The sequence below is a fragment of the Strigops habroptila genome, chromosome 2, assembly GCF_004027225.2.
Source record: "Strigops habroptila isolate Jane chromosome 2, bStrHab1.2.pri, whole genome shotgun sequence".
Taxonomy (NCBI): domain Eukaryota; kingdom Metazoa; phylum Chordata; class Aves; order Psittaciformes; family Psittacidae; genus Strigops; species Strigops habroptila.
In genome coordinates this window covers 83,488,984-83,561,072 of record NC_044278.2, presented here as the reverse complement: position 1 = coordinate 83,561,072, position 72,089 = coordinate 83,488,984, and positions in this window count along the sequence as shown.

Sequence of the window (72,089 nt, the reverse complement as noted above, 5' to 3'; positions counted from 1 at the left end):
TTCTGGGCTGCAAGCGCACGCTGCCGGCTCATGTTAAGCTTCTCGTCAACCAACACCTCCAAGTCCTTCTCTGCAGGGCTGCTCTGAATCTCTTCTCTGCCCAACCTGTAGCAGTGCCTGGGACTGCCCCGACCCAGGTGTAGGACCTTACACTTGGCTTGGTTAAACTTCATAAGGTTGGCATCGGCCCACCTCACAAGCGTGTCAAGGTCCCTCTGGATGGCATCCCTTCCCTCCAGCGTATTGACCGAACCACACAGCTTGGTGTCGTCGGCAAACTTGCTGAGGGCGCACTCAATCCCACTGTCCATGTCGCCGACAAAGATGTTGAACAGGACCGGTCCCAACACCAATCCCTGAGGGACACCACTCATTACAGGTTTCCAACTGGACATCGAGCCATTTACCACAACTCTTTGCGTGCTGCTATCGAGCCAGTTCTTTATCCACCAAGTGGTCCATTTATCAAATTGACGTCTCTCCAATTTAGAGACAAGGACGTCATGCGGGACAGTGTTGAACGCTTTGCATAAGTCCAGGTAGATGACGTCAACTGCTCTGCCCCTGTCCATCAGTTCCATAGCTCTATCATAGAAGGCCACCAAATTGGTCAGGCAGGATTTCCCCTTAGTGAAGTCATGTTGGCTGTCACCAACCACCTTGTTACTTTTCATGTGCCTTAGCATGCTTTCCAGGAGAATCTGCTCCTGCTTTTCTTATTATTAATAATGTTTTAAGACTTTAAAATAACCCTCCCTTTATGGCAACACTCATGATATTTTGCCTTTATTTTTCATAACTTCTTATGGCTTTAAAAAAAGTAATTTGTTAAGTTGTTAATTTTGTATTTCTTCTCTGAGGGATGACCTTCAACAAAACAATTGCAGGCTGTTTACTCGGCAAAATCTATTTATATGTGGAGCTACTTCGTTCTGTGCATCATCAAAGTTGTACAGGAGTACTGTCTTGAAAGCTTTCATTTGATTTGCTTATTCAAAATTATTATGTGAAAATTAATGGGAACAATTTCGCTGTATTTGTAAATTTATTTTGTCTGGTTTTAAAACTGTGATACTTTATGGACCAAAGTTGTTAGTCAAAGTTATTTTGCTGACAGCTTTACTATTAGGAAAAAACAAGGATAAAGTGTTTCTCTGGTATTTTTACCAAGAATATTCACACAATCCTGATTCTGTTAACAGAAGATAAACTGAACTAAATGAGACAATTCCTTTTCACCAGATCTAAACTTCTCTTTTTTGATATGTTTTTTACAATATTAGTTTTTCTCACACTTTTCCTCAGTCAAGCTAGAAATGCCTTTCTTACTGTGTTTTAGCTTCTTTTCTATCTTTACTACTCTATTTATTTTTTATTTCTTTGTATCTTCATATCCCAACTAATGCTCAGATTTAAAATTATTTCACTTAGCACAGGGAAATTTAAATATTCCCACGTCACTTTTACAAATGGGCACTGATACACTCAATATAGAAAGGAAAATAACTCACAACCAAACATCACGTTGCTAATCTTTAGTGGATAATGTGCAGACAGTACTTAAAGTCCTTGGAGTTTTGTCGCTCACTTTGGTGAAGCCGGGATTTCACAGAGGTTAAAAAGTTATTTTCTGCCTCCCTGTGGTAATTTTTTTTTTTGGTCATGATAGAGAAGGTATGATAAATAACAGCAGGAAACTCAATTGCTTGATGTAGACATATTTTGAAATAAAGAGTTGTATACTAAAATGTATTGCTGCAGCTAAGGAATTCCATTTGCTTTGTTCAGAGATTAGATTATTTGAAATATATTCATAAAATTTTATTTTATCCTAGAGTTTTAATAACTAACGATTAATTTGGGGAAAAGGCTCCACAAAACCGATTTGCTGACCCATCACCAGTGCTGCCTAGTTATACAAATGTATATTCAGGATGTATATGATTTCCTTCGGTGGGTTAATTATTATGCAACTTGGTTAAAGTTTATTATTATTTCAGTTAAAAGGTATTCAGATATTCAGAAATCAAGCAGTCGGACAATGAAACTGTATCACCAGTCCCATGCAAGTGATTGCTAAGTCCATCACTGGCCACAACAAAAGTATGAAAGAGAAACACACAATGACTGGGGACATTTTCCCTCTTGGAATGGAAAAACTAAAATGATAATTTAAATCATAGAGGACGAACACTTCATAATGGAAAGCAATTGCTATTATTGTCTTAGCTACAACAATAGAAAGAGCTCTGGTTTGTTTGCTGATAGTGAAGAAACTTTCAAAACATTGAGGCAACAAAATGCAAGAAAGCAAGAAATTAATCACTGACGTTATCTTTATTACTTTTGAGTCAGCCACAGGTTGTTGATGGTTGTTGATTATATCTAGATTATATCTTTACCTTACCCAGTAAGCTTATCTGTCCAGGAATAGGGAATTCCTAAACATAGCCAGTATTTAAATATTTTTATTTTATCTAGAATAACAGTGATAATGGCTTAATAATATATATGTATATAAAAGGTGCAAAGGAGATGATAGAATGTAACCTTGCATTATGGTTTCAACAAAAGAAATCGACTGAAAGGACACTTTTTGCTAAAGTCAAATTTATGCACATGTTCTGCTGGCACCAATCTTGTAGTAGAAGCTGGTTTTAACAACATGGTATCCCCAGGAGAAATGCAGGTATATGAGTCACCTGAATGACACAAAAATAGCAGATGTTCAGTGAATATCCAGTTTCTTTAATTCTGTCCTATTCTACTTAACAATATAAAATTAATTATTTTTAAATCCAAGCAACTAATTTTGCTGTTTGCATATCAGACCATAACATCTGCTTCCTCAGATGCAAAGATACAAGACTAAATTCTGTGCTGATTTCTATATACTAATCTGTTTCTAGGATTTATTATATATTCCCTGCTATGGCATTTCAGTTTCAGGGAATTGCAGCACAGTATTTGATTTGTATGACTGTGGCAGTACTTCTGTGCATTGGTAAATTCTTGACCCTTGAAATTCAACAGAAAATTCCAATGTGTGTTTTTTAACAAAAAATACGTGTTTAAAACACTTTCACTTAACACATATATAGGAAATTTGCACAGCACTTACTTGTCTATGTTCTGTCCCACTATTGTAGGCCAATCTAGGGCAAGCCCCAACAATCAAAGTGCCCTATAGTTTTTCTTCATAAATACACCCCATCTACTCTCTTCCTTTCCTAGCTGATGCAGTTATTATCTTTATAAAAAAATACATATCTTCAAGCCAGAGCTCTGCATATTCTTCATTTATTGTGGTTTTTGCTAGGTAGCAGAACCTAGCTTCGTAATGCAGCTCTAGTGAGCACAGAAGATTATTTTTCTACGTCTCTGCATGTAATGTTTACAAGTCTTTTTCTGTCTACTCAAACCATAAAATACACCCCAGTTAACCTGCATTGTTGACTTTCAGTTCAGAGGTATGCTAACAAAATGACAACATGCTTGCTGAACATTTCAAAATATAAGTATAATGAATGAATTTCTTTCAGGAGAGGAAGAGTAAAATTAGGTATGTATATTATCTACTTTTAACACATTTCTTTTAGCATGTATTATTATATTAAAATTTAAGTAGATACTATACATTGTTTAAGTAAGAGATTAGATTGAAGAGGGTTACAAAATTGAAGTGTTTTGTGCTAAAATCATGGTTCAGGTTTGTACTCCTATCAGTACCACGATTTCCTAGACCAAATGTCCTCAGCAGACTTATGGTTCAAAACTGTCGATGAGAGTAATTATGGGCCCAGTAGGTGTTAGGACATACGCACCTTAGTATGAACTTTAGTTAAAGCCTGTACTTCAGTTTGCTCTCAAAAAAATCTGGTCTGTGAAGATGAAAACAAAGGAGAATAAACAGAGACGATGACACAGCCATTAATAAGTGATTCAATATAAATATATCATTTTCATACATTCTTATTTACTCCATTATTGCAATGAGAGAGGGGGGAGGGAGGAGAAGGGAAGAGAGGGAGAGATCAGGGAACTCTGATAGAAGCATTTAAAAAGACTGACAAATCAGACTAGTTTCAAACCTTAAAACCACATTCATTAACAAGACATTTCTTGCAAATTCTCTGTTCATACACAATATTCATCACCATCATAAGATATACAAATCATTAGTCTTTAACTCATATTCTACATTGTCTGCTAGTATACTACACCATGTAGACAATAACAATATAATTTTGGTGTCTGTGGTCCTTAGTTGTTCCCCATGGAATCATTCAGGTTGGAGAGTTTTGAGGAAAAAAGATGGAACCAAAATGGTTTTCTTCTTTCCCTGGTATTTATGATATTGTCCCTTTCAATAAAAGGGCATTTCCCCTGTTCCTGATACTGCTTTTCTTGTTTTGTTTTGTCTTGCCAGTCAGCCTTCTTAGGTTATAGCTAATAGTAATTGGTTACATTATGATATTGTGTTCTCTTCTGAAGTTAAAAAAAAGGAGAATTTTCAGCATGGTGCTCAAGCCTGATAAGGTCTTTGAAATGAAAGATAATGTGCAAGGTATTGGAAGATAATTTATTTTATAAGATCAGATAAAAAATATTACATAGAATCATAGAATAGCTAGAGTTGGAAAGGACCTTAAGATCATCCAGTTCCAAACCCCCTGCCATGGGCAGGGACACCTCGCACTAAATCATGTCGCCCAAGGCTCTGTCCAACCTGGCCTTGAACACCGCCTTCCTTGGGCAACCCATTCCAGTGCCTCACTACCCTCACAGTAAAGAACTTCTTCCTTATATCTAATCTAAACTTCCCCTGTTCAAGTTTGAACCCATTATCCCTTGTCCCTGGGTACCTACCAGGGGCAGGTGTTCTACAGTGCCAGTGTCCTACCACTACAGTCCCTAAGGAAGAGTCCCTTCCCAGCATCTTTCTAGGCCCCGTCCAGATACTGGAAGGCTGCTATGAGGTCTCCATGCAGCCTTCTCTTCTCCAGGCTGAACATCATGACTTTCCTTCAAAAATTTTGGAAATGGGAAATATCCACAGATGTGAATCTGCATTTCAGTACCCTTTCTACCTAAAAAAAGTAAAAAAGTGTTATACCTGACAGATATGTTTCTTACACATATTTGACTTGAGTACCTGCCTCAGGTTTTTGTTTTGTTTTTTTTTTAATGTATTTTTTTTATTTTTTCTGAAATTTATTTTTTTTATTTTAATCCTAGGACCTATAAAGTTTACAAATGTATTTCCTCTAAAAAATTCATGTTTTGAGTTTTAAGATCAGATGTCTTCAATGTTCATAAAAGCATGTTTGGAAAAATAGTTATAAGAAAATATACTCATGATCAAATGGGTAGGATTAAAGGCAATTGATGTTCACAGTAAGTTTAATTTACCAAAAGAGAGATTTCTTAATAAAGAATGACTGCTTAATTTGCTGCATGTGCTATCTGAAGTCAAGTGGATCTTTGTTTTAAATGTGTTCCTACTTAAAAAAATAAAAAGATTTAAAGAAAGCACAGACTCAGCTAGCTATGTTATGATCTACTGATATTAAAAACTCATGAGTTTTCCACACTGATGTAATTCCTTAGAATTAATGTGATTTAAATTTATTTTGCAAATTTGAATATTCTTATTTTTTATTTTCCAAATAGAAAAAAGGTTAAATACTGTTTTGTTGGGGTTTTTTTGGTTGGTTGTTTGGGTTTTTTTTAAGGAAAGTTTTGCTGATTACCTTGGAACTATAATCTGGACTTCTTTAAGACATCTTTTTATACTTTCTTTCTAAGTATAGGTATTTGGGACTAGTTGCCAGATGATAAGAGCTCTCAGAAGTTTTTGTTTAAATTCCATTTAAAATTCTCTCATCCTTTATTTAACAGCAGGAAGATATTATTATTCTGAAACTTTTGTTGCCTGTGGTGATGCTATGACCCATATTTAGAAGACGTAGTATAGTTATAATAAAAGGAACAAACCTGCAAATGCCTTTAATTACCAGAGTATTAAATGGATCTGGAAGATAAATAAAAGATAGTAGATACATTCAGGATTGTCTGTAACTTTGCCAATTTTCTCTATTGCACTATTTTTTAAATTGCTAAAAAGAATTACAGTTATTTTCTATAAAGAATTGGAAACTCCCAGGTGTCCAGGAGAAGCTGGAAGAACACAAGAAATACCCTGCTGGGTGAAGTCAATGTTCCCTAACTAACCTTTAGTTCTCTAACTAACCTTTTTATGATCTCTTATAGACTTGTTCATTAATTTGTCTGATCCATTTTTTGAAATTTCTGATACTGCCTGCTTCCATAGTGCCTTGTGGCTGTAAGCTACAAAAGTTCATTTCCCACTGTGTCAAGTACTCTGTTATATTTGTTCAAATCAAATTATTCTTAGTCAACAGAATGCTTCCAATTCTGCTTGTGAACAGCTAATCAAGGCTTTCAATGACTTAGTAAACCTCCGTCATAATTCTCTTCCATTTCTTTCTCTCTAAGTTGAAGAATACTAACATTTATAACACATCTTTATTTCTTACACTGCTATTCTCCGTCCTTTCCCTCATTTCTCGTATCTTATGTCCTTCTCAGAATGTGGAGACCGGAACTAGAAATGATTGTGAAATTATTTTACATCTATAAAGATTTGACCACAGCTTAAGTACTTTATTGCCTTACAAAGAAAGCCTGAAAATGCAGGGATTCTTCATGAGTGTCTTGTTTTCAGCTGGGATAGTGTTAATTTTCTTCCTAGTAGCTGGTACAGTGCTGTGTTTTGGCTTTTAGTCTGAGAATAATGTCAGTAACACAGCAATGTTTTAGTTGTTGTCAAGTACAGCTTATCCTGACCAAGGACTTTTCAGTTTCTCATGTTCTGCCAGTGATGAGGTGCACAAGGAGCTGGGAGGGGGCACAGTCAGGATAGCTGACCTGAACTAGCCAAAGGGATATTCCATACCCTAGAACATCATGCCAGTATATAAACTGGGGGCAGTTGGCTGGGAGCTGCTGAGATGCTTGGGGATGGTCTGTGCATAAGTCAGCAGGTGGTGAGCAATTGTATTGTGCATAAATCATTTTTCTTGGGTTTTATTCTTCTCACTGTTTTTCCTTTTTATTATTATTACGATCATCTTTATTATTGTCGTTGTTATATTTTACTTTATTCCAGTAATAAAACTGTTCTTATTTCAAGCCACAGGTTTTTACCTTTTTCTAATTCTCCTCCCCATCCCACTGGAGAAGAGGGCGGGGGATGAGCAAGTCACTGTGTGGTTCTTAGTTGCTGGCTGGGATTAAGCCATAATAAGCCTATGGTTTCAGGGCTGTAAGTGTTACTTCTTTGTTCAGCACTATGTCGAGTTGGTATAATTTTTGCTACCTCTACACATATTTTCATTTATCCAAATTGAGGCTCAACTTTTAATTCACTGTTTTGTGATGTCTTTGTGGAGTTCCTTACCATCAGCATGGCATTTGACTATCTACCAGAGCTGAGTATCATCTGCAAAGTTGGATATCTATTTGTTTGTTACCTTTCCCAGATCACTAATGACCATGCTTTCAACATTTCATCATGTCTGATTACCCTGTTTTCAAGACAAACCACGTCTATCATGCCGCCAGGTGGCATTTGACCTGGATGACCTCCAGGAGTCCTCTACAGCCAACTCTTGTTTTCTTCATACAGCCAGGCCTGGCATTGATTCATTGCGTACTAAACAGCATAATACTTTACATTTATATGGGATAGCATTATATTCTAGAAAACAATGGTTTTAATATTAACAATACTATCGTAAGACAGATATTTCCTCCTAATACTGCAATTTATTTTCTTAAAAGTCAATATCAAGATTCTTCTTTTTCAAGGTGCCAGAAGCCTGTTGCAGGAGAAGAAATTCCTAATAATCTGTAGCTCAGTAATTAATTTTTTAGTCATTAAAAAAAGCATAAAAATAATTGAGGTTCTCATTTTAATGTTTTAATTCAAATTTTTAAGTCAAAGGTTGTTAATAGACTTGATTAATGATGACACAATTCTTTAAATCTCGTTTATTTGCTATGTTTTCAGAAGACAAATAGAACAGTTTTCAGACAAGGATCAAAGTCATCTGTTATCAGTTTATGAAATATAAATCATATATGGCAGTCACAAGTTGATGACAAGACCAAGTGTCCCTCACAACATGTCTTCTTTATTTAGGGTAAGAAATATTTTGTCTATAAATACGAGAAATTTGTTCTAAGAGGGGCAAAAATAATTTCTGATGCATGCATAAAAATTGCTGTTCTTTCATCAGAAGATACCTGTACATGTTAGTGAAAACTGATAGAAGTGGCTATTACATTTAGTGAGTCATTAATCTACAAGTGGGTGATAATTGGCTCCATTATGATCCACTTTTTTTTTTAAAGTATTTTTGTGTTTACCGCAAAACTGCTACTTCAGAGTATATAAATATCTTCTTGGGACCAAGCAGTTTGCCAAAGAGTTTGTATATAATTAATTTTTTTAATTTGAACAGATAATATAATGCTGATTATCTCTATGTAAAAGATAGAAAGTATTGCAGGAAGACTTAGTGAGACACCTTTTCTACTTTGAAATTAAAATACAAAACAGTTCACCTGTTCTCAATTATAATTATATGGCACTTCTCAATTTATTTCTACTATATCTTTGAATACCCTGAGATATTTATACTTTCTTCAAGTAGCAGAAAAATACTGTCAAGTTAATCTGATTTTAGTATAAAAACAGAAAAATAAATATTTATAGGTTGAGTTTTGATAACTAGTCTCATTTCGTTGCATATTTACCATAACACGCAAAATTCTAGATTACTTTATGCACTGCTGACAAAATGATACGGTAATCTTGAAACCTGCAGTTTCCACTCACATCTCTGTGTCTTCTAGACACAGCATGCTAAGTATTTTCAGCTAAGAAAATATGTGAAATCATTTCATGTAAGTGTACACGGAGAAAACTAGGTTAGTCCAAACCGTAATAAACAAGTGATGTATAAAAATAATGTTTTTTAGAAAACTATGCTTTATACATAGTATTATCAACAGATGAGTAGGCAAAATGAACAGTATTTGTAACATGGATTGAAATTCCAGAACACTTACCTACATTCCATAATACTATTTAAAGACATCTAGACAATGAAAGTACTACCCAAGTACTAACCCAGTTCTACTCTGATAACTCAAACTTGCACTGTACACTAGCAAAAATTGAGACAGATTCCTAAAAATAATTCAGCTCACTGTTAATTTAAAACTGAGCTAGCTGTAAATTAAATTATATCACTTCTAATAGTTTGAGACACTCTAAGACCCTCATGCCAAACACAAAGCAGGTTTAACATTTCATTGCTCTTGGAAACCTATTAAAACAAAGTTTTACCCTAGATTTTTATTAAAGTAATTTGACAAATAGTAGCAGTTCAGGGAAAGCATTTGGAATTGTAATGTAATGTTATTAAACTACATGCATATAGAAGTCTGGCTTAGTTCTAAAACCATAGGCATCATCCTAAAAACAATTACTGTTTTGCTCCAAGAGCACTGGAACTTATGAAATCTGATGTTCTATGTCCCTACACCTCTCCAGAGTGCAGTAAACTTGCATTACTAAAGACAGATATTACAGTATTTCCCCCCACAGTAATTTAAGTTCCCTTAGCTTTTTCTTTTACTTCCTTTTATACTCCATAAATAATATTTGGGCAAGAAACATTACAGTTCTTTGGCTATTATGAATCAATCATACGCTTTCTGGTCAGCTGAAATGCACAAGGACCAACAGCTCAGTGTAAACATTGAAATAAATATGCATTTAAAAATAACCTCACAGATTGCAGTGAGGTAAAACTTTTATAACTACAAAATACAAGAATTTCTGACAGCTTCAGAATTTCACACAAGGTACTATACTGTGTTCTTTACAGGATGCATACATGTATCATTTTCCTGTTATGTTAGCATGACAGGTATCACATATTAACTGTTTTTTTTGAGCAATGAATTTTTTTATTGCTACATCAAATGTGATAAATTTAGACATTTTCCTTAAAATTACAGTTTCTTTTCCTTAGAATTGCAGTCTATAATGTCATTTCTACTGCTTACGTTTTTGTGAGGTTTCAGGGTTTTTGTTTTGTTTTGTTTTTCTTAATAGTTTCAGAATATTAACATTGATGCTAGCATAATCTTATTTTGGTGAAGCTGCTTTAAAGTTTGCATACCTCTGTTAAAGTGTTATTGTGCACAAAGAAATTATTAGGTAGCTTATTTCATGCTAAAAAATATTGGTTCAGGATTCTCTTATGTTATTTTGTACTCTAGAGACTCTCAAGTTTTTGAACAGAAGTAAGAAAAAGCAATGCAAAAGAATTCTTCAGGTATTTAGAAATGTCAAACTTGAGAAAAAAGATGTTTATTTCTGGGGAATTAATACAACTACAAGAAAAAAGTCTTTTCTATAAGGTGATTGGTTTATTTTTAGCTCTGTCATTTATCTATTCACACATGCATATATATGCATGTAATTCACTTCAAATAATTTGCCAAACTAGGATATTTATAGCTAGTGACTCATATCACATAACAGTGGTTTTGATGCCTTGGGGCTGTACCAATATTACAGAGCCAGACCACCTCTTTTAGCAGCCCTTTTCTGCCACTTTGAAGTAAACAGAATTTAGGACAGAGGCTTAATAGAGTCTTATGTTGACATCCTGAACTCACTGAAGTCACTGCCAGAACTCACTACTGAATTCTCATTTCTTCTATCACAGGAAAAGTTATAACTTATCCTAAGCAACCCTGCAATGGAGGAATTTAATGCTTCTACTTGGTAATCCTTACTGCATTCTACCCACAGCATGGGGAAAGTACAATTGGGGAAAACATCCTTATAAACCTCTAGCAGTTTTATTTCCCTTCGATCACCAACTGAATGCGGTATGTGTGCAGTGCTGATGAGAACATATTTTCTACTTGGTTTAGGGGTTTTTTTTCTTCTATCACCATTTCCTCTCTGTTTTTCCTGCACAATAATCTACTAGGAATTTTCTGACGTTATTTGGTCTGGTAGGTATCCAAAGGTGGTTGCTCAGAAACATGGTTTCTGAGCAGCCTAAATACTGGGTAGTGAAACCAGAACATTAAAGGCAAATAAAAAAGAAAGTTATAATATTTTACTTTTGTGAAAATTTGGGGTGAGATTTGTTTTCCTCCCTCCCTGTTTTCCTCCCTCCCCTTTTTCATCCCTTCTTCTCTCCCTTCCCTTTCCTTCCTTCCTCCCTCCCTCCTTCTCTCCCTTTCCTTCTTTCCTTCCTGCCTGCCTGCCTGTCTTCTCTGCTTCTTCCACAGTGTATTGCGTCTGACTGAGATGGAGTTAATTTTCCTGATGGCAGCCCTTACAGCGCTGTGCTTCTTATCAATACCTGAAACGGTGTTGATAACACACTAATGCTTTGGCTACTGTGAGCAGCGCTCAAACAGCATCAATGCTGTTCCTTAAAATTTCCCCTTCTCATCCAGCAGGCTGGGGGTGGCCAAGATCTTGAGAGTGGACATAGCCATGACAGCTAACCCAAACTGACCAAAGGGGTATTCCATAACATAGGATGTCTGTTTAGCAATCAAGGCTAAGAGAAAAGGGTGGGGGAGAGCATTTGTTATCAAGACATTTGTCTTCTGGAGCAACTGCTATGTGTACTGAAGCCCTACTTCCTGGGAAGTGGCTGAACATAACCTGCTGACAGGAAGTAGAGAATAAATATTTTGTTTTCCATTGCGTCTGCATGCGGCCTTTGCTTTTTTAAACTGTCTGTATTTTATCCTACATGTTCTTTTTCATCTTATTTTCTCCACCCCTGTCCTGCTGAAAAGGGGAGCGACTGAGCACCTTGGTGGGCATCTGACAGCCAGCCAAAGTCAACCCACTACACAATACAAACTTTCAAGTCAAAGACAGCACAGGGATATATTGGTGGGTGGAAAAGTCAAATAAAGTTGTCACAAGCAGGGATATATAACTTGCTAGCAAAAACTTCTGAAATTTATGGTCAATTACAGCTTTCAGCAAATTATAGTCATTATACTTATGTTTGAGTGTGAAAGGGCTGTGTAAAATAGTAAACATTCTGAAACAAGATGTTCTTTTTCTTCTTAATGGCAGAGAAACAGAGTGATCAAATGTCACCAGAAAACAGAAAACAGAACATCAATTTTAAATGTCTTTAAGGAACACACATATAACAAACCCAGTCATTTAACCCCTTGATAGAGAGAAACAGGCAACCTAAATAAAGATTTATTTAATCCTATGGTAGATGTCTAAAATTGATCAGATAAGCATTTCCAAGAAGTACTATTTTTTCTCCATCTGTTATAAAGAGAGTCTAATCGATTGGCTCAGGTATTGACATCTATGTTACAGATGCCTGAAGAGAATTTAAATGAATCTTGTCCCCATATATGGCGGTGACATAGGTTTCCAGCTTGGAAGGCAAAGTATAATTCTGATTCTGCTTTACTTAAACATCTCGGACTGTGCACAGTCAATAAAATTATTTTTCAGTGAAAGATAAATTAAAAATAGATTTAGCAGAAGGAAAAATCTAGGTTCTATTGTTTTGTACAGTTAAATATTGGTACAGTATACTAGAATTATTTCAGTGTAAGAGAGAATACACTCCAGTAATGATTTAGTCAGGAGTTATATGAGAATAAACAATATTCCTTGCATTGCTACCAGGAATTTATGCATTTGACTGACATCTCATAATCCAAATGACAAAAATTACAAAATAACATGTCTTTCTAATAAATATATATTATTATCCATAGCAAACCCTAGGCAAATGATACAACCTCTAAGCCCAAGACTTCCTGCAATAGTAATTTGGAGACAGACAATAGTATTTACGGAAATACAAGACACATGGGAACTTTGCAGTAGCATGATATAAACCAGCCGAAGTCTCTCATCTCTCTATAAAGCAGAAGAGGAAAAAATGACTTTTCTTTAGTGTTCTTTAATGTTAACGGTAATGCGGTTGATTTAAAATTTTTGGTCTTCTTTGTTTGAAATGCTGGTTGCATGAACAGATTTTGCTACTACTGAAATAATTAAATGACACAGTACTTTAAGTGTTGGACAACCTTGACTGTAGAGGTACAGCTTTAACCTCCTGGCAAAGATATTGATTAATTATTATTTATTTATTATTTATTTTTTATTTATTTATAATTATTAATTATTATTATTTATATAGTAAATATTAATTATTTATCTCTTTTTCACAGCTAATTGTAGAGAAGCCTGGATGACCTTATATATACATGGAGACTGTGAAGTGAGATGAACTCTTCTCTCAATAGCTTGTTTCATAATGATTGTAACCTAAAAGACAAAAGGCCTGGTTTTAGAGGTGAGCAGTTTTACCCACTAACAATGCTACTTTTTGCTGAGTTCTTATCTGGAAAGGTTGAACCTTGTGTATGAGGAGATGAAAATTATGCCAGAGACCGTTTTCTCTCCTACTTCTCTACTGCAAAACAGCAACAGCTAAGCAGGTAACTTAGAAAAGGTAACTATCCTGCTGAAAAAGGCATTATTAAGTAGTGGTTTCAGGACTAGAGCAGACTAGAGTCTGACATGGGAAGAATTAGAAAAAAACTCCAAACACTGAACTTCTGATACATGGATAATTATTTTTTTAGAACTGGTGAACTCTTACATTATATCAACACTAGCAAATAATAATCTAAGGGCCGCTCTGTGCTCTGAAAGCAAGTGTCACAGCACACTTTGCATCGATATGGCTAAGATGTCTTTTTCTCAAGCAGAAGAACGGCCTTGTTCCTACTGTATACTAGAATTACTCACTACTTCAAGCTGCCTTTGAAGCTATGTTTTTTCACTTGTTCAAAGAGTGTTAGCTGATAGGCAACACCACCATGTCAGAGATCATCTTAAAAATTTAGAAGGAAAGTTCTTTGTACTTTAATAAGTCTGTGTTCAGGTCTTGTTACTCAATATCATACTGAGTATCATAGGCATAACCTAAAGGTGCCAATTTGGGTTGCTCAGTGTCTTGTAGACCAATAAAAAAAAAAACAAACCGAATTATCTATCTTGTGCCTAGTCCTGTTCTTTTCCTTTTTGTCTCTCTAAGTAAGGAAGTTGTATTTTCATGCTCTGAGTGACAACAGTCTGTCCTAAAAAGTATGTTCTGTAGGGCTTTCCAAACCTAGAAATAAGAGCTTAACCTAGAGGAAGGGGTTTAAGCTACTCTTTTATATATCTTGGAAAAGGATCCAACCAAGAGGATCTGGCAAAAACTTCATGCTTTTTAAAAGCAACTATCAAATGGTTAAACTTCAACTTGCATTATCCAGCATGTAGTTGTAATAGTCCTAATACTTCAGCCTAACAAAAGCGCTAACAATCTTTTGCTGTACATCTGCTGAGTTTGTCTAATACGCTCATTAAAATGACTATTCTAATTAGTTTGTTCTCCTGTTACCTGACAAGAGTTTGCTTTTGATTAATCTTTTCCTCAGGAGTAATGGATGCTGGGACACAATATTAAACCATACACTCCCATTCATAAATGCTATGAAGAACTACCTTGTATGTATTCATTGCATAGAATAGAGGCAAACATGGATTTTATAAAAAAAAAAAGTTATAAAAACATGACCAAGAATCATAAAGAATTCTTATCTACTATTGTAGTTCTTTAATCTGTAATATGTAATAATGAAATGCATAATCATTATGCTACTCTTCCTTTTTTTCATTCTAAAGACATTAACTCACCTTTGTTAATATGTGATATATTATTGATCAGATTTTCTTTGTACATACTAGAGAGAGTTCTTTCATCATACTGTTTCCTTGGGCTATTGAAGGTGTTATCCTGCAGGGTGAATAAGCTTCCTGTGATTTTTAGTGAGTATTGATTTGACTAGATGTAAGCATAGCTAGAAATTTACTGTACATTAATGAACTTATACCTGTAGAAGTCACCAACTATCTAGGGAACAAATCTTACGTCTTAAGACATAACAATAGAACAGGAGGATACCAGAATCTATTTATGACATTTCATCTTATTTTCATTATTCAGTCATGAGTACTGAAATTACTTTCCTTAATTTAGGCTAAAATAATTTTTTCTCAAAGATTAAAATTACACATAATTTCATCTTCTTTTGTTTCCACATTTTGAAACTGCTTTTACAGATTATGGGTAGTTTCAGTCTCTACCAACCTCATACTTTATCTCTAAATATAGTCTATTGGTCAGTGTGCACATCTGAATTTCTGTGATCAACTGGTGAAAGCTGTGAGTCTATCAATCATAGGTTTAACTTGAGAGGATTCTTGAGTTTTCATCCTGTAATGATACATGCTTTTACTTCCTAAGGTCTGAGTCAGACCTCATAGCAGCCTTCCAGTACCTGAAGGGGGCCTACAAGGATGCTGGGGACGGACTCTTCCTTAGGGACTGTAGTGATAGACAAGGGGTAATGGGTTGAAACTTCAACAGGGGAAGTTTAGATTAGATATAAGGAAGAAGTTCTTTACTGTGAGGGTGGTGAGGCACTGGAATGGGTTGCCCAGGGAGGTTGTGGATGCTCCATCCCTGGCGGTGTTCAAGGCCAGGTTGGATGGAGTCTTGGGTGACATGGTTTAGTGCGAGGAGTCCCTGCCTATGGCAGGGGGGTTCGAACTAGATGATCTTAAGATCCTTTCCAACCCTAACTATTCTATGATTCTATGAGTTGTCCAAGTGTTGGCTAGCGTCACTAAACATCACAGTTTTGAGACTGAATCCATACACAGACAAATAGTAAAAGCTAGATTTTGACATTCAGATACAAATCCTGTTTGAAAAAAAAAAAAAGTGGGAATAATAGGACTGCTGAATATATGCAAATATAAAAAAAAAAAAAGAGGCATAGTTGTAGCAGATTAAGAAGAATATAGGCAAATTGGGATTTCTTAGAACAGAAAAAATAACGTTTTTGCCTTCTTTCAACTTCCCACATCTAGAGTTTAAAATCTGACTGAGCTCATCCAGAGACTTGAAATAAGACCCTCAACTTCTGGGCTGCTTTATCAAAAAAGCAGGGGTAATGGTACCTATTCACTAAAGACATCCGTCATGAGTATTGCAAAGGTTTACATCTTGGTTAGCACCAGTAGGATATTACTTCAGATTTGGGAAAAAAAAAAAAAGTTTTAAATGTTTCGTGTCTAGTATAGTCAAGTGAATGGGAAGAATTTAATAATGGAGAGGAGGAATGGGGAAGGGGAGGAGAGAGGAAGGGGAGGAGAGAGGAAGGAAAGAGAAGGGAAGAGAAGGGAAGGGGAGTCCGTATCCCAGTATCCTAAAAAAAATTACAAAGATGATTTTTTTGTTTGTATGTGTATGCATGGGCACATTCACACAGGCACATGTGTATGCATATCATGCCACTATATGTGACAGGAAACTAGTATGTAATTTGAAGTACTTCCGTTGCACTGATGTCACTTGTAGTTTATTATCCTTCGTCACTGGCTATAGCTGATACCCAAGAGTTGGGCTTATTACTGTAAAAAAATTCCTTCTTTGAAAAGAACATGACATTTACATACGAATAATGCCAATATAGGACATGAAAAATGTTTTACTAGAAATGATGATTGGGCATTGTGCACTCTCAGCAAGTCTGCAGATGATACAGAAGTGGACGGAGCGGTTGATACATCAGTTAGGTGTGCTGACATTTAGAGGGACTGCTATAAGCAGGAGAAATGGGCAGGGAGGAATCCTGTGAAGTTCAAGAAAGGGAAATGCAACATCCTGTGGAGGAATAATCCCATGTGCCATTACAGTCTGAGGACCATCTGGAAAGCAGATCTGCAGAGAAGGAGCTGGAGGTCCTGGCTGACAAAACTAAACACAGCAGCAATGTGCCTTTGCAGTAAAGAAGGCCAATACCATCATGTGTTGCATTAGGAAGAGCATTGCCAGTACTGTTAGGGAGGTGAACTTTCCTCTCTACTCATCTCTGGAGAGACCACATGTGGAGTGCTGGGTACAGTGGTGTGTTTCCCAGTACTAGAGAGATACAGCATAATTAGAGAGAGTCCAGCGAAGGGCCATGGAGATGATTAACGGCTTGGAGCATCTGTCATAAGAGGAGAGGCTGAGATGTGAAACAGTTCAGCCTGTGGAAAAGAAGGTTCGGGCGTTCTTATTAATGCGCATAAATACCTGATTGGAAGGAGTAAAGGAGACAGAGCCAGACTCTTCTCAGTGCTATCCAGTGGAAAGTGCAAGAAACAACAGGCACAAAGTGAAATACCACCTGAACATAAGGAAAAAATCCTTTATGATGACTGTGGTCAAACACTGGAATGGGTTGCCCAGAGAGGCATCCCAGGGTCTTCATCCTTGGAGATCTTCAAATCCCAGCTAGAGACAGCCCTGAGCAAACTGCTCTAGCTACTTAATGCTACTTAAGCCCGGATTGGGACCAGAGGTTTTCCAGAGGTCCATGCCACTCTCAAATACTTTATGATTTTATCAAATACACAACCCGTATGCATATATATACCTGTTAACACTTTTAATAAGCACAACAGAAAAGCCTTATTATGAGAAAGATAATATAAAATAGAAATAATCCTAAACATACTACAAATTTTTAACATTAGGAAGATTTCCCACTACCTCTATGAAATGTTCAGCTCTAAGTATATCATATTATTTTCCTTTATTTCACATTGCATCCAATTATATCTTGGACTTGATATTCTTTAGGACATAGTGAAAATTATTTTCTTAGCTATTTATTAGGGTAGATGCTGCTGCACATACAACTTCCTTTCCCTTCAGCAGGTAGAAGTGACAATACAGGGTTGTACTTCTCAAAACAACCTAGTGTTTTTATGCTTGCTTGTTTTTTTTTTCTTACGATGCATTTTATTTTCTGTAGATACATATTTCTAGCCTTACAGGTTTTAGTGTCAGTTATTCCAGGCTTCTTGACTTGCGAAAATTAGGAAACCTTCTTTCAGTGTATGAAATAAATTTAAGATGTGGGGATGATTTCACATGACAGATTCAGAAGTAGTTACATATCCTTAGCTGTCAAGGCCACCTGTGCTACTTCGAAATTCAAACATTAAAGAAAACTGACTCTGCTGGAACTCCATGGGATTCTTTCTACTGGGGACTATTTGAAAAGCGTTGAACAGGAAAATCTTTGGGAATATATTATCTCCTTGTTAGTATTTTCTTTGTTCTGGTCTGCACTCAGCATCCCTGTTGGCTCAAGGGCTTTTAAAGTCATGTACAATACCGGAATATCACTTCTGTTGTCTTTGCCAAAGTAGAGATGTCTACACATATCGTCAGACAAGACCCAGCCACACACTAACGTGACACTAACTTCCTGTAGCTCATACTTCTTGGTTTTCAAAGAAAGAAAATCCAGACTCACATACTGATGGAAGCTATTGTGTTTTTCACCCAAGAGTCCCATCACAACTACTAAAGTTATGGTATGGCAGTGAGAATGAGGGAAGAGATGTTAGATATACCATGAATCAGTCTACTGATTAACTTCAAATCTATAACCGAAAGACATAATCTGACATTCAGCAGAGTAAATTGAAAGAGACAAGCATCTGAAAAATGGAATTCAGAGTTTTGATAGGCTATATGGCATAAATTATGCCTCTCCATTGACCTCAAAAGGGACTAAAGTGGTTAAATACTTTTACTAAAGCTTATAATTATGATGTCCTCTGAAGAATGGTCTTTAGTTGCCAAAGCTGACTTCTTGTGGTAATCGGTTCACGTTATGTTTTATGAAAAAAATGTTTGGGCTGAAAAATATCAAAACCAGCTTATTTTTTGCAAATGCTTTTAAAACAAATTTTGAAATTACAATGTCAGCTACACAATTCAAAACTGGTCCACTATGTAACTCTGTAGCTATTCCAATTCATAACTGCTCTTTAGCCCTTTCAGATATCTTGATACTACTCTGTTCAAATTATCCAGTTAGTTTAATATTTCCCTGTATTCCAACTGCATTTTCTTGGCTATTGCTAACAAAAGAAATTTGATTAAGGGCATATGGCCACAAAGACTGCAGTTTTAGGTAAACTAAGTATTTAATTTTCTCAAATTACTTTTCTCACTGTTACTATGTTAAATATTGGAGGTGAGATTTATCAGAACAGACTGGTTCTAAACTAGCTCTGAAAGTCCAATTCTAATTCCTTGAGTTAATGATAAGATTACAGCTTTGAAAAAAACCTCAGTTAGCTAAGTGCTGAATACTTTGAAAATTCCCATAATCGGTTTAAAAGCCATAAATGATATTTACACACTCTTCAGCTGCAGTTGTATAGACCTAAAGAGACTACCAACTCAGCCTAGCCACTGTACTTTCTCTCTCCCAGTTATATGATAGCCTTTCTTTATTGCAGACTCAACAGGCAGGCATGTAACTGACTGACTCTGGTACAGTCAAAACAAGCCATGTTGTCCTCAGTGGTTTAAATAGTAGAATCTTACAAACTCAACTCATTTATACTAATAGAGGCTGACAAATCATTGCAGGAGCAAATGAACAGAGGCACCAGAATTGTCTATAAAGGCCGAAGTAACTGGCTGACATCTTGCCTCCTGACACACTGCTCCTTGACCAATGTTGTCATGTACGCAGTGTACTGCCCACAACATCCAAAGTGACATATAGGGGCACACTACTGTCATGTAAGATCTTAATGGTAGCTCAATTCTCAATTGCAACGGTAGTGCAATTTTCTCAAATTGCATGACCACTGGTGGAGCCAAGGAGCAGCACAACTCTTGCCCACACAAAAAAGCATTTCTGCAATTGGCTTTTGCTGTTGATTCACCCGCACGCTAAGTATCCATGATTATCCACTGGAGCCATGGCATCATTTATGATCTTGTATTTGCTATCAGTGATTATGTAAGTCACTCTATGGGAGTGTTATTGCTCATCTTTCTTACTGCCGCAGTAAAGATTGGTTTATAATGTGTTGTCAGACTCCATGACTGGACCACGCTAATAATGACTGAGATGAGACACTCCCTCTCTAAGGATGGCTACAAACACAGAAGGGTATATGATCACACCACCAGGCATACTTCAAACTGTAGAGGTCGTTTGCTGTGTTATGCCTCTAATCTGTTGACTACAATAGCCCAGATGTTCCATGAAAGCAAATATGACAGGTTATATTCTACTCATATTCTATGGTACTTCAAAAACTCCTATAACCTTCACAGTGAGCTGGATATACTACTATGTCAGGAAAAGCATTCAAATATACCTTCAGGTTATCTTCTCCTACTGGAGTTGAGCAGTATTTACTGGTCATTTTTATAGACTTTTTGTCACAGTTACAATGAATTTTACACTGAAGATATCTCAAGACACACAATCAAAAAGGCAGTTCTGACAGTCAACAGGAAATACTTCAGACTTCTAGGCTCCATACTCCTCTTATGGGCTCAGCTGTCATCAAAAAATTGATACTCCTTGAATTATATCAACTGAATATAAAAGATTTTCTTTCTAATCTTTGGAAATGTCCTTATGTTTTTAACTAGAATGAAGTGTTTCGTATTTCCCTATCTCTAGCTTGCCATTCCCTTGAGAGCTTGTGGTAACATAAAGTAGTGTCTCTGAGCAGTGGTGAATACTCTGTGACCCATATTGAACTCAGGGAAATGATCAGAGTTCCTCTACAACTGTTTTTGTTGGGGTTTAGTAATGTTTCGCCTGTGCTACTAAATTATTAAATTTAGAAAAGAGATTAGATATTTAATAAGGGAGCACCAAATACCCACATGGATCTTTACAATCAGTATAAACTGCATAGGATAGATGTAGAGCATTAATGGGTTTATTATCTAATGCTGGGTTTATATTTCTTTTTCAGTTTCAGACTCATAGTACTTTGTGTATCTTGTTAAGCTTGTTACAGCACAATGAGACCTATATTTCTTGAAATAAGATGGTTTCAGCACTTTAGCATTCAACGGTAAGTAAAGGAAAATGTTTTATGTTGTCTCTTCAAAAAGCAATTGAAGTCTAGGAGAAAAATGTTGGAGTTGGAAACTCCTGGATAAAAATAAAATTCTGAAGTCCAAGAATATGATATTCAAGTTCTTCTGCTTGACATGTCAGTGTTGGCAGTCCGTATTGAGTGCCAGGCTGATATAAACAAGTCACTGAAATAGTACTTACATAGAAGGAAAATGAGACGTAATAGCAAAAAAAAAAAAAAAAAAAAAAGTAAAATAACACACTATATAAAGCCACTATTGTTTTATCAGAAAGAATATATCAGAGAAATGGTGATTCAAGTTTTAATAACAGTCTGTACAATTTCTGCTTTTACCTATAATGAAATCATGAAATTATGTGCCAAGAAGAAGTAAATTATGGGGCAGTATGATATTGATAATAAAAGAAGCTGAAAAATGTTCTGGCTTAGTAAACTAACCTATCAATTCAAGCTACTTTTTCAATAGGAAAAGATACCTAGGAAAACACTCTTTGTAACTTAGCCCAAACTCAGTTAATCTCTTTTTTTTTTTTGCCTTCTATGAATGTTCTTTTTTGGGTTTTTTTGGTTTTTTTTTTTTCTCATTTTCTTCTTCCATATTTTTAGGACTTTGATTATCAGGAGATAAACCTTAGCTTTTGGATGCAACTGAGAATTATTACCTTACCCCAGTGAGAAACAGCAATATATATGGCTTACGTGACACAGAAGGAAATGTAGCCAATTATCTCCAGTGTTTCTTTTAAGATCCTGATATATAGATTTTTAACGTAAATGTCCTTCCCTTTGGTTCTCAGAAATGTGGTTTGTGAGCCAACATAGACATAAGTTAAATATGAATGAAAGGCATCCGAGAAGCATTATGTTATGATCTATTGCACTGCTATATATGTAATGAAAATATGCAAAGGCTGGGAAACCTAATATATCGGTTACACTACCTGAATCCAAAAGAATAAGAAAATTTACAAAAGCCTATATGTCAAACATTAGTCTCTGTCAGGTGATCGTTCTCCCTATAAAACTTGGCAAACTGATATAATTATGTCATCTACAAATAATTATTAAGGATAATGAGGAGGTAGATTTTTTTTCTACTTTAGGCTCAGAGTAGCTCAGTAATATAAATATCTAAACCTAAGCAATTGTATTGATATCCTCATTTGTGACAGTATAAATTAAAAGCTGTAGAGTGTGTGTGGCATTATTTCTTCATAATTCACTAATCTGAAGCTCAGATTATCATCATACTGTGATCATGACTACATGGTACCAGTAATTTGTGAACTTTCATTTTTATAAGACATTGCATATTAATTTTTTATTTTCTGAACACAGAAAACAAACAGAAGCACACATCCCCAAACTAACAAGACAACCCACAGGAACAGAGAACAGACAGTCACTCTGAATGAAGCAGTAATACTCTCCCTCTAGCTATCAGCTGTTCCCTTTTTTCAGGTGAAAAGTAGTACCTGTACCTGCAAAATGCTTTCAGATTAGATATGCTTATCTTGATAAATTTATATGAGTTCTTTAAAGTTAAAATTTGCATAAAAGAAAATGTATATATACTGTTGACAAACCTGATATTGTTAAATTTTACCTGATCAGGTGGTCAATTTGAAGTATCTGAATGTATTACTTTCAACTGTACAGCATTTTACACATGTGTTTTTCTCATCTTCTATTCTGATGCAGATAAAGTAGTTTTGATTAAAAGTTATAAATTTCTTACAGAAATATTTAGTAAACACAGACTTTTGGCCCAATAGAAATTACTGCTAATGCTCCCTTGAGCAGGACTAAATTATAACAGCTGACAGCTTTTTTCCCTAATAACTTATTTGGTTTTACTAGTGTTATCCTAAAAAATTAAGGCTTGCCCACAGACTGATCCATTAAGGTGAAAATACCTTCTCCAATTCATTTCAGTTTTTCTTCTGCATGTATTAAAGTACACATGGGATCATGAATTCATATTGTATTTTCAGTGCTAATTTGTAGTGTGGGACTTGGGGGGTGTTGGTTGACGAGCTCAACATGAACCAGCAGCGTGTGCTCGCAACCCAGAAAGTCAACTGTGTCCTGGGCTGCATAAAAAGGAGTATGACAAGCAGGTTGAGGGAGGTGATCCTGCTCCCCTTCTCTGCTCTAATGAGACCCCCCCTGGAGTACTGCATCCAGCCCTGGAGCCCTAAACACAAAAGGGATGTGGACCCACTCAAGTGAATCCAGGAGAGCCATGAAGATGATCTGAGGGCTGGAGCACCCATGGAAGAGGGGGTGGAACTAGATGATATTTAAGGTCCATTCTAACCCTGACCATTCTATGACTCTATGATTCTATGTGTCTGATAATTTTAAAATATTCTCTTCAAGTCTTTTGTTGTATAGAGAAACATTAGTATTGACCATATTCCAGCAGAAGTGTGGACTGTAAAGTAGTGAGAATTATACAATTGAATTCTGCTGGTAATTTCTCGTTAAATAAGAATGTGTGCTGTTGAGACTAAAACTATTTCCTATTTTCACTGAACTACCATGCTAAAAGGCTAGTTTAGGCCAAATTCCGTAGCTCTATGCAGGAGATGTCTTGAACAGAAATCTCTGAAGCCTTTATCTCCCAGGGCAGACATAGCAGTCATGTTAAACATACATTGGAAGTAGTTCAGTAGTTTCAGGCATTAGTATTAGTAAACAAGGAAACATAAGGAGTCCGAAAGTTTGCTTTACTTGCTTTTCTTCTTGTTTGATTTGCTGTGTTTATTTTTTAAGTACTATTGGGAAAGATATTATCTGACAGATTTATAATCCATGAACAGTTACATACTTTAAACTCAAACTTTGGTAGGTTCTCTGATATTTGCCATTTATTTTGTGTTTGGTTTTGTTGGGGTTTTTTTAAAGGGAAATGTCTGTCCTTCTAATGGAAAATAGTACAGCAGAAGTGCCTGCTATTTGGTATAACTATCACATTCTCCTCTTCTCTACATGTCAGCTTTTCCTTTCCCCTGAAAAAAACTCCCCAGCTTTATTTCTGTATTTTAAGAAACACTAACCAAAATCTTGATATATCTGTAAAATAGAAGTCAGTAGACCCATGTTAAAACATAAACATGAGTTATTTTTGTTTGGTTTTTATTTTTCTTCTAGGAGAACATTTAGTGCATGACTAATACTATCAAAGATGGTCATATTATTTGGAAAAATAATGTTAGTAGAGTGGTCAAAAAACAAACAACAAAACCCAACCAAAGAAGTCAGATTCTGAGTTAATCATCTTCCTTTGTTTTCATTAATGTCATATAAAAAAATCTTACCACAGTATCTACCCTATAGTTACATTTTTACAAATACATGTTAGCAATACTTTCAGTATGTATTCAGAGGTGATTTCTCTGCCGTCATAGTGCCACTTTTATGTCATGTGTCCTCCTTAGAAGTTGATCCAAAAAGCAAAGTTCATTTCAGTTATTTCAGCATACTTCAGCACCCTGTCAGTAAATAAGCAGTTTGAAGCATTCACTGCCACAAGCAAGAGCCAGACATGAGGATGACGACTGAATGAATGGTCATCAGTGACTGGGGAAGACAGAAATCTGTAACCTTTATCCAAAGTGTCACAGCTATCAGGACCAGCACATAAAGTGCTTGTTCCCCGCATCAGGCTGAAACTCTTCCCTACAATACACACAAAATAATTGGAAAATAATCACTGTAAAGTACTCTTACCTCTGTCCCTGTTAAAAAAATCTCACCTTCACACTACTGGATAAAGTGTTTTGTAATTTCTAATTGTAAAATATCATAAAAGGTATGTCCAGACACCATAAAACATTGTTCTAGGAGAGGGGTTTTTTTCTGTACAAACTCAAAATAGAGCATTTATATCCATCCAAAACAGTTCAACTCAGTCTTGTGTTGATCATGCAAAACTACTGATTTGAAAGAAAAAGAAGGAAAATTGTATGATATGTCAAATAGTTTCCTCACAGTAAGGACTTTCTAGGTGCTTCCAAAAATATCAAAGCTAATTAAAAAAATATAATTATCAAAGGCTGTTCATGATCTTACAAGGCCCTCCTAACTGAGTGGCAAACCCTGTTCTCATCAGCTCTGTAGAGAGAGCAAGTTCCTACCTTGTCTTGTAAACTTAAATTTCCCTTCTTTAAGCCACAGCTAAATAGCAAAAAGCACAAAAAGTACATCCAGGCTGATGTCCCAGACAGCAGTCTAGATAGAAGATTTACTAGATGGATTAAAAAGTGACTGGATTGTCATGTTCAAAAAGGTACTGGTTAATGGTTTGTACAGCTGGAGCACCAATGTTCTGGAACAGGTCTATTCTGGAAACTCTCCAGTTTAACATAATTATCAATGACCTTAAGAGGAGATGGAGTGCACTCTCTTCAAGTTTGCAGACAGCATCAAGCTGGAAGTACTACTACTTGTATCAATGAAACAGTCAGCAGGCCAAGGAAAATGATTCTTTCCCCTCTGCCAGTACTCATTAGGCCAAATCTACAGTGCTGCATCCACTTTTGGATCACACAGGACAGGAAATATCAATAAACTGGAACAAACTCAGGGAAGGGCCACTGAAGCAGGAGCTGAAGCTCTGGCATATGAGGACATGCTGAGTGACTGGGGTTTGGTCAGCCTGGAGAACAATGAGTGCAGGAGGACCTCTGGAGGATCCTTTCCACCAAACTATGGCATGATCCTACACAGTCATAAAATTACAGAATGCTTGAGGGTGGAATAGATCTCTGAAGATCAACTGGTCCAACTGCCCTGCTTAATGTAGGAAAAGGGGCTGATCTGTCCTATGATCAGTTGGGTTTTGATTACCTCCAGAGATGAAAATTCCACAAGTACTCCAGGCAATCTGTTCCAGGGTTGCTCACTCCCAAGGTGAAAAATTAAAAAAAAAAATATTAATCTAGCTTTTTGCATGTTTCACTTTGTGCTCACTGCCTCTTGTCCTATCAGTGACTACTTGTGAGAAGAATCTGGTTCTGTCTTCTTTACTCCCTCCCCATCAAGCAGCTATACACATTGGTAAGATTCTCCTTCTCCTCTCCAAGCTGAACAGTCCTAGCTCTCTCAACCTCTCTTCATATTGCAAATGTGCAAAGCCCTTAACCATCTCAGTGTCCCTGTGCTGGACTCTCACCTTATATGCAGGTCTTTCTTATACTGAGAAGTCCAGATCTGGTCCCAGCATGCCAAATGTGTCCTATCGGCACTGAGTAAAAGGGAGAGATTGCCTCCTTCAGCCTGCTGGCAACACTCTTCCTAATGCAACCCAGGATACCATTGCTGCAAGGATACATTGCTTCTTCATGCTCAGCCTGGTTTCTACCCTGACCCCCAGGTCCTCTGCCAAGCTGCTTTCCAGGTGGTGGGTGCCCAGACAGTAGTAGTGCATGGGGTTATTCCTCCACAGATGTAGAGTATCACGACACATTCTACATTCCCTTTATTATACTTCATGATATTCCTCTCTACCCAGTTCTCCTGCCTGTTGACATCCTTCTAAATGGCAGCATACACACCCAGTGTATCAACCACTCCTTCTACTTTTCTACCTTCTGAGTTTTAGCTTACTGTTCATCCACACAGGCTTTCTGCCACCTTCGCTTGACTTTCAGTTCATCCCGACGGACTGTTCTGCAGCTTGAAGGAGATGACCCTTGAAAATCAAACAGTTGTCCTGGACGTCTTCTCTCCAGTGATATGTCCCATCGAATTCTTGTCAGTTGTGTAGTGCATTCCCCTTCTAGGATTTTATTTGGTTAAATTTAAAGAGTTTAGTTGGTTGAGTACGAGGTCAGCTCCTCTGCTGGTAAATGCCATTGTGAAGAAAGTAAGATCCTGCCCTTCTTTTTCCTTTGGGAACCACTTTTGAGCTGAGGGTGTAGTGCTCACTCCTGCCAATGCTATGTCACACCTATGCAGCAGCTGCATCTGTGCTCAGGCTCGTACCTCCCCAAACCTGACCCTGTCTTAGCTTCCTGGCATGACCTCAGACCTGCCTCCTCACTACAACCTAGTTGGCTGATCACTAGACTATATCTGACCCTGACCACTGCCCCAGGCTTTGATCCTGACCCTCATTTGCCATTCCACATCCTAGGACCTCATTGGTAAGGTCACTGCTTTCACCTGCCTTATCACACAGTGCTCCTGACCCACCTTCCCTTGTAGGGCAGCCAACCCTTGCTGCTCCCTAACACTTGCAAGCAAATCTCTGAACTGGGGAAAATCTGCTTTCTTGAATTGCTGTGTTCTTGCTTTTTGCCCTGCTCCCTTCTCTCAGGATGCTGAATTGCACCATCTCATGGTCACTGCGGCCAACCTTGCCCCCAATCTATGATCCCAGGCATTCTCTTCAAGATTCTAAATGTGCAAATACCTGAAATAGAGTGAATCAATATGCTTTTCTTCCCTCCTTTAATAGAAAAAAGGTGTTTAGAAAAAGATTAAAGGAGGGTTGTATTCTTTAATTCTGACATCTCATTCTAAAGAACACTTTAATTCCTAAGTAATGCTTCAGGGGTAAAGAAAGCTGAATGAGATCCCAGTTCACTTCAGTGAGTAAACAGCATGGATAAATGTGAGCAGTTATTTACTTTCATGGATTAGGAAGCACGACAGCAAGCAAAATGTGGTGTACTTGTGAAATGCCTTTCTAAAGCAAAAAAGTATCATATTTACTATTTTAACTAGTGGCTATGTAGAATATATATGCATTTACAAAGGTAAATGTGATGTTTAGTTGCTTTCAAAAATGTAAAGCTATATTAAAATAATATTTTCTATATTACTTTCTATTGCTTTTTTAAGATAACCAAACAGCTTATTTGCTTCCTTAACCAATGGCTGCCCAAAGAGTTCATGAGCAATTAAAAAAGCATATAACAATTCTGGATGGCTTAAAATGATAGGGCATGCTACTAAAGTATTCTAATGACTTTACTCAGCTGAATGTTGTTCAGCTGTTTATTTAGGAAAACTTTAACTGGCTTTCCCACACTCTGTGGGAACAACACAATAACTCTCTCAGATTAGCCTATGCTTTTACACCCGTTGGTAAATGAGGAATATAAATTTTTTTTACTTAATTGCACATTTCATCTTTAAATTCAGGAGTAGTCAGCTATTAGTGCATTGCTCAGATACACTTTGGCAGAACTATTTACTTAACTCTCATTACACTCCATTTTTCCTTTTTCTTTCAGATCCACCCCGAAGACAAGCTGGCTGCAAGCTAGATTAGATAAATTATCTGAGATCCTCTGCCTTTTCCATTCTCTTCTCTTTTGAAGCTCCACTGTAAGCACTCTTAAGCAGGTCATATGGGTCAGAGTTTCATACATGTTTGGTCATATGACATGTTTATCCCTTCAGATTACTGCACGTCCAGTCACATTACATGTTCACGTTGTCTCCTGAAGTATACCTTTGTGAATATTGCATATCATCATAGGTTGAGCACATGTAGAGGTATATGATAGACTTGCATTCTGCTACATTATAGAACAAGGGATTGAGTCAAATGAATTCTTTCCTCATAGAACCTGTGACTTTAATTGACAGTTTGTGTCCCACTGACTTAGCACAGTGTCAATGAAAGTCTGTTCCCAAAATCTGTTTTACTTTGAACTACAGATTTTGCTAGAAATGAAATCTCAAAGCACAGTCATTGAAATGACTTCTGTAAAATCATTTCTGACAAGAAAGTGTTGCAAAATCGGTATCCTCAACATAAAGGATACTCAGTAAACAGAGACTTTAAAATATGACATTAAAACCAAAACGAGTGATATTAAATGTGACAAGAAGCATACTGAAAAGTGCATTTGTAAGACTGCTAAAAATCTGATGAGTATGTAGGGAGTGAGGAATGGGAATATCTATCCTTAAATGATTAAATAAGCATGATAGGGTGTCGTGCTCTCCCAACCTTTTCCCCCCCGCCTCCGGGTGGGACAGGGAGGAGAACTGAAAGAATACAAACCCCATGGGTTGATATAAGAACAGTCCAATAACTGAAGTATAACATAAAACTACCATTACTACTACTACTACTACTGCTACTAATATATAATAATATATAATAATGATAAGGGAAATAACAAGGGGAGAGAATATAAAACTAAAAGGAAAAATGGAAAAAAACAATAAACACAAGTGATGCACAATACAATTGCTCACCACCCGCCGACCGATACCCAGCCTCACCCGAGCAGCGATCTGGGCCTTCCAGGTGACTCCCCCCAGTTTACATACTGGGCATGACGTGCTGTGGTATGGAATACCCCTTTGGCTAGTTTGGGTCAGGTGTCCTGTCTCTGCTCCCTCCCAGCTTCTTGTGCCCCTCCTCACTGGCAGAGCATGAGAGACTGAAAAGTCCTTGATCAGGGTAAGCACTACTTAGCAACAACTAAAACATCGGCATATTATCAGCATTGTTCTCAGAGTAAAGCCAAAACATAGTACTGTACCAGCTACTAGGAAGGAGAAAAAAAATAACTGTTACAGATGAAACCAGGACATAGAGATATCAGATACTTGGCCAGAAGAGGAGTGACAAGTTGAAGAAACTAGGCAATGCAATAAATACTACTACTAATTCAGTTCATCAGGAGCTGAAAGCCTGTCAGACATTCTGTAGATCAAATTGTTGACCACGGTAAAAAGGTAGAACTCAGATATGTCACTGACGTTGTAGAGTTGCAAAAGAAATTCTTTGATTTGGTGCCCACTGTCAAATAAACACCTTTAATAAACCTTTCTCAGCAGGAGTTGGCTTTAAAAAAGGATCATGGGGATCTGGGAAACTATGAGCCTGTAGTTGTGGCATAGGTGCCAGGAATATCAGTAGCAATCATAAAAAGAAGGTAAGATTAGAATGGTTGAACACAGAATACCTTTTCAAACAATACCTGGAAGGATGTTCTCCTTTCCAAATATTATTTCTTGGTGAACAGAATTGTTCTAAAACTTTTTATTTCAGATTTCCAATCATGATTTTGTATTCTGAGCTGCATGTAGTGGATAGAATTCTTCCATTATATAAGAATGTGTTCTTTACCACTTACTATTTTCTTTATTCATTAAATCATTAGCTGGAGCATCACAGGAATCTTCAGAACCTTCTAAAACCTTACAGTTTCTAGTTCTTCTGAGTCTTCCTTTTTCTTCTTCCTTCAGTTATAGACTTTGCAGCTCAACACAAGCAAAGGAAGCTACTGAGTGACAATTAAACAAGAACAACAAAAAAATACTATCTCTGTGCCAAATTATTATTATTACCCCTTGTCTTATCCTAACAATTCCTACTAAAAAAATTGTCCCCATCTTTCTTGTAAGCCCCCTTTAAGTACTGAAAGGCCACAATAAGCCTTCTCCACGCTTAACAACCCCAACTCTCTTTCCTCACAGGAGAGGTGCCCAATCCCTCTGATTACTTCTCTGGCCCTCTGTATTCACTCCAACAGTTTGCCGTCTTTCCTCTTCTGAGGACTGTAGACCTGGACACAGTACCCCAGGTAGGGTCTCACCTGAGTGGAATACAGGGGCAGAACCACCTCCCTCAACCTGCTGGTCACACTTCTTTTGATGCAGCCCAGGATATGGTTGGCTTTCTGGACCTACAGCGCACATCACTGCCAGGGTATGTCCAGCTTTTCGTCCACCAGAATCCTCAAGTCATTCTCCATAGGGCTGCTCTCATCCATGCATCCCCCGGCCTGTATTGATACTGGGGGTTGCCTCAAGCTAGGTGCAGGACCTTGCTCTTGGCTTTCTTGAGCCTCATGAGTTTCACATGGGTCCACTTTATGACCTTGTCGAGGTGGCTCTGGATGGCATCCCATCCCTCAGGCATGTCAACTGCATTACCCAGCTTGGTGTCATCTTCAGACTTGCTGAGAGTGCATTCAAACTCACTATGTCCTTGATTAAAACATTAAATTGCACTAGTCCCAGTACAGACCCCTGAGGGACATTACCCATCACTCATCTCCATCTCGACATTGACCCATTGACCACAACCCTCTGGATGTCATCATTCAACCAATTCCTCATCCCCTGAACAGTCCAGCCATCAAATCCATTTCTCTCCAATTTAGAGAGAAAGATGTTGTGGGGAACCATGCCAAAGGCCCTACAGAAGTTCAGTTAGATGACATCTGTAGCTCTTCATCTTTGTCCACTGATGTAATCACTCCATTGTAGAAAGCCATTAGGTCAACCAGGCAAGACTTGACTGCTATAGTTGTGACACCCTCATATGTAAATGGTAAAGAATGTAAATTACATAATTCGTATGAAAAGCTTTTGCTTGTCTGAATGGCTACTACATGTTGACTATGAAATGAACTCCAACTATCAGCTTAAAACTTCTTTTGACACAACTAGCATCCACAGTAGGAAGCAAAAATTCTACAGTGAATAGAAGGCCTAAGTGTGAAAACAGTTTATTTACGTAGAAGAAGAAATGGAAGAGATAGTCAGGACATAGATGTATGTACTGACATTTGGTAGAGTCACATTTGAATGACTTCACTCCCATACTGTATTTGAGAAAAAAATTAAAACAAAGGGTGAATATAATTAAGGGGGTGAATATAATGAAAGAAACACAAGCTTTATCTTTATCACTAAGTATGGTCAATGTAGATGTTGCTTAGGAGAAACTCTTATTAATGCAGGATTTGGGCTTCTGTCTTGCTCGTTTCTTTCTACCTTTTACTGTGAGATATTAAATCTTGCATATGGAGCACAAACAATGCTATCTAAAATATTTTTGAGAAAGAAAATGCTAGTGTCAAGTTTTTCTTATTTCCAAACACAACATAACTTATAATGCTGTCAGTTAATTTCACTGTATAATTTCAAAACAGGACTTTTCAACTTGTAGGTGAAAATTCTTAGAAACAGGTGCCTGAAATCAGGCACCCAAATAAATCTTAGTTTCCAAAGTGCCGGGATACTCCCACAGCTTGTATTAGGAACAATAGCAAATTTTAGATGCTTCTCAGTATTTTTAGACACGTCTGTGTTAAAGGAATTTTATGTCTAAAATGAAAGCTAGCAGTTAATTAAACCCTGAAGCAAGAAGGCTTAGGGTTTGCTTTGGTTGGATTTGTTTTGTTGTTTTGGGTTTGGGTTTTTTTTTGTTTATGTTACATAACTGTAGAGTTTATTAACTGTAAAATATTGTCTACTATAAAAAATCTAGACCTTTGAGCTCTGCGAGGCTTTTGGCACCATTGGTATCACAGTAATAAATCGGAAGACATGTTTGTCAGAAGAATGGAACATGAAGAAACAAAAGACATCTGTATTAGAGTGCCTGTACACAATGCTAGAAGAATGAGAAACAAGCAAAGAGACTCAAAAAAAAAAAAAAAAAAAAGGCGCCCCTAAATGATGGTGCTCATGGACATAATTGAAGCCTGATAGAAGATTTTTGTAACTGGGATGTCAATAGAGATTAGTTCAATCTATACAAAAGGAAGGTGGAAAGGTATGGTTACAGAGCAAATAAAAAATATCTACAATCCCAGCAAGCTACAGATTAGTAGTGGTAACTACCAGGGTAAATCTTTATGAACTGGGATACATAGACTGGAAGGAAAAAGAAATGACAGTGTGTGACCGATACAGATGATAAAGTTGGGAAGAAAAAGAAAACTAGGTCGGTTCAAACTAACTTTCGCATGCTCAGAAACCCGGGATATTTTTGATACTTAAAAGCAAATGGATATTTCTTGGACAATAAATATGGAAAACCATGAAAAATGAAAGTAACTATAATACTGGATTTTTATAAAATAAAAATAAAATAAATTTTGCATCTACTTCTTTTAGAAAGAAAGTGAATTTAGTATGTGCCCATCATTCAAGAATCGGAAACTTCCCAGTGAAAGTGAAGCATAGTGGTACCATGAAGAATTCAAGTTTTAATTAAGGCATATAAAACACAAAGGCTGTTAGGGTTACTGAAATCCACCAGAATGGAACACAATTAAACGATAAGAAACACTAGATGCTTTCAAAGAAGAATATAAGGAACAGGAGTTGGTTAATGTGATTTCAAAAATAGATTCTTGTTGACTTTGATTAAACAGAAAAAATAGGCATTTTAGAAACCAGAAAAAATAATGCAGAATCATGCTATACTTCTGACTGTTAAATATAAAGAAAACACAATGAACATCCTACTTAGGTTTTGTACAACCTACCTTTCCTGAATCAGTTTCTTTGACAAAGAAAGTATCTTGAGAGAAAAAGAAAAAATTCCAACCATGTTAAATATTCCACAGCAGAACTCGACAAGTTATTCTGATAACCACCTACCATATATGGTTAAACACTATTCCTAGCTACTACTTTCCGAGATAGAATTTTTTTATTATACAGGGGCAGTATGCCTTCTTGATTTAAAATGTTGAAATTACAGTTTGCCTCCATATTGTTGCCATTTGAGCAATTTATGAAAAGGTCCAATATAATTAAAATTATGAAGTTAGTCTGTGAACAGCGATCTGGTTTTCATTTATCACTTCACAAAGCTTTTATGTAAGAATACATTCTAAAGTAACAATTTTGAACAATTTTGTATTTCCTTTAGGTTATTGAAAAGTATCAATTACAAATGTTGAAATGCAGTGGTTTTCAATTACCCCTGGAGAAATGATAGCATTGATGCTATCTTTTTTTATGAAAATGCCATCTGCTTTGTCACCGAAAAAAAAAAAAAAAAAAAGTTAAAATATTTAAATCAATACATATTAGTGTCCTAATTAGAGTATTAAGTTTGAGTAAGGCACAAAAATAACTGCAACATATAATAGGTATCAGAAAATTTTTCAGAGGAAATAATCATTTATCTAACAAAAGATGAAAGAAAAACAAAACGGAAAAATTGATTTGTGGGAAAAAAAGAAAAAGACCCCTTACTTTTAGTAAAAAACAGAAAAAAAAAATCTCCTCAGTAGTGCCTCAAGATGTAGGCAGCTATGAAATTAAATTTATTAATATTCCAGATTTTATTTGGTTAACTTGGTTATCATGTTTCCAGTGGCCATACACTTTGGGAAATGCATTCTGAGCAGGCTGCTACAAAATGAAAAGTAAATTCCCCAAAGAACAGAAATGCCCTCAATAACTTTGAAGAAAGGAAATCTTGTTAATTTTGATTATTTAACATCTAGTCTGTATACCTAAAATGCAACTGTTTTATTTCTCAAAATGAAATGCATTTGATGATACAGAGAATGAGCAAATTTGTAGTTCCTTTGGCTAAACTTTTTCCTCACATAGGCCAGACGATATTAACAACAATAACAACAAAGCAAGCAAAATGTATTCATCTTGTTTTCCTAGAAATGCTTTTTTCTCATGAGTCATCTTTTCAAACTGGGTGGAAGAAAATGGACTTTTGGTAGCCTTAATGTTTTTCAGTAGGAAGATGATAAATGGATTAAACCACACTAAAAGGAAAAAAATGTCCTTTGATGTATGACTAAACATTTTTCCCCATGGTCTTCCATCAGAAAAAAAGTGATTTTAGGACTTACTATATGCTCTATCTTCATGCAGACTCATGTCTGCTGTTATATTCTGAACAATTTTGAGTATAGATTATATGGTTATAAACACTGTAAATTGGCTGAAGTAATTTAGATAAGACGGCCAAGAGTTTCCCACAGAAATGGATTCTGATTGAAACTGAAAAGCAGTAAGAAATTATTTGGTGTTTCAGTAGACATAACAACTAGTGATATTAGAAGCAAAAAGTTTTAAATGTAAAGCTATTAAAGAAATAATGATGCAGGTAAAGAAATCCTCATTTCTTTAAAATGGATACTTTTTTTAATAGGACATTTCAAAACAGAACAATGTATCAATTTCCTTGCAACTTTACCCCTATCTAGCATTACATAAATAATTTCCATGACTGCAATAATAAACTATTTCCTAACTCTTTTGAGTATTATTTCAGTTATAGTGTGGGTTTTGACAATATAGTTTAACTAAGTATGTTTATTAACCAAGAAACTAAAAATAATCTTAGAGTCGTCTAAAGAAAATTAGCTGTATTTAGTTGACAACACTTCATTTTGTAAGAAGAATGTGAAATAAAACAAACAATTCTGGATTATCCTGACCTTTTGAGAGGAATCATTAACAGGCTACTGACTGAAATGACAGTGAAAGATTATGACAGCATTTAGCAGTCAATCATTCTGTAAACATTTGAAGATCTCACCTAATCTTTAAACAACAGTTTTTTAGGGACCTGCACATTTGACATGTTAAAATCTTGTCCTAACAGTCATTTTTGAGTACTTTGTCCTTTTTTTGAAAATTCGTGCATCTACCATTCATTTTTCCACTGACATAATTTTTAGATTTGTTGATTACTATCTCCCATTCTATCTACAGTCCAGTCATAAATTAAGTAGAAACAAACTGCTTTTTACTTTCTACATGATATATAGCTGACTATATGTGTGCTTTGACTTGCATAGCCTTTTGTCTTTTTTCTCCCAGATTTTTGCAATTAACAGGAATATACATTTCAAGACAAGAAAGACTATTTAAAGACTAGCAAGGGGGTCTACTCTGAACTTTGTGACTCAACTAGAAGGTCTCCCTTACCCTTTTACACCTTCAGTTTCTTTGCGCATCATTTTAGCTTGATTTTACCTCAACTTTCCTTTTATATGTTACATTAGACATAAACCGTTGACCAAGCCTGAAACTAAGATTAGATCTAGCCACACCTAAAGTCCATGAAATGTTTAGAAAACAAGGGGGTCCACTCTGAAACTCGTGACTCAGTGGGAGGGTGTCTCTTAATCTTTGTGCCTTCTGTCTCTGTATTAACCATTTTAGCTTTGATTTTACCCCAATTTTCCATTTTATCTTTCATCCATGTAGCAAGTACTAGAGTGAATCTTGGCATTGAACTCTGTTAAATTGTGCTTTTATAAACTCATATTAAAACTACTCTTACTAGCATCTTTGATGATGATTCTTTGAGCAACCCTAAACCACTCATGTTGCAACATATGGACATGGTCCACTATGTCTTACAGTTAAATTTCACTGACTGCCCCAGCAAGACTTCCTTTGCGATATCATAGAATCATAGAATAGTTAGGGTTAGAAAGGACCTTAAGATCATCTAGTTCCAACCCCCCTGCCATGGACAGGGACACCTCACACTAAACCATGTAGCCCAAGGCTCTGTCCAACCTGGCCTTGAACACCGCCAGGGATGGAGCATCCACAACCTCCCTGGGCAACCCATTCCAGTGCTTCACCACCCTCACTGTAAAGAACTTCTTCCTTATATCTAATCTAAACTTCCCCTATTTAAATTTGAACCCATTACCCCTTGTCCTACCACTACGGTCCCTAAGGAAGTGTCCCTCCCCATCATCCTTCTAGGCCCCCTTCAGATATTGGAAGGCTGCTATGAGGTCTCCATGCAGCCTTCTCTTCTCCAGGCTGAACAAACCCAACTCTCTCAGCCTGTCTTCACACAGGAGGTGCTCCAGCCCTCTTATCATCCTCATGGCCCTCCTCTGGACTCGCTCCAACAGCTCCATGTCCTTCTTATGTTGAGGACACCAGAACTATACACAGTACTCCAAGTGAGGTCTCACAAGAGCAGAGCAGAGGGGCAGGATCACCTCCTTTCACCTGCTGGTCACGCTTCTTTTGATGCAGCCCATGATACGGTTGGCTTTCCGGACTGCAAGCGCACACTGCCGGCTCATGTTAAGCTTCTCATCAACCAACACCTCCAAGTCCTTCTCTGCAGGGCTGCTCTGAATCTCTTCTCTGCCCAACCTGTAGCAGTGCCTGGGATTGCCCCAACCCAGGTGTAGGACCTTACACTTGGCTTGGTTAAATTTCGTAAGGTTGGCACTGGCCCACCTCACAAGCGTGTCAAGGTCCCTCTGGATGGCATCCCTTCCCTCCAGTGTATCAACCGAACCACACAGCTTGGTGTCATCAGCAAACTTGCTGAGAGCGCACTTAATCCCACTGTCCATGTCGCCGACAAAGATGTTGAATGGGACCGGTCCCAACACCGATCCCTGAGGGACACCACTCGTTACTGCTTTCCAACTGGACATCAAGCCATTTACGACAACTCTTTGCGTGCGGCCATCGAGCCAGTTTTTCATCCACCGAGGACTGGTCCATCTATCAAATTGATGTCTCTCCAATCTAAAGACAAGGATGTCGTGTAGGACAGTGTTGAACGCTCTGCACAAGTCCAGGTAGAGAATATCAGGCCTTTTAAATTGTCACAATTATTTGACAGCCACTAGAAGATTAAATCTATGTATAGATCTGAAAAATTACTGAAGTTGATACATCCTGGTTTATTGCCAAAGGCTTGAATTTGAAAAATCGTTATTTTCACTGGAATTAATTTTTCATTTTGTCTGTTTTCCATTCAAGTCTAATGCTACAATAAAAGAATCATATTTCTTCAGTTTATGAAAATAAATGCTTCATCATGTCGAACCGTGTAGATGAGGCCCTTACTGATATGGTTTAGTGGTGGTCTTTGCAGTCCTGGGGTAATGGTTGGACTTGATGATCTTAAAGGTCTTTTCCAACCAAGTTCACTCTATGACCATGGCATATTGTTAGATCTCTTTCTCTGAGCAATGAATTTTCATTGCATATGATTATGAATTAAATATGTTCACTGCTAATAGAATTAACAGTGCTTTTGATGCCAAATAAAAAAGAAAAAAAAAACCCAAAGTCTAGAAAGGCCGCTATTCAATGGAGTATTTGAGTGACAAGTGAAACTCTCCTACCTAGTGAGTAACAGAATCATTTCTATAAAGTATTTTAAGCATACTGCAACCAGAGGAAAAATGTCAAACTATTTTTCATCCATTCTATGAATTATTAAATGCTATCTTCCTCACTGCAAACAGATGGCAGGCAATCATCCTGGATGCCAGGAGTCTCTAAAAGGGCAGGCGAGAATTGCTCTAGCAGACAAAAACAATGCTTCATAAAGGTCTGTTTTTAAAGGAAATAATTGGCAGAAATATTAAACAGATTACTGATGAATTATAAGTCGGAAAAATGGAAGCATATTATCATGAGTATTTAGGGAGGAAACGGGAAGCATTTTATGGGCTGTTGTAGCTAAAGACAGGAAAAGGGTAGAAGGGGAACTGAGCACATAGCCTGTATGGTCTGTAACTTTAAGACTACATGGTACCTTTAGCCTATCAGAGAATCGCCCTTGCAATGCCCGTAGTAGCAAGTAATTCGGCTCAATAGAGCAAGAGATCAAAATGATTGTTTCTAAGATCCTTACGTCTATACAATTTTTAGTTTAGTTTTTACACTTGTCTGATTGGTAGGACTGAACATCCCTCAAACACTTGACCAAAAATATTCGAAAGTCCAGTCATTGATTCAAAGGTAATTTTTCTCCATTAGGGAGAGGAGCACATTTTGTATTTGGAGAAGAGCTTGAAGTTCCATTTCTTCCAAAAGGAATCCAATTCATATGTACCATAACTTTTCCATGAATTAAACATCGTGAGAACAATCAGTGGATTTATTAAAAAGTGTGGACTTCTTCGAAAATCTGTGGTGAAATGAAAGAGAGTAGCATAAAATAATCCATAACTCTCCTTGAATGACCCTATTTCATCCTGCTGTCTCCAGAGGGACTGTACAGAGACATCGTACACTCCCTCCCTTACCACTTCTAGCTCCCCTCTTCTATCTCATCTCTTTCACTATGAAATTTCAGCTATAGATGATAGTGATCAAATACCCACATACAATGTTCTGCTATGGCTTATGATGTCATTAGAACTCCGCAGCAGGAATGACTGATTACTTAGCACTGCAAATAATTTTTTTGAGGGTGGTATCTCTGAAAATAAATCAGGTTTATTTCAACTGTTGCTACACAGTAGAGACTTATGTTCCATTTTATGAGTTCTAATACATGCAATACCACACTTTCATGTTATTCTGCGAATTATTTTAGTTCGTATTTCTTTTCTGTTAAAGAATATATTGCAATAATTCAAAAAATCCTGAGCCACAAACTATTCCTAAAACTAATGAGGTTTAAAAACCTGAATTATACAACCTGGCAAGTTAGTTTTAGAATGCAAGATGAGAGAAGACAACTTTGTTTCAAAACTGTTCTGGTAAGTTACTTTTGTTAGTAAATTCATACAGTTTAGGTACTTCTTCAGTCTGAGTGTGAAAAGCGGTGACCAGGAATGTAAGTATTTGAGTTATGTTGAATGTGTGTATGTTAAGATTGATCTTCTGACTCTTCAGGTTTATTCTTTCTGCTCTTACAAACAGGTGGCATACTTGGAAATACTTGCTGACTGTGGTTTTACGCTTTTAGACTTCAACTCTAACTTAGATTCCCGTTTTTACGTTGTAAAACATGTATTAATGAAGTGCCTGTCAAGGCCTGAAGCACACTCCTTTTGTTGTGGGTTCACCCTGGATAGCAGCTCAGCACCATGCAACTGCTCACTCACCCTAACCCAGTAGGATGGGGAAGTGAATCAGAAGGGCAAGAGCAAAAAACCTCATGTGTTGAGACAAAGACAGCTTAATAGGTAAAGCAAAAGCTGTGCAAAGCACACTGGGGCATTCATTCACCATTTCTCATTGGTAGGCACGTGTTCAGCCACCTCCAGGAAAGAAGGACTTTTTCCCAAGTAATGGTTACTTGGGAAGACAAATGTCATAACTCCAAACATCCCCTTCTTACTCCTTTTCCCCCCAGTTCTATATGCCGGGCATGACACCGTATGGTATGGAATATCCCTTGGGTCAGTTGGAGTCAACTGTCCCAGCTCTGTCCCCTCCCAACTTCTTGTGCACCCCCAGCCTACTCATTGGTGGGGCAGCCTGAGCAGCAGAAAATGCCTTGATTCTGTATAAGCGCTGCTCAGCAACAACTAAAACATGGGTGTTAACTCCATCCCAGCCATGCTCAGTACACCCTTGCTATGAGTTCAACTGTCGAGCTTCAAGACAAGCTTGCTGATGAGGGAGAGCTGCTAGAACAGCCTCACCTAGCCTTGGAAGGAAAACAAAAAACGGGAGAAGCCTCAGGAAGGCCCCACTGAGCTGCTCTGCTAGGAAGTCTCAGCAAGAGCTCCCCATCTTGCACGCAGAAGCTGCTTTTAAGCAGACTCTCATTTTTGATACCAATCTGAGCCACATTACAATGGTGCTGCAGTCATACCCATGCCTGGCCATGTACCCCACTGGTCTGCACCCTGGCCTTGATAAGCAGGTTGACCAGCAGATTCACTAGCTTGACCTCAGACGTGCCTCAGCATTTAAGGACTTGCCCAGTGACCACTGGACTGTGTGACCCCAGTTGGAGTTGCTCAACCTAACAATGACTCACTGGCTCCACATCCTGGCTTGACCCTAGACCTGCTCCATCAATAGGGACTTCTCTGGTAATCTGGACTCTGCTGAATATGACTACTGCCCCTGTGCTACAGCCCCGCTCTTGTTGCTTGGATGCTCTGGGATGTGGGATGGAGCCCTGCTCCTGCTGGCCTTGTTATCACCCACAGCTCCCCTGCTTTTGCTGCTCCCTGACACTCACTAAGAGCAAATGATGACTGTGACATTCAGCAGACACAGCTAAGAGCACCAGCACTCTGGAAAACTTGCTTTCGTGAGATGATGGCTAATATATATAATAGAATGATTGCTGTAAAATATTAGATGAACATACAGAGTATAAGTAATAATTTTGCAGAACAAAAGGCCTGTGTGTGAGGGGCAACCAATCAATCAAACTCAAGTAAATATCTGAGGAACTGGAATATCTCAATAGAACCTCTGTGCAGTAAATACAAAGACCAACTAAGAAAGAAAAAAAAAAAACCCAAACAAGTAAACTACCAGATTTTGTAATACAGTCTATTTTCTTTGGAAAAAAAACAAAAAAATACATTAAGTGGTAAGATACAGTTCAATCAGTTAATTTAAAGACCACATGATGGCCCTTGAATCTCATAGTGTGTAAGTGTAGTGATGCACACTGAGATAAATAGTTTGAATTAATCATGTTCTTTTATGGATCATATGACTTTTTAAAAAGTGTTCCAAGTTTTCCATAAAACTCTGAAAAAAACCCCACTGTGTTATTTGGAGAAAATAAGCTGGACAGCAGGGAGAAGGCAGCAAGAACAGTAACAAGAAAGCTCTAGGGTTAAGATTAAGACAAGTAGATCACTTACCAATTACTATAGTGGGCAAAACAAACCCATCATGGGGAAATTAGCATTATTTATTGGCATTTAAAATAAATATTAATTACTGATTCGGGCAGTACTTAAAAAAAACCAAAAAAACCCCACCAAACCAAAATACACACACAAGTAAAAAGAAACAGACATTTACATCTTTCTCCCCGCCTTTCCCCTCCACCCCTCCCCCCCAACACTTTTGTATTTGAAGGATAGATTTGATATATAAAACAAGGCTCAACTTCATTCCAAGCACTTGTCCTCCACACTCCGTTAGCATCACGGATTACACTCAGGCCCTTCAGAGCGCCAACAGATGGCTCTGGGATGGTGGGTGGGAGTTGCAGTCAGGAGGTAGCAGCTCCTCTTGGCTGCTCCTTCCTTCCCATTCTTTTACGATGCTCCAGTATGTGTTCTCTACATGACTCCCTTCCTCCCTTTGGGGTGCTCCAGTGTGGGCTCACCCCTGAGCTGCAGTGCTAGAGTCTTCTAAGACCAAACACTTTTTTTATTTAATACTCGGAATGGCAGGGGATTGGGTGTTAGGATTTAATTAAAACATAACATGGCATGCATGTGAAGAAGGTGATCTTTTAGGGTCATACAATAGAAGGCTAAACAGTCACTTTTTGACTTTTAGGCTTTTTTTACATAATCGTGACAAACAAAAAAGGTAACAGCTTTGCTAATGGGAACAAGAATACAGGATTACCTGACTGTTTCCGTTTCATTCGTTGATGTTTTCCATAGTCATGTCAGAACTGGCAGATCATGTTTGAGAAAGAGGTCTTTTTTGAAATATAATAGCATATAACAAGAAACAGTGCTACAAAATGTTTGTGTACAGGGTTCATGAACTACTGGTTACAGTAAATGACCTTGGAATCTGAAAACATCATCCAGCCAAGCAAGCAATATTGGATTTGTGTCAGAAGTGTAAAATATTTAAAGACAAATAATAAAGGATCGCAGGCAATTCCAGAATAGTGTGTGTGGACAGCTTGGCAGCTCTTAGATTTACAGCACCACAGTTCTATCTGTCTAGGCATAAACCAGTCAAGTTGTTCTACAGCTGGTGTCATAACAGTTTTACAGGGCATTTAAAAAGGAATATGCAACAAGGACACGTTTCCCTAAGGAAAGCCATAAATAAGAACAAAACAGTTTTTGAAGAAAGAGCAAAGGGCATTTAGCCTGTCACAACACATTCCCTTCTCTGTATTTCATTTTCTTCACTGGGCTGTATAATCACTGGTTCTTGAATGATTCCAATGTTTTCCCTTGAATACCCTTGCCTAAGAGAACATTAGATACATTTATTATTCTTCAGAAGCCAAACTGCTTCTCAAAGTCTGCATAATAGGAATTCATTTTGACTTCCATGTGTGCTGGCTTATAGTGTTGTCAGTCAGGTAGGTTCAAAATTATATCACTACTTTTGCTGCTTAAATTATATAGTCATTAAACCGATGTTTACTTTAATACTCACATGTGCACAAAACAAACTAACCAAGCAACTGAAAACGTACAGTCACAGTATAAATGATAACTTTAAACACTGAAATAGAGGACAGTGCAAACCTAAGGTGTTTTAAAGAACTCAAGTCACACGCATTGGGCCTTATTTCCCACTGGCCAATAGCACAGTGAATGGATAACCCAAAATAAAAAAGTTCTGAAGTACTCATCTGTATTGGGGTTGCATAGAGGTAACACTGACAGTAATAGATAGCAAAGCAATGATATTGAAGTCATAACCTCATGTACTGGGGAAGACAAAGAAAGAGGTTCTTTGAAATTGCTATCTTTTCCTTTCACTGAGGTTCTGTCCTGTCAGGATTGAAGTAATGCACAGAAAAAACAACTCTCCAATTAATTTAGTCAAAATAATCTAAAACGTTATTCATTCATTCGGAAATACTTTAAAGATTTTTCTAAAGGCCCTTCTGCAATTGTTTCCTTGTATCTAAATCTTCATCTTTTCCTTTGATAAAATTTTTTCAGTCATGTTACTCAGTCTCTCAGTTAGGAAAAAGCGCATGTCAGTCTTTCTGTCAGAATTTCCTTGCAGTTCTTTCAGAATCTGCTAAAGCAGGCACCTTGGATGGCTAACTTAACTGTTTCAGTGCTTATATGTAATGTAGCTTTCTTAAATAAAGGCTTTTGCTACTTACTGGACTCAACCTCCTTCAGATCTGCCAGAGTAAAACCTTACTCTTATTCTTGGAGAAAAATCAGATATCAACCAGCAATTAAATCCTTGTGCTGCTTGCTTTGTTTGTCATTTGTCCTCCATCCTCTCTACTTCCTCGGACTTAACTCAGGCAAGTTAAAATTGAATACATAAACCACCTATGAAATAATTACGGAAACCAATGCATGAGTTCCTAGTTATTCACTGGGGTACTACTAAGGTAGTACTCCTGGAGGCATTAATAGACTAATAGTCCTTAGAAGAAAAGATTGCTCAGCTCATGTTCCAAAGACAGCTACCATCCAGGTGATTTTTAACCAGTCTGTCTGATTTTACTGCACTGTTTCTGAAGAAGATAGTGCACAAATGTGAACAGATCTTGGCTGGGATAGATGCCATTTGTCCTGAGTAGCTTTTTTTCTATTTTTTAGAATCACTTATTTTTTCAGACTAAGTAGCTTAAACATACACTGTGTACAATTCTTTTGAAGGTTAATGATAAAAGCCAAATGCACCCCTTTGTGCCTGAGTGCACTTGGAGATACATGTTGTTGGATTTAATGTTCCCTTTCTCACACCAGGAAGCTTATATGCTTCTTTTCAGTAGGAGGAGGGGAAACAAACCGTAGCCTCACAAGAACTCCCCGACCGGCAGAAGACAAAAGGTCAGCTACGGTGAGGCTTAAGATCTCCCACTTCTTGAATGACTGCTACAACATTTTTGTAGATCTTACTGGAGATAGAATTATAGAATCATAGAATCATAGCATAGTAAGAGCTGGAAAGGACCTTAAGATCATCTAGTTCCAACCCCCCCCTGCCATGGGCAGGGACACCTTGCACTAAACCATGTCGCCCAAGGCTCTGTCCAACCTGGCCTTGAACACCGCCAGGGATGGAGCATCCACAACCTCCCTGGGCAACCCATTCCAGTGCTTCACCACCCTCACTGTAAAGAACTTCTTCCTTATATCTAATCTAAACTTCCCCTATTTAAATTTGAACCCATTACCCCTTGTCCTACCACTACGGTCCCTAAGGAAGTGTCCCTCCCCAGCATCCTTCTAGGCCCCCTTCAGATATTGGAAGGCTGCTATGAGGTCTCCATGCAGCCTTCTCTTCTCCAGGCTGAACAGCCCCAACTCTCTCAGCCTGTCTTCACACAGGAGGTGCTCCAGCCCTCTTATCATCCTCATGGCCCTCCTCTGGACTTGCTCCAACAGCTCCATGTCCTTTTCATGTTGAGGACACCAGAACTGTACACAGTACTCCAAGTGAGGTCTCACGAGAGCAGAGCAGAGGGGCAGGATCACCTCCTTCGACCTGCTGGTCACGCTTCTTTTGATGCAGCCCAGGATACAGTTGGCTTTCCGGACTGCAAGTGCACACTGCCGGCTCATGTTAAGCTTCTCATCAACCAACACCTCCAAGTCCTTCTCTGCAGGACTGCTCTGAATCTCTTCTCTGCCCAACCTGTAGCAGTGCCTGGGACTGCCCCGACCCAGGTGTAGGACCTTACACTTGGCTTGGTTAAACTTCATAAGGTTGGCATTGGCCCACCTCACAAGTGTGTCAAGGTCCCTCTGGATGGCATCCCTTCCCTCCAGTGTATCGACCGAACCACACAGCTTGGTGTCGTAAGCAAACTTGCTGAGGGCGCACTCAATCCCACTGCCCATATCGTTGACAAAGATGTTGAACAGGACCGGTCCCAACACCGATCCCTGAGGGACACTACTTGTTACTGCTTTCCAACTGGACATCGAGCCATTTACCACAACTCTTTGCATGCGGCCATCCAGCCAGTACTTTATCCACCCAGTGGTCCATCTATCAAATTAATGTCTTTCCAATTTAGAGACAAGGATGTCGTGCGGGACAGTGTCGAACGCTCTGCACAAGTCCAGGTAGATGACGTTAGATGACGTCAACTGCTCTGCCCCTGTCCATCAGTTCTGTGGCTCCATCATAGAAGGCCACCAAATTGGTCAGGCAGGATTTCCCCTTAGTGAAGCCATGTTGGCTGTCACCAACCACCTCGTTGTTTTTCATGTGCCTTAGCATGTTTTCCAGGAAAAACTGCTCCAAGATTTTCCCAGGCACAGAGGTGAGGCTGACTGGTCTGTAGTTCCCCGGGCCTTCCACCTTCCCCTTCTTGAAAATGGGGGTTATATTACCCTTCTTCCAGTCATCGGGAACTTCACCTGACTGCCAGGATTTTTCAAATATGATGGACAGTGGTTTAGCAACTTCATTCACCAGCTCCTTCAGGACCCGTGGATGGATTTCATCAGGTCCCATGGACTTGTGCACATGCAGGTTCTTAAGATGGTCTCGAACCTGATCCTCTCCTACAGTGGGCGTAAGGTCTTCATTTTCACAGTCCCTGCATCTGCTTTCCAAGACTTGGGTGGTGTGGTCAGAGCACATGCCAGTGAAGACTGAGGCAAAGAAGTCATTAAGAACCTCAGCCTTCTCCAAATCCATGGTAGCCAGTTCTCCCGATAGCTTCCGGAGAGGGCGCACATTGTCCCTAGCCTGTCTTTTATTTGTTACGTACCTATAGAAGCCTTTCCTGTTATCTTTCACATCCCTTGCCAAACTTAATTCTAGCTGGGCCTTAGCTTTCCTAACCTGGTCCCTAGCTTCCCGGGCAATGCTCCTATATTCTTCCCAGGCCATCTTTCCTCACTTCTATAAGCTTCTTTTTTCCCTCTAAGTTTCCTCAGCAGCTCCTTGTCCATCCATGGAGGTCTCCTGGCCCTCCTGCTGCACTTTCTTCTAGTTGGGATGCAACACTCCTGAGCACATACCAGGTGATCCTTGAATATCAACCAGATATCTTCTCCTAAAACTGTACTTAAAAATTAAGAGATACATATGCATTCTGCTGCGAAGCTTTTGTATTTATTGTCAGCTCACACCTCATCTACAAATGTGAATACTCTTGATGGCTCAGCAGTTCTTAATAAAAGTAAGTCCTATATATTGTGTCACTCCAAAGGGAATTGCACAATAAATGGAGAAGTACTGGGTCATTTAAGCCCAGCCAGTAACTCAGAACCACACGGCCGTTCACTCACACCTCCTCCTTTTCCCCCCGCCTCCAGCTGGGATAGGGAGGAGAATTGAAAGAATGTAAATCCCAATGGTTGAGATAAGAACAGTCCAATAACTAAAGTATAATATAAAACTGCTACTACTGCTGCTAATAATGATAAGGGAAATAACAAGGGAAGAGAATATAAAACTAAAAAGGGAAAGGGAAAAAAACAATAAACACAAGTGATGCACAATATAATTGCTCACCACCCGCCGACCGATACCCAGCTCGACCTGAGCAGTAATCTGGGCCTTCTGGGTAACTCCCCCCCAGTTTATATGCTGGGCACGACAGAATATGGTGGTATGGAATACCTGTGGTATGGAATACCCCTTTGGCTAGTTTGGGTCAGGTGTCCTGCCTCTGCTTCCCCCTGGCTTCCTGTGCCCCTCCTCACTGGCAGAGCATGAGAGACTGAGAGAGTCCTTTGATCTTCAGCCTCATGATAATGAGGACCATGTCCACATCCACAAGTGGTGACATACAGTTTTATCAGACTTACAGAGCAAACAAATGATGATGGGAAAATGGCAACCATTGTGTGTGTCTCAGGGACATTTACTTTGGGCCAGCTCTACTTAGGTCCCATAATGTGAACTCAATAGAAATTGGAGTGCATTACATGAGCCCCTGGAATGCATCCAGTGGTTTAGGTTTTTGCCCAAAGGAATTCAGTAACTGCCTGTCTGAAATGACTCCAGCATGTGACTCATAGGAGACAATCAGGAGGTGAATTTCGAAACTATTCTCCTGATCTAAAGTGAAAATACTAAAGGAGAATTATACAATATCATTAGAACAGCTCATACAAATCTTTACTACCCTGCTTTCTGATAGTATCAAAAATTACATCGACTGAATACACTAGCATGGCATGCACCCTCCTGTATCTTTTGTTCCAGTGCTTATCTTGCAATGTTTGTGCTATCTAACAAAGGAGATCACTAAATACGAGAAACTGCCTCTTTGTAATACTGTGCTGTTTGGAATATATAATGTGGAACACAACAAAGGTTAATTCTGTTTTCCCTCTTGATTTTGCAGAAAATGCTCTCTGCTTATGTTCTATGCATACACAGGTGTATCAGGTGACTGTGGCAAGATTTTGGTAGCAGAGGGGCTTGCCAGAGTGGCTCCTGTAAGGAGAAGAGAGGAGAGAAGGGTAGGGAAGAGGATAGGAGAGGCGAGGGGAGGGAGGGGGAGTGCAGGGGAGAGGAGAGGATGGTTCCTGGCAGGACTGTGGTCCATGGAGAGAAGCCCATGCAGGAGCAAGTTTTCTGGCAGGAACTGTGACCCTGGGGGGGGACCCATGCTGGAGCAGTCTGTTCCTGAAGGACTGCACCCTGTGCAAAAGGCCCATGCTGGAGCAGTTTGTGGAGAACTGCAATCCATGGGAATCAGACTGTCTCCCATGGTTGGGACCCCACGCATTGAGTGAATTTGCCAGTTCTTGTGGGCAGCTAAGCCTAAGCATATACTCATGCTGGTCACTGTGAATACCCTATTCTACACATTCTTTAGAGTTATTGATGGGTTTCATACACCAAGCCTGTAGCTCTTCAGCTGGTATTCAGTAATGTCAACATTACTGTGTCTACATGATACATGCCTATGATGTGGTTTTGATATCTTAGCTCCCATTACTGGAGGTAAGAACCTGGTCAATATAGTTCTTGGTTTCTAGAGTGGTATTCAACAGATCAGATAGGCAGAGTGAAGCTTCATTGACTGTGCAGATTGCATCACCAATTGCAATAATGTAAACTCAAAACATCTAATCTTGATGTTCAGATGTCTAGTCTTATGTAGAGACCTAAATTAACGTGAACTGGACTCCTGCCATGTCTGTCTGTGTGAACATTCTTCTGAACTTACTGGTATGTTGTGCAGCAATACAGCATTTGTAGCAATGGAAGCACTTGTGTGAACAAGATAAAGGCCAAAATTTACCTAAGCTAGGTTTTAAGTTTCTGATCAAGGTGCCCAAGTTAGGAATATAGTTGGCATATGGGTTCTACAAAGTTAGTACAGATAGTTGAAGAACTCAAAAGGACAAAATTCACTTTTCCAGGCTTCCAGACTTTGCCATGGTATTTATGCATGTACTGTGAACATAGAAAAGTGACCTAACAATTCTGTTGCTGCAAACTATTTGTACAGACACTTTTCCTATTGCTACCATTGATGGAGTAACACAGTAATTTTGTAAGAGGGAAATTAAAAAAACAACATAGTTATCAAATATAGACATACCTTTGCCATTGGTTTGATTTAGTATTACAATATCTATTGTTTATTTTTGCAAACTTTGGCCAATAGTGTCATGCACTATAATACCTGTGCACTGTAAATGACAGGCAGGCATGAGCAAAAATCACTAACATTCTCCTATTATCACCCAGGCTTTCATTACATTGTAGCCCGTCTACAGACATGGCTTCCACTGTAACGTGATTAGTATTCCTGGTACAACCTCACAATATGCTTATCCAACTGTCTGTATCTGTTTTGAGCAACATCTCTGTTTGTTAGTAAATCGCACCACTCACCTGTCCTTCAAAACGAGGCAGAAGCAAAGTCAATCAATAAGCTATTGGGCATAGGCAAAGACTGTGACTTTCCATTATGGTATCTGGAAGGACAAAGTATAAAAGAAACAAAGCACAAGTTGTTTCTTCATATGTGCTCTTGGCCTTAAAATTATAGATTCTTGTACTAAAATCTTTTTCTTCTGAAAACTAAAAATTGTACAATGTCTTTCAAATATGCTACAACTTAATATTATTGGAGCTGTAATGGAAGCAAAATCTTTCTTTTAACTAATATTTTGCCTCATTGGTTAGATTGTGCCAGATTAACATGAAAGTTATAGTTTGGAGTCTTCGTGTGTTCAACTAGCACACGATTACATTCACTCTGGATAGTTCAATAAACACATTCAGTCACCCAGGATCATGGACTCAGACACAGCATTCACTGCATGACTGGGTTTTTCACAGAACATTGTTTTTATCTCTTCCTTGCCAGCACTTCGAAGGATTTCGTACAAAGAATTTGTCAGGTTGTCTGCTTTAAAGGGAATTTGTTATAACCAGAACAAGAGGTAATTAGAAGTGGAAATGAAACATTCATTGATTTCACATCAAGGTAAGACATTTATATGTTGAAAAGTTGCAAAGAGAAAGGGTTCTAATTTAAACAAATTTCCTATAATAACCTGTACAATATGAAGACATTTGATCAATGCTGGAGAACAAAGTGGACTCTGTGACAGTTTTTTTTCTCAGAAGTGTATCATCATTGAACTGGAAAACTTCAGAAACATATTTTAGAATGGCTTCTAGTATAATAAACTAAAATTGGGTTGAACTCTCTTTTTTGCAGAAAACCTATCAGCTAGAAAAATGTCAAAAGTCTGGAAAAAACACATATAGATGAGGCAGTTCTAATTGCTTCTATTAAACTGTAAAGGACTCTAATTACTATTTTTATACAGAAATAACAAGGGAAATGCTGCAATTTGTATTGTGACTTGCCTACTGTTGCAAAGGCATGTTCCTTCTAGATTTGAAATGAGCTGTCCTTCATCTTTTTAAGTCTTTCCATAACTTTTATTCAGGTTGTGTTAACAGATTGGTGGGTAGCGATAGTAGGTTATAGAATCATAGAATCATAGAATCGTAAGGGTTGGAAAGGACCTTAAGATCATCTAGTTCCAACCCCCCTGCCATGGGCAGGGACACCTTGCCCTAAACCATGTGGCTCAAGGCTCTGTCCAACCTGGCCTTGAACACCGCCAGGGATGGAGCATCCACAACCTCCCTGGGCAACCCATTCCAGTGCTTCACCACCCTCACTGTAAAGAACTTCTTCCTTATATCTAATCTAAACTTCCCCTGTTTAAGTTTGAACCCATTACCCCTTGTCCTACCACTACAGTCCCTAAGGAAGAGTCCCTCCCCAGCATCCTTGTAGACCCCCTTCAGATACTGGAAGGCTGCTATGAGGTCACCACGTAGCCTTCTCTTCTCCAGGCTGAACAGCCCCAACCTTCTCAGCCTGTCTTCATATGGGAGGTGCTCCAGCCCTCTTATCATCCTCGTGGCCCTCCTCTGGACTCGCTCCAACAGCTCCATGTCCTTTTTATGTTGAGGACACCAGAACTGTACACAGTACTCCAAGTGGGGTCTCACAAGAGCAGAGCAGAGGGGCAGGATCACCTCCTTCGACCTGCTGGTCACGCTTCTTTTGATGCAGCCCAGGATACGGTTGGCTTTCTGGGCTGCAAGTGCACACTGCCGGCTCATGTTAAGCTTTTCGTCAACCAACACCCCCAAGTCCTTTTCTGCAGGGCTGCTCTGAAACTCTTCTCTGCCCAGCCTGTAGCAGTGCCTGGGGTTGCCCCGACCCAGGTGTAGGACCTTACACTTGGCTTGGTTAAACTTCATAAGGTTGGCATCGGCCCACCTCACAAGCGTGTCAAGGTCCCTCTGGATGGCATCCCTTCCCTCCAGCGTATCAACCGAACCACACAGCTTGGTGTCATCGGCAAACTTGCTGAGGGCGCACTCAATCCCACTGTCCATGTCACCGACAAAGATGTTGAACAGGACCGGTCCCAACACCGATCCCTGAGGGACACCACTCGTTACAGGTTTCCAACTGGACATCGAGCCATTTACCACAACTCTTTGCGTGCGGCCATCGAGCCAGTTTTTTATCCACCGAGTGGTCCATCTATCAAATTGATGTCTCTCCAATTTAGAGACAAGGATGTCATGTGGGTTAGCAGATAGTGTTAGAAGAAAATTTGAGTCAGGATTTTTTCAGACTTCTTTAAGGTCAAGGAGCATACAACTGGAGGATTCCAGGATTCTAATTAATTCCAGTGCTATTCCATATTTTGAGAGTTAGTTTTTTTCCTGATCATCTCACACTAGCTTTATTAAACAATTTACAGTCTGAAGCAGATTGTGAATTCCCATATATTTAATTATCCAAGAACCCTTCAAAAGAGTTTTGGGTCATAAGGATTACACTAAATTTGGCTTTGAGAAGCTCCTTGATGCTATATGGATGACTGACATTTATTTAATACTGTACTTGTCAAATGTCATGTGTGAGCTGGCTCCCACATGCACTCATCTAGGTCAGATCACTCTCAGTTAAAAATATCTCGAAACAGTTTCTATCTATCTCACTGATTTTTCACCTGAATCTTTGTTCTTTACAAATAAAAGCAGGAAACTAGGTATAGCAAGAGGAAATAGGCTATTTCCGGGCAGCTTTACCACTCTCCTTTAACACATTCACTTCCACTCAGGTGACACTACCTTTTCTGGCATAGTCCATATCTCTTCTGTACTTCCTTGCCAGAATCTAAATACTCCCTCACTTCCTTTATGATTTCTCCCTTGAAAACCTCATGTGATCTTCATTTTTGTAATATTTTGATTCATATTCTTTGCCTGCTGTCATGGTCAGAGAGAAGAATCAAGAAACACACAAGGATAAGCAGTAGGCCACAGTCTGCTCTTTGAACCCTTTATCTTCAGATAAATAGTGTTATCATAGAATCATAGAATAGTTAGGGTTGGAAAGAACCTTAAGATCATCTAGTTCAGTTTTCAAGTTCATAAGTAATGGGACCAGAGATCCTAAAATAATATATATTAATAGTATTATGTAATTCTGATGAAAGTCTGATCTCATTCCTTGGAGGGGGGAATACTTGCCTTTCCTATTCAGAACTGAGATGATCATTTGGTCCTCAAGCAAGCTTGTGCTTGGATTCTGTTTGCGAAATCTCTTCAGTCAATCTTTCACTCCCAAGTAGTAATCCTAACACTGAGATGATAAAGTTTCCCATTGCAAACTCAGGTAGGCTAAGGAACAAAAAAATATAAAAACAAATTCTGATCACTTAAAAGCATTTTAACAGCTAAGCCAAAATAAAAATTATAACCAACTTAACAAATAAATTATAAAATAAGCAATGAAATTGTGCATGTAAAGAACGAATTATATGATCTTGAGAAATGAAAGTCTACTGGAATTACAAACTCAAAATAATCTACTCTGAAAGAATCAGACATAATCAAATCAAAACAGTAAAAAGACGGAGTAGAACTGAGACTCAGCTATCCAAGTCCCTGAAATTCAAAGGGTTAGTATTTGAAGTACTAATTTCACTAATCACAGAATTTTTAAAGAGCGCTAGGAAAGGCTTAACAATGTGGAACAGTGGAAAACTAGAACTAGTGCATGTGTCAAATTAAATATGTAGTGTCTCTGTTCACTGAGTATTTAAAATGCATTATAACTTTTTATTTTCATATCCATATTGAGCCAGATAGATACATAAATCTCTTAGCAGCTCATTTAGTGAAATTTTATGTAGCTTACAGTAATAATGCAATGTGATCCTCATGAAAATCTGCAGGATACATTTATGAATCTGAATGAACAATTACTATAAATAGCTGCACAGACAGATGCAATACTGCGAGTTTAGCATATCTGTATTTGTTATACAGACTAGAACCATTATACACTAACAAATTTGTTCACACTGAAAAATTAAGAGATGCTATAACTAGCAAAGCATTAACTTTGTAGGCCTCGAGGTTTTGTTGTATTTCAATGAATTGCCAAGAAAGATTAACAAACTGTTCTTTAACATTTGTAACTTATTATGCCAGTTTTGTCTCTTATTCCCTTGTAAAAAAGTTGTACTACAGAAAAATCAACTTCCATATCCTAAACCTAATGAGGCTACAATTTTATGTCTTTTTCTTGTAGTGGAATACATGGTACAATTACATTCCAGGAACATTCTAAGGAAATACAGGTACCCAGCAGACTCGTATGAATGCTTTCCAAGTAACCAGTTCTTCTTAGTATTACACTTTCATAAAATATAAAGATGAAATGCCTCTTCAAAAAAGTAGTAATTTTACATATGGAATACAGGCTCAATTTTATTACATATCATTATATTTACTTATATTAGCTTATATATCATTACTTTTACTACGAAATAATTCATCTTTCAGAAATACCTATGCTGAGCTATGACAGCATAAAAGAACATAACAGCTTGTATTCTTACCTAGGAACCATTTATTAATCAAGTTCTTTGTGTTAAGCACATTCAGGTAAAAAGTTTCTATGTCCTTTAAAACATGAGTCAGCAACATGCCCTTGTACAAAGTAGGCTAATGTTGCATTAGGAGAAGTATTGACAACAGGCTGACAGAGGTGATCCTTCCCTTCTACTCAGCAGATGAGGCCACACCTGGAGTGCTGTGTCCAGTTCTGTGGTCCCCAGTACAAGAGAGATGTGGACATACTTCAGGAAGTCCAATGAAAGGCCACAAGTATGATGCAGGGACTGAAGCATCCCTCCTGTGAGGAAGGGCTGAGAGCTAGGACTGTTAAGCCTGAAGAGAAGGCTCAGGGGCCTCATCGATGTATAGGAATACCTGAAGGGAGGGTGCAGAGGATGGAGCTAGGCTCTTTTCAGTGGTACCCAGTGACAGGACCAGAGGCAACAGTCACAAAGTGAAACACAGAAGGTTTCCCTCTGAACATCAGGATTTTTATTTTTTTTTTAGATTTTTTAACTGTGAGGATGACTGAGCTCTGGCGTATGTTGCCCAGGAAGCTTGAGGAGTCTCAAAAGCTGTCTGAACATGGTCCTGAGTAGTCTGCTCTAAGTGGCCCTGTTTGAGCAGGGGCATTGGACTAGATAACTTCCAGACGTCCTTTCTAATGCCAATTATTCTGTGATTCTGTGAAGTCACAAAAATTAATTTGAATAGGATTAGTCATTAAGTTACATATAAATGGATGTATTTTGAGTATTGCCTTTGCTTTTTTAAGCCAATGGCAGTTTTAACTTGAGTTACATTTTTTTAATGTGTTTTCTTTTACCTGCTCTAAAAGTTAAAGTATATTTTAAATCTCACTTGGTACCTCATACAAGAACTTGTTATTTCCTAGACAACGTACTTCAGTTATTTCTCCTTTGGAATGTACTGAATGTATCCCAAGCTTTGCATGCCTCCACAATTATTCAAAGCAATATGTGTACCACATCATGACACCTTCTCAATAGGACTCAAATCATGTTAGGTTTCAAGTCTGGGCAAGTAAAATAATTTTTGTGCATACTAAAATAAATGCACAACTTCTACCTTCAGTCAGTGAGAAGAATTACTCATATCTGAAAATCTCTGATTATGCCAGTTTTCCGATTTTTCCTGAGATAGTGTAGGAAATAGTACAGTATCTCATCCACTGAAAAGCAGTGTGTCCAGATTTCTCCTTGGGAATGAATGCCTTAGCAGACAATGTTTATGATCTCCTTTTGTGTGCTTACAACCTAGCAACCTTACTCCACACTCCGTGTGAGGGAGATATTTTCTTCATCTTGAAAGGAATGGAATTCAAAGGTCCGACACCAGGAGGCCGTGGCACCCACATGTCCCAGGAGTGCCTCAGAAACTGGAAGTTCAGAAGACCAGTCCTGGGAGCTGGCTAGAAGGATTTTTACTACCACTTTAACAGAAAAAAGAAAAAGGAAGTTGAGTACTAGAATAACATAGTAATATTGCCACAAAATCCTCCTTGAACTAATTAGCAAGGATTTTTCATTTCAATAAAAGAAAAGTTCACATATAAAGAAACAGTAACAAAGAGCAATCATTTTCAGTATGCCCCTTGGAATGCTTGGTCTCTTAACATCCAGTGAATAGCTTCATATTCTTCTTAATTAGCATCTTCTTTTTGCATTTAAATTTTGGACAAATAATTTTCTTGGCTATGTTATGAAACTAAAGTCATATGAAAAAGTGTTGCATGAATGAGGAGGCTCGGTTGAAATTCTTCTGTCCTAACAATGCTGACTTGAAAAGAATGAGACAGGCTGAAGGAGGTGGCTTTTCTAGTCATTATCATACCCTGTATTAATAATTCTACATAAATGGTAATTTTAAAGATCTTTATAAGGCTGAGGGGATTAAATACTGAGCCAGGGGGTGATGGATGGAGGAATCCATCCAGATGATATACTGTACTACCTATTTCTTTGAAAAATTGAGAAACTTTACCCATCAAATGAATAATAAATTGAAAATTATATGCCCAATTATAAAATGTTTGCAGATAGGTCTCCGTAATTGTTTTACAGTAACTATGTATGGTTCACAAGAAGAACTGGCTTCATATCTCTTCAGCATAATGTTACAATGGGGGAAATGAGACCAGTATGAGCGGTTCCCTTCATTTTACATCTAATTTGCAGTCTAATACTGTACTGATTCATTTTATTATTTTTTTTATCTGAGGAAAGATATTTGTACAAATCCTTTGTACAAATACTCCAGATTGAGGTATGTATACAACCTATGCCCAACTGCAGTATCTGTAGGTGCTCAGATATGCTATGTATACTTGAACATAGCTTTGCATGTGTTTTTAACACCTGTATATATCAGGAATACTCAACCCATGTAAATAACTGGTTAGAACAGGATTATACTGATGCCTCAACAATCTTTTTGCTATTTAAGTGCAGTTGCTTGACTAATTTGTTATTTATTAGAATGGAAGAATGGTTGAAACCTAAAGAAAATGGCCTGACATTTAGATACTTTGACATTTTCCATCAATGTTAATATGGCTATAGAACAGTCATCCCAGATGCCACTTAACAATGAAGTAATACTTATTAATTACAAATATTGTTTAACCTGTTTTAGATACTAAAGGTTATGTGTTATTTTATTCTTTACCGTGATTAATTCTAAATCTGCAGAGAAGCTAAACCTTTCAGAAATTAAATGAAATTTAAATAACCCTTACAGACTTGTGGACCCCTGGAAATCCTGTTCAAGAATGAAAAAAATATTTTCTACATTAAACACTCTGCATCTGTTGCTCTGAAATCCATGAAACTATTTCCAAATCACGTTAAGACGAAAATGCTTGGTTCAATGGTGTATAAAATGTAACACATCTGATTAAATATATCTTGGAAAGAGAATGCATGCTGGACATAGATATGAGTCCTTTTTAGGCAAGAATTTTTGTAAATTACTGTATGGTTTGGAAATAGATTAAAAGAACCTTTTGGTTGTAAAAATAGTATCACTTAATAATGTGATACAGCTGGTAACTCAGAACCACGCAGCCGCTCGCTCACTCCCCCTCCTTCGTTCCACCACACTCCCGGAAGGATGGGTAGGAGAATCAAAAGAATGTAAATCCCACAGGTTGAGATAAGAACAGTCCAGTAACTAAGGTATAACACAAAACTGCTACTACTACCACCAATAATAATCATGATAAGGGAAATAACGGGAGAGAATATAAAACTAAAAGGGGAAAAGGAGAACAAAACAATAAACACAAGTGATGCATAATACAATTGCTCACCACCTGTTGACCGATATACCCAGCCTGACCCGAGCAGTGATCTGCGCCTTCCGGGTAACTTCCCCCAGTTTATATACTGCATTATTGTAAGTAAGCATTACTTAGCAACAACTAAAAACATCAGTGTGTTATCAGCATTGTTCTCAGACTAAAGTCGAAAACCCAGCACCGCGCCAGCTACTAAGAAGGAGAAAAACAACTGTTACAGCCAAACCCAGGACAACAGCTAAAATGTTAAAAGATACTGCGTTTGTAATACAAACACAGCTTAAAAACTGAAACCAAGAATTCCTAATAAAGCACACAATACTGTTTTTTCTACAGACTATATATATATGTATGTGATTAAAAATCGATACCTATAGCAACCTTGAATGCAATGATTAAAAGTGGTTATAATACACTGCAGTGTGAATCTTGACTTCAGTATGGTATATGCCATATGCATATTCGATGAACCTATGATTAATTTTCATTTTCCTCCAATATCTGTTTCTCAGTATGGGAAACTCGAAATATACAAAGATTTAGGATTACCAAGACTAGAAGCAAATACACTATTAACTAATAATTTTGCCAATGAACAACACTTAGACTAGTAATTTCTAACATAGTCACTCAAAAATTAAATACATCTGCTTATATTGATATAACAACGTTCTCCCAAAATGGTTTAACACAGTAATAAATGACATGATTTATTCTGTTAAGCAGGTTTTTACTTTCATAACCTATTTTGGTAACATTATATAGAAAATTATTAATGTCACTGAAGACTTCAAATAGTTTGAAATCATGAGAAAAATAAGCATTTACTCTAGGTGTTACAGCTGCCACTGATGAGCTGAGTTTTTGTGTGTGTGTGTGACAATTTTAATTTGCCTTTGAACAAAGGAAAAGAAAAAAAGAAAAATGTGAAGGGAAATAGCCAATTCTGGTAATGCAGAAAACATTACTTGCCTTCTGTGTTTTTCTGTAATAAATTAAAATCAATCAATTTGGACCCTGATTTCACCATAACAGTGATAACCTTATGCAATGTTAGTACCCTTGGGATTATGCTGTTATTTCACATTTAACTACTAAAGTAACACACGTTTCCCAAGCTTATGTTTATAAACTGAATCTATTGTCAATCATTACACTTCATCTGAGTAACAGAAGAATATCCATTGTTAATTGCTGGCCTTATTACTCACCATTGCACTGCTTTTGCAAAGTACATGTTCTGACTCTTTTTAGTATTAAGAAATATGATGTTGTTGTGCGACACCACTAAACAGAAACAGCTGAAACATATGTTTTATTTAATAGTGTTTATTGTATGAAATAGTTTCTTACAATGATGCAGGGAAACTCAGTTTATGGAAGGGAAAGATCTATGCAGTGTTTTAGCATTTCACTCACATCCTACTAATCATACTGCAATTAAATTATACAACTTAAAAACTAGTTGTGACTAAGCTGAACTGAGTATTTTTAGCCTTAAGTAGAGCTAGATAATGTTTCACTAGGAGATACGTTATTCTCTAAAGTATCAGAAGTTCTATTGATTAAATAAGTAAAATACTAAAAAACCATTTTTAGTTGTCTCTGTGCCCATGATACTTGAGGAAACATAGTGAAAATGTGGGTACAGGTCATGTCTGAACATTGAGCTTCTATTTATTTGTATATAACCGGTAAGTTTCTCCACATTACTCCTAACTTCTGTAGCCTGTATAAGGTTCTACTGGCCACATTCAGAAGTTACACATTTACAGTTTTGGGTTTTATCGAAGTCCAATGCCAGTGTGAAAAACACGGTCTTGGTAGGTTTTCCAAAGGGTCTGCAGTATTTTCAGGTAGTTCCTCCAAGTAGTCCTACTTAATAACTCACTAAATCTTTTCAGTGGAATTTTAAGGTTATAAAGCATCTGGTCATTTCATTAGCAAAATATTAACACTGTACAGAAAATTTAGCAACAGCTTTGGTTCACGTAATATATTGTGTTCTTAGATTACATGTACAAAATAGTCCTAATTTTCTTATCTTATTGTTAGCCTCTGCTAACTCTAAACATTAGCTAGATTATAGCTCCATAATTTAAAACTGGGGGGGGGGGTTTAATAACATGTGATACCATCTAATCTCTTAAATAACTGACTAATACTAGTTAACTTCCTGAAGTTAGACATTAAAAGAATTGCATCTGACATTAAACTGGACTCACAAATGAACATAGAACCTGTGATTTAGCTCTTGGTGTTCACGTAGAGCAGCAGTGCTTCAAGAAATCAAGATTGAGCAGAAAGAAATGTTGTGCCTTTGCTTCAGATCGAACATCCTACAGTTTGACCTTGAAGGAAAATTATAGGTACTTGACCAGACTAAAGGCAAAGAGAATCTGTAATCTAATGAGAGTTCTTTGAAAGTATTTATTTCAGCGTATCACCAAAGTGAACTTATTCTAGCTTTAGAGAGGTTATGTAGAGGACTGCAACCTTTCATTTAATGTACATCAGACATCAAATACTTTTTTTTTAAGACATGCTGAGCCAAGAGGGCAGAATTTTTGCATTCTAAACTGTGCATGCTTTTACCAACCATACGAGCTAGGGGAAGGCTCCAAACTTTTCCTAGTTTTTTTATGCACTTACTATTTAAAATGACTGTAATGTAAGTGTTAATTTCTAAGTGGGAAATAAGGAATGAAAGCTAACTTTCTGAGATGGTCTAACAAGAACTGGAATTCTGCATACAAATTCTGCAGACATATTGAAAGATAGACTTGTCCTATTTTATAAGAATGACACTAGGTGTCTCTCATTCCTGGCTCTTTTATAAAAAATTGTACTTAAAAATACATTGGTTAGTGAGAGTGGAGAGCAGTCAGATTCTGCTCTTATCCTATATGGCTTGTCTGTTTAAGTTAGCAGTCTAACTACATTTAATAAGCTCCTCAAGTAAAGCTCTTTGCAAAGGTGGTGGTGCATGACCCTTATTGCCAGAACTAGTTAATATATACTTTTGTTCATGAAACATGGGACAAAACAGACACTTTTTTTCTGAATGTAAGAATGTAAAACATGAATACTTGTTGACTGTCCTTTTGATTTGGCCAATCATCATTAGAATTTCTCTTTGTAGGTACTCTGTTTCTAGAGTGGTTTCATTCACAGTACAGGGAGATACACAGTTGAAATGCACAAGTAAGTATTAAATAATCACTGATGAATATTTTATGAAATTTGAAGGAACAGAACTTGGGACTGAACTTGATAACAAGGTTCTGCTCTAGCTCTTTCCAGATTAATACAAACCTCAATATCTTAATGAGATTTCTAGAACCCTTTTCAGTTGATGGATAATCTGTTGAAGTTCTGGGGCTCAGGCTGAGTCATCTTGCCAAGTTCTGCCTGAAGTCTTTTATATAATGTGATTGTTGTCTTCAAGCAGTTTTGTGGCACAAGTCCCTAACTCTCTTTCAGTCAGTTTTGGATAAAGAAGAACATTTTCTTTTTGTTTGAAATTCAGAGCAATACCTGACTGGCCAAGGGTTAGAAACTTAATTTGCATTTAGCACTCTACAGAGAGTTCACCTTCATAAATATATAATTGATTTGTCTCCTGGAATGAATTGTGAAGTTGTCACTCAAAACATTTCTCTCACTAGTTTTGGTAAGGCATATTGCCCATCTCATCTCAGGAGGTAAGACACAAAATGTCTATTCTGTGTTGAGTCGTACCTCACTGCTCACAATTGCATCTTATTTGGATTTGCTTGACAGATATCCTAAGAATGGGACAATACCCTCTTTCTACTGATGGGAGAATTCTTCTATTTCTACATTTCAGCACTAACAAGCTCTAACTAACAAGCGGCTCCCTCCTGCTTCCCATATGAAGATGATACACACTTTCTCAATCAGTGCTTTTCGGCCTGACTGCTTTCTTAAAACACGAAATGTAATTACGTATTTTCAGGTAATATCTGTAAGAGTCTCACCATTTTATTGGTTTTTCGGACCACACTCTAAATTTGTTAGCTCACAACTTATTCTTTCTCTTTCCTGTATGTATCATTTGTATTTATCATTTGCAGTATTTTCCAGCTTAGAATAATTCACAGCTATTAAATAGCAGCTTATTGCCTGTTCCAGACTTTAATATTAAAGTTACCAATTCTACACTGCATACCCAGATTTTACATACTGCTGTTCTTTGTTCTCCTTCATTTACTATTCTTCAGACAGCTTTCAATCTATGAACAGTTTTAATGTGTAAGGTTAATTTTCAAGTAGTACTTCTCATGATGAATATACCATATTCTTTTTAAAGAGTATATTTCATCAGCTGCATTCCTCAATTTTTGCTTTTATCTGAACCGAGATCAAGCATGTTTTGGAAGATTTGCTGCTCATTAATCTGTACCATGTATCAATCATGAATATATGTTCATCCTTTAGAGGTTCACCTTTCTTTATATGTGTGTCCCATCATTTTGGTGGGAATTAAAATTCTCTAAGAGGGTAACAAGCCTGGAGTTGCATTTTAACCTGAAACTTATGTACTTTTCTGAAAATTTGAGAACTGACTTTATCAAAACTGGAACTAATAATTTCAACTGGCATAGTAAATTCATTACCTCCTTAATAATTTCTAATGCTACAAGATGCACATGGAAAATAAATTTTCATTTTTGCTTTTGTTTAGTTTTGTTTAGTTTTGTTTAGTTTTGTTTAGTATTCAAATTTTTCTATTTATGTTCATCCACCAGTGATAGGGGCTTAGGGTACAGACATCTGAACTTTGTATACATTTGCCTCTCCTTATAATCAGACATGCAGACTATATTCATATGCAAAAATTAAGAGGACCTGGCTTGACCTCTAGCCCATGGCTGATTAACAGACATCCACACTGTCAAAAGTTTCCAATAAAAAATTTGGCATTCACAGAGCCAGCTGGAGTGATCTGGTCCAAAACTGTCAAAGAATAAATTAGTAATTAAGTAATATATGGTTGGCCAGAGGTCTGGTTTAAGCTCTTTCTGTGGTCCCCCTCTACATAGCAGGTTACACGGAAATAGAAAACCATGTAGTATCCAATTGGTAGCTTTCCTCTAGTTTGAAAATCAGATTTTGTTTTTCCCCCTGTAGCTTTTGTTCTGCAACTTTTAATGTTAATAATCCTGAAAGAATTTTTCGTTCTATTCCACTGGAGACTACTATCATGGACAGTGTTGAAAGTTTTTGAGAATCCAGGTATGAACTGAGAATCTATCCTTAAGCTCACTCACCTAACAAATTTCTGAGGTACAACTTTCTCCCACAGGATCTTCATCAACTCTTTCCAAAATAGCAGTAATAAAAACCTGTTACTTATCATGTAAATTTTATTTGTCCATAAATACATGGCATATTGATCACTTATAACATCTTTTTTTTTTTTTTTTTTTTGCCTAAACCCCTTTATATTTAACTTGCTAAGCACATATTGATTCTATAAGGTTAGCTAAGTTGGCAGTTCTAATTGTTCCTGTCTTCGGAGAGCACTGCCTGAGATGACATGACAATAAATATATGACTAAAATTGATAGATTTTGTAGCATTCTGCTTAACTATTTACATATGGGAATTGCAAAACTGAAATTATGTAGCAATATTTGGAAGTAACAGGTTTTGTGGATTGCACAAAAGAGATATAAAATAATCATACGTAATAAAATGTCACTTGTGAGTTAGAATCTGAAAGAATAATCTCCAATGGGTTTAAGATTAATTGTGCCTTTTTCATGATAGTCTGAAAGCAAATTTTTCAAGTAGGGTGGCTATTAACTCTAGTATAGCATGTAAAAATATGTAACTGCTGTCTGTAGCTTCTTTACATTCTCCTTTCATTCAAAAGATCCTTTACATAAAAAAGACAGTCTTTTTATCATATAATAATGCACTCATCTGAAATCTTCATACATGTTCCATTGTAATAAAGTACGATGACAAAATATTCAGAAAACTACACATTTATATTCTTGGACCTTTTGATATTTTACTTTACTGTGATAAAGTATCCATCAGCCTAAAAATCCTTTTTCACTCACCTTTTAAATTTGGGCTGTTTTCTGCACAGTGGCACTAGCTGACAGAAGTAACAGCCAGTGCCAGGACCGGAGTGCTCACCCTGAAGTTAGCTGATGGGAGCAGAGGAGCAGCACACTGGGTGGCAGACCCATCCCTGTGTGTCACTGCAGTAGCTGTACTGCATGACTGCTCAGAGCCAAGAAGCAGGAGAGCTCAGGTCCTGCGTTTGCCAGCTTTGTTCAGCTCAGCTCTTTGCTCTTAAACTACAAACGGAAGAGATGGTTAAGAACAGATTCCAGGAAATTTTTACTGGATAACTAAGCTTTTTTAAATACAAGTCAAGATTACTTCTAATTCCGCAACACCATAAAACACAAAATAACACACAATAGATCAGGTAAATTGAATCAAATTAAATCATCTATTTTCTATGGAAACTTAGTTTTTATGAATTAATACTTTTAGGGCATTGTATCTATACTTTTGAAAATGCCATTGGAAAGATTTTCAGAGAACAATTTTAAGTTAAAAGAAACAGTTAGCAAACACTGGAAGAAGTAATCACATCTCATATTATACAACAAGGATGTGGAGATTTCCAATTAACATCTTCATTTTCTCTACCTTTGTTGATGAACACAGATGTGTGCTGTGGATTATGACTTGGGTTTCTTTTTTCTTTTCCCTTTTTTTCAGAATGAGAATTGTTTTGACTTTGATTTTAAGTGTGAACACGCTTCTGTGGTTCATTACTAATTAAAGACTAAGACACAATTTTGTACAAGTATCTACAGACTTACAATTGTTCTTCCATTTGACAAACTTGCCTCGGTCTTAGTACTACTTTAAGCACTCAAGTCTTGGAAAGTTCTGGTAAAAGGGCAGAGTTCTATCAATATATGTATAGATTTTGTTATTTTCTTAAACTGTCCTGTTAATTTTCATTGCATGAGAACTGGCTGTTACACAAATAATAAAATCTTTAAGGTCTGAAGAAAATACTGCTTAGATTGATTAAGAAAGTCGTACATAAATGCATGAACCAAAACGTCCTGAGAAACATCAGAAAAATCTAAGCATGATCTGACCTATTCACGTAGGATTAATCTTAAAATTTTTATTAAAAGGCTATAAAAATCACCCATATATTAGTCTTTACCAGAGTAAACCTACTCATTGGACCTGTGCATGTCGTCAACCATTCAACTTTTTAATTCTTCAGTTAACAGGTCACAAATAAAGTATCTTTTCTCATCTTATGTGACAGTACTAGCAATATCCTTTAAGATTCAATAGAAGAGTGAACACAATACCTGAAGAATCCATCTTTCTTGTACTAGTAGACAAAATAAGTTTTTATATAATAGAGAGCATACTAGGAATTTGGTATTCATATGATAGGGCTCCCGCTAACTCAGTAATATTTGCTCCCACCAATCTCTTCTGCCCTTTACTCGTGCATTTCTACTAAAAGTGCAGGGGTTTGTCATTTACTTGCAGTAGTCCAAGGCTTTATCTCATCAGTAATGAAGTCTCTTATTACACTCCTGATGTCACCTAGAGAGGAAGATTTCTTAAGAGTGAGTAGAGCAGCTGTTGCCTAGTATGGAGGAAAATCAATGTCCTGATGCTTCGCAGCTACAAATTTGTATACAGTTTAATAGCTGAAAGGCAGTGTACAAGAAAACTGCAGGCTGTTCACCTCCTGGGTCCAGCACACTTAGGTTTTGTAAATTACTCTGCTTAATCAAAAAGGGATTCTTCATTTTCATAGTAATAAATTTTTAAAAGTGCCTGTTGTTTCCTTAGGCCAGTCACAAATCCTAGTTTCTAACGTTAAGTTTTACTGAATGTCAGATATATAAAGAGTATGTAAATATATGTATACATATATACTTCTTTTGAGTTCATCAGGAAAACACAGTTCCAGTTTAAATAAATAGCACCTGAAGACGATGCCCAGACTAATGTTTAGTAAGTATAGGAAAAGAAATTTTGAAGGGAACCTTGATGAAACCATGATAGCTACTGTGGTTTTGACAAAGCTGGAGAGAGGATTAATTGCTTGAATTCAATATACTTAAAAACAAAACCACTGAACAAACACTTTCATTTATATGAAGCATGCTGCTTCTAGCTGTTGTTAATAAATTAAGTCTTGGATCAACTTGGATCAACTTCACTTTGTTACCAGGGTGGATAAACAGCACAACAAAGCCCAGATATGAAGTAGAACTTAATTGTTCAATCCTATGATCTTCCCCAATACCAGCAGGTGTTAAATTTTAATAATAGTATAAAAAATAATAATAAATAATAATAATAGTATAAAAGAGACCTATAGTCTCCTACCATTGTAGGAAAATTCAGGAGGTCTTACTTAAATGAAAACATACTTTTGTTTCCATGAGATGACAGTAAAATAGGAGGGCTTGAGTTTTAAATATCTAATATTTAAGCATGGTGCCTTTGTTAGTGTCGTTATTTTTCACTTAAGCTGTAAAACTTTCCTGAAATCAGTGGACTTCCACAAGCGAGGTGAGATTGACATAAAAACTTGAAAAAGCACCATGATGTACAGTATTAAACCCCGAGAATTCTTTTATACACAGTAAATCTTACAACTTAATTATACTTATTTTGGTTACTTTATTCTCAAAAGTGACTAGTATGATATCTACCAATGACCTGATTTAGTTCAGTGATGGAAAATGGTTATGATTATTATTAGCTTTCCCCTTTTCTTAGGTGTTCTAACAGTATATTAGGACTTTGAGACTGACTTTTGAAAATTGTTGTTAAAATCGTTAGAAAATCTTTATTGTTCGCCTTTTTATATATGACTTGTTTGTAAAATTTTTGTAATTTAACCCCAGCGGGCAACTAAACACTACACAGCTTCTCATTCACTCCACCCCTGATGGGATGGGAAAGAAACAGAAGTCTCACAGTGAGAAAACTCACTTTGAGGACTCACTTTGAGGGGTAAGATAAAGACAGTTTAATAGATAAAGCAAAAGCCACACACACAAGCAAAGCAAAACAAGGAATTCATTCACTCCTTTCCACTGGCAGGGAGGAGTTCAGCCATCTCCAAGAAAGCAGGGGTCTACCACATCTAACAGTTACCTGGGAAGACAAACGCCATCACTCAGAACATCCCGCCTTTCCTTTTTTCCCTACGTTTATACGCTGAGCATGAAGCCATACGGCATGCAATATCCCTTTTGTCAGCTGGGATCAGCTGTCCCTGGTGGGTCTCCCCCCAGCTCCTGTGCACTCCCAGCCTACTCGCTGGTGAGATGGTGAGGAGCAAGTCCTTGACTCTGTGTAAGCACTGTTCAGCAGTAACTACAACACCCCACAATTATGAACAGTGTTTTCAGCACAAATCCAAAACATAACCCCATGCTAACTCCCATTACGAAAATTAACTCTATCCCAGCCAAAACAAGCACAAAAATGAAACAGCAAACATCTGGCAATGACAAAAATTTTATGTCTTCAACTATTTTATTCTATTGCCAAAAATTATAATGAATAACCTTGTCCTAGTGAACACTACACTAATATTTTCCTGTAAGAGCATCTTAATATCCTAAATGGAACTGGTTGTGAGAAAACACAAGACAAACTTGGACTGCTTATAACTTTTGCAATTAACTTGACAGTAACTAATTGCAACCAAAGGTTGTCACAGAGACTTCCTGCTAGGAATTCTAAATGGTGTACATAAAGTAGATAAATGATGTATCGTATAAGTGGAGGCAAAGGAAACTACACTCATATACTGAAGTGATGACAACTATGTAACTACCTAGAGAAATGAGAAAAAGAAGGCTCATTCTTCCCTGTCATGAAGTAATCACCTGCTATGCAGTAAGCACAACCAAAACAGCAACATCATTTCCACTCAATGCAAATTCTCCTCCGAGTTCTGCACACACTTCAGCATGTACATGTCCTGATTTGGGGACTTTTTGTCATTCTCGTTTTTCATGTACTGCATTTTCAACATATTGCTCTTACTTTCTCATTCACTGCAAACTTTCCTATCATACTGTTTAGACATTAAGGTCAATATATGGCTAGTCTTAGACACTGCAACCAGCCACTTGCTGGGGATGTTTCAGTTGTCCACCATTTATAGTTAGGTGTGATACTTATATCGTAGGTCTGCAAAATTTATATGTGCAGCAAACTTTGACGTTTTTCTGCTGAAAAAGAAAATCTCTTTGATTTTTCTGTATGTCACGGTTTTTAATTGTAGATAAATACATGTTTTCTGTCTTCCGTCACACTTCGGCTGCAGCACAAAATGATTATACAGCACTCTCTGCTGCCAATAAAAAAGACTAATACTGAAAAATGTGAATCTTAGAAGGCCAAGACCCTTCATTCAAATACAGAGCCTACAGTTAAGGCAAAGAATAATCTGGAGTCTTGATACCCGAACATTTTAAGGTAGTTAATTTTCTGCCTGACACTTCTATTTTTTTCCACTTTTCAAATCCATGCCTCCTCAGATGTGTTTCACAAGGTGTCTAACACTCACTACCTTTCAGACAAATCTAAACAGATGAATGCATACAATACATATTTAAGAATATTACAATGGCAGATCATGAGTAAGATACAAAAATATTTCCACTTGAATCTTTAAAAGTTTTTAGGCTCCTCAGGCATCACCTACTTTACAGGGATATTTCGATTACTGTAATGCCACGGGAAAAAAAAGGTTTACATTGAGGCAGCCTTCCAGAGTTTTCTGGAAAAGACTGGAATAGTCTTGGCTTCTCAGTTTTAACGTACTTGGTGCAGGTGCCCAGGCGCAGGCAGCGCGGGCTGCGGGGCGGTCTGTGTGAGCAGAGGGCGCGGCTGCCCCGTGCCGCACACAACCGGTTCCAACCGACGAACCACCAGGCACGGCTCAGCCCCGCGGACAGGACGGTGCAGCGGCAAGGAGAACGTCTTTAAGACACCGTAAATTAAAAATAAATAAATAAATAAATAAATGCAGCCCGTTGATAGCAGCACACCGGAGCAGACAGCACACTGCAGCCTGGGGAGAACCCACTCTGCAGCAGGGGGAAGTGCGAGGAGGAAGGACGAACAGAGAGGAGATGTTGGGGACTGACTGCAGCTCCCATTCCTGATCACCCAATGCTGCTGGCGTGGTGAAAGCTAAAAAGTCAGGAGTGAAGTTGCGCTTGGAAAAAAAGGGGATGCGAGGCTGGCAGTTGAGCGGGTTGGTTTGTTGGGGTTTTTTTCATCCTACTGTCCATCTCTATTTTAATTGACAATAAATTAATTTTCCCTAAGCCAAGTCTCCTTTGCCCGTGATGGTAATCAGCCATTTTCCTGTCCTTATCTCCACGCATTTCCCTTTTCGTTGTTTTTTCTCCCCCTATTCTACCGAGGACGAGTGAGGGAGCAGCTAGGTGAGTGTCTCAGCTGCTGCCCAAAGTCAACATACCGCATTTAGTCATTCAGCCTAGATTTGAAATGAATTTTCCTTAAATTTTAAAAATGTGGGTGTCTCGTCCCGCCCGGCTGGTGAGGGGAGAGCTGATCGTGTACCACACTGTGAGGACAAACCACAGGCCCTCCAGAGGTTGAAAGAGGAAACAAACATTAATTTTATTGTAAACGTCCCTAAAACCGTGTTAGGAGGAATAAAAGTCCTGGCAAGTTCTTAGAAAAGATCGAAGTAGAGGTAGAAAGGTAGAAAGAAAAAAAGGAAGAAAAGGAAGAAAACAAAAAGCAAGAAAGCAAGCAAGAAAAGAAACAAAACAAAAAAAAAAACCCAAAACAAAACAAACCACAACGGAGAAATAGGCTTACCACCCCGTGGATCTAGCGATGTCTCGTCAGTCAGCGAGTGGAAATTCTTTCAGTTGTAGTCCTTGTGGTCCTTTTAGGCCTTGTAGTCAGTGAGTCTGCAGGCGTCCAGGGCGGAAGGGTGCGGGCCACAAGGCTGTAGGACGGTTGCTTTTTTATAGAGTCAGGTTCTCTTGGAATCCTCCCACAGGTGGAGACTCGTTCGCAGAGGAACTGGTGAGCCCCCAAACCAGTTAACTTTGTGTACTGGCAGGCGCCGCAGTGTCTGCATGGCTGTCTCCGGGCAGTTGATCGTCGTGGCCTCAGGGCAGACAACACAGGAGAACCATCCCCCACTTTCGTGGAGCAGTATCCTCTGCCCCTGTTTGCCCAAGCGATAACGAGCTGTCAGTTCCTTCTATCTTTGTTTTGAGACAAAACCGGAAAGGGTCTCTTGGCCATCACAGTAGATTTAAGAAATTTCCATTTAACAATATAAATATTCTCGAATATGGAGTTTCTGAAAACATAAATTAGCGTCAAAGAGTATCCTGACTTCTTTCTAGTTAATGCCCCAGAAAACCTGTTATCTCACTTGCCTAGGCCCTATCTGTGGAACGTGTGGAAAAAACCTGGCAATCTGACACTAGATGCCTATGCTTATGCATCTGACTACAGCCCTTGAGTTGGAATTTAGGTCCAAATTGTCTATAGAGTGATAGGTTTTTAGACTCCTTCACAGTCAGTGAAGATCTGGTCGTTACACTCAGTGCAATACAGTCTAGTTGGCTGAGTAACGTAGAGGACTCCATTGGCTGTGTTGACTGTGATAAGCACTTAAACATAACGTTTCAGACTCTTATAGCTCATCTACATCTAGGTACATAATATCAACTTTATTAGGATGATTAAGACATCTTTACAGGGATGAAGATACGACACAGGAACTGTAAGAGACCCACTTCGTCCTTGACCAGCACCTAAAAAACGAGGATATATTCAAGCAACTTACATGGCAATCCTTGTTTATGTTTAGCCAAGTGAAGCTCACAAGCAGACACCTACATTAAGATGTTTACAGCTGTAGTTCTGGCCGACACTGGAGTCACAGCAAATCCCTTTTGTCCCTGAAGTTTCTTCTGGAAATAGAGAGGAAAGGAAAAAGCTCTAAGCCTAATTTTCATCTTGCCACTATCAAAAACTGAACTCAAAACACTAATATATACTGAAATTATTTATTAGTGAATCAGCAGACAGCAAAGATGGAATATTACCAGTGATAATATTCTGAGGCTATGCTGATTTTTTAAAATGTCTTACTGACATTTAGGACACATTTTTTGAGTTTATGAGATAGGACAGATGTATGTCCCTCAAATAGATACCCAAGGCTCATTTTATGGTTAATGAGTAAAAGAATCTCTTATAAAGATCACTTATTTTATTCTTACACAGACATTTAACATTATGATATTAACAGTATGATATCAGGAAATCATACTTTAAAGATGCCTGTTTCAGTTCAGAAGCTCTAACAGAAACCTAAGGATATCGCCTAAGGTATACACATTAATATACTAAAGTTAGGTGGGAAGGATTTCTTTCAGAAATTACCATTATTGTGGATTGATGGCAGTGTGCATAGCTTACTGTTGAAACCTGAAATCTCTAGTCAGTGCATCAGATTCTAGCTCTTGCATTTTTTGTTCAGAGAATTCTAGAGAAACCTCTGAAATACAACAGCTACAGCAGTCATTTTTTTCTCCTTAGTAGCTGGTGCAGTGCTATGGTTTTGACTTTCAGCCTGGGAACAACGCTGATGATAACACCAATGTTTTTAGTTGTTGCTAAGTAATGTTTACTCCGACCAAGGACTTTTTCAGTCTCATGCTCTGCCAGGGAGGAGGGGAAGCCAGGAGGCAGCAGAGACAGGACACCTGACCCAAACTAGACAAAGGGATATTCCATACCACAGCACGTCATGCCCAGTATATAAACCGGGGGGAGTTACCCGGAAGGCCCAGATCACTGCTCAGGTCGGGCTGGGTATCGGTCAGCGGGTGGTGAGCAATTGTATTATGCATCACTTGTTATTTCCCTTATCGTTATTATCATTGGTGGTAGCAGTAATGGTTTTGTATTATACCTTAGTTACGGGACTGTTCTTATCTCAGCCCTTGGGAGTTACATTCTTCTGATTCTCCTCCCCATCCCTCCGGGAGCGGGGGGAGGAAGTAAGGGGGGGAGTGAGCGAGCGGCTGTGTGGTTCTGAGTTACCGGCTGGGCTCAAACCATGACAGTTCTTTGTGGCGACCAGCGTGGGGCACGAAGGGTTAAGATAATGACAGATCTGACCAGAGTGTGTCTAGTCATATTTGTGATAAGCACTCATTGTTACTACTTGTCACAATGGTGATTATTTGGCTCTCAGACTTGTTGCGCTTGATCTCAGAGTTTCAGCATGTTGTACCTTACTTATAGCCACTATTTGCTGTTTTAGTGTTTGTCGGCTGGGGGGCCTGGGCTAAGGTTCTTGTTTCACTGTACTTCATGGTAATGACTTCTAATACAGTAGACTCATTGATCATGAAACTGGTCTGGTTTGTGCTTCCAGCATGGCCATCAGCTCTATACTTTGGGAGGTATATAATGAAATTCTTTAGCAATTGCATATCTTTTTTTTTCTCCTTGGGGGGTCAACTTATGAAGGAGGCATTCTCTTTCACCCCCCATTCCCCCACCAGGCTATTTGCAACAGCAGTTGAGAGTTCTGAAGGTTTTGGGTGGGCTTTGAATACCCTTGAGACCTGCCTGCTGATTGTGCTGGGGATCAGCATGTTGGCAAACATACAGAGTGTGTTTTACCCATGGCCATGCTGCCCTGGGAACATGCTATTTCATCTGATCGTGAAAGTTCAGCAGTATCAGGTTTAAATCTGGTCTAGGTTTAGACAATGATATAGGATGGCCACCAAGAGA